A 72,089-nucleotide genomic window follows, 5' to 3' on the forward strand; every position below is an offset into this window, starting at 1 on the left:
ATTTCATTTTCAGTTTCAGCTCTCATCATGTTATTTCATGTGTCATGTTTTTTTCATTCAGTTGCTTTACACACCAGTACATTCAATGTGCTGACGTCCCCTTTTATTGCCCGGGGGCCTTCATTTCACAATGCAGGTATGGATTTACAGGACGACGCATCTGCTCAGTAGGATCATCCACGTATCAGCTTTTGGTGAGCCCCATCTTCTTCTAAGTTTAGTCATTATTTACATTTATGTCAGTTATGCAGTTAAGGTATGCTAGAGGCCTTGTCCCAGTAAGTATGTTCTACAGTCCAGGTTCATGATAGAGGTTTCATAGACTAGTCAGTTATGTTATGTCGGATATTCGGAGTCGTCTAGCCATTTTGGCTCATTATTATTATGTTTATTCAGACTATTCCGCAATATGATATTATGATATTTTCAGACTTATGATTTATGGTCCCACACTTCACTTAACTTATGCATGTTCATCGGTTATTTCGCAACAATTCATGCCCATGTTGAGTCAGCAAGCCATGTGATTCGCTCAGTCACATGCAGTCAGGCATCGAATGTCGTGTTACACCCAGGCCATGGTTCAGGGCGTGACATACAAGGTTTAGAATTGTTGATGTGTATGGCAATTGAATCGCGATAGCGTTCATTATCCATGAAAGTTTATAAATTTGTTTAGAAGCTGAAATATCATAATATGAGTGTTTTACTCAAAATTTCAGAATTTATTTTCATGATTTATTATGTTTTAAATCATGATAACTAGAAGTATGTTCAAGAACTCATGAGAAACATGTTTTGTTTTACACTATTAAGATTTGAATACTATAATGGTTTGTGAACTGTGTCACATTTAAAAAAAAAAAAATCAACTCAAGGGATTAAGAAACATTTTAGAAAAGAGTTTGATCCAAGAGATCATAAAAGGGTTTGTAGCCATAGTCAGATCATGATTTACCCCAACGATATTCGTGTTAGAGTAGGAGATTTTAGTGTGCCGTCGGTTTAGATACTTGTCCTAGTGAGATGTAAAACACGAACATGCTAAAATCTTGTACCGAGTGGTACCTCGAGGATGAGTCCACTAGATCGGGTTTGAATCAGTCCCATGCTGATCAAATTGTGAGCATTACTGAATATGTCAGTCAAATAATACACTCCATGAAAGAACGAAAGAAAGAACATTTTTTTAAAATATTATGTTCGAGAAAATACTTTTGCGCAAAAGTAATATTATTTGCGCATGCTTGTTGCTTTAGAGAAATCTCAGAATACTTCTATGTACATCATGTTTTTTAAGCACCGCTCCAGCTTTAGTGAGAAAATAGTACCAATAGTTAGTGTACAAGTGTTCTCTTTATGGAACCTACATTGGCCTATGTCCATGTAGGCGGATATAACGAACTAACAAACCACAAGTTAGGTTCTCCCTCACTCCAGAAACAATTGGTGAGCTCTGCATTATTTTGTGGTCAATTAGATTATGGTATTGTATAGCACATATTATTATTTTTCAGTATTCCAGAAGAAGTTATTTTAAAGTTATATTAGAGCTAAACATTCATTTAGATGATAAGTATGGAACCCATATTTGTATTTGAAATATATTGTATGTATAGTCGCATAAGAATGACAGAGCTAAAACGGTTCAAATAGAGTAGAAGGTTCGCTCGATCAAGTTAAGGCATGAATGCCAAACATAGTCCGTTTAGAACACAGGTTATGATAGAAAGTACTTAAACGTGTGTGATTGAAATACAATAAAAGACAGTACACGATAATTTTTCATTAAAATATACATGAACCTCGTACAAGATTAAAAGCGGGTCAACGTGTCACAACTTATTCAGTGTGCTAACGGCTACTAGAGGCCAAGAACACAACATTATAAGCTACCCTTTAAGAAAGGCAACACTTTATTATTTTGTGTGACATTAATACTTAATCTGTCTTAATTACTCCATCATGATCTCTTCTTCAAGCAAAGCTTCAGTCAGAGTTTTTGCTTCCTCAGGCATAGTCATCTCAGCTTCATTTGAAATATTATCAAATACACATGGCTTAGTGCATAGGCACCTTCTTTGGAGTTTGCTACAATGTCCATCCGTAAACTTCTCCTTGATGCAAGCTTTTCTGCATGGCGAGTCGATAATGCATAATCCTTTGAAAGTCTTGCTTTTTGCTTTGCAAATGTTCCGAGCTTGCACCTCTACAAATCATTCACAAGTACTTACAAATGTTAGAAGAAGAAAAATCGAAAGAAATATTCACCACTAAAAATGGGAATTAGACATAGATAAATTATGTAGTTAAACAACAAAATGAATTATTAATCCTATTTAGCTAAAAATAAACTAAGAGTTATTTAGTGACAGACTAGCGACGAGCTTCGTAGCTAAATCCAAGTTTTTTATGTAGTGATTGCTTGTATACCATTTAGAGGAATTACAATAAAAAGGTTTTTTCACGATTTTGAAAACCGTCAATCATCTATAGTAAACTTTTAAACTGTGAATTCATTTACTATCCTTAAAAGAAAAATTACTTGTACGCTCTTTGGAGGAATACATACAAGTTTCTTCATCATTAATTCCTCAAAGCCAAACATAACAAACCATTGAAATAGAGTAATATTACGCATTAATTTTTTTACTATTTGTATGATGATTTAATTTAGAGGAATAGATGGAGACAAACCATAGGCAACAAAGAGCATCATTGCCAAGACCAGAAATGCCATGAAGCAAACGGAGCGAGCCATTGTCTCTTTGGATGAGTGAAAAAAAGATGAAATATTAATTTTAATAATAAGAAAGATTGCAATTCAGAGTTGTGAATGAACACTAACACAATCGAGGTATTTATAGGCAGTGAAAGAATAGTAACTAAGCTTTAACTCAATTGTCGGAGAAATTTTATGGTGGGTGGGGAATAAATATGACTTGGCATGTGAGGGTGATTATTTTTCTTTTTAGAAAGTGTATGGGTCCCATTTCTATTTACCCTCTCATACTTGGTGCTATTTCTTTCTCCAAAAGCAGCAACTCCATTTCTTTAATTCTAATAATTCTTCTATCGTCTGGTCTTTTAGATCAATTTTTTTCTTACTTTTTTCAACAATTCTTTTTGTATTGTTTTCAACCAACTCTTTTTGTGTTCATTTATATATTTATCTTCTTCATTTGATACTTGGTACGTGTAGATAGGTTTGATGGTTTTTGGTTTTGTATTTATTAAATTTATCAATTCTATAAAAAAAATTAAATCAATAAGATTCTCGATTTTTTTAAAAAAAATTTCGGGTTCTTCTTGGTTGAATGTGTTTATAACGAAATTAATTTGCCTTTTGTGAAGTACAATGTAAATGCTACACAATTTCATATAATCATACCCAATTCAGTTCATTGTAATCTTACGCAGAAAAATATCAATCACAACTTCATATAGGCGAAAACGTCATATCATACATGAGAGCCTCAACTTTTACAAGATGAGCTCTTTCTAACTTTATAAACCGTATATACTTGAAATTTCTTGATTAAAAGAGATGGATAGCTGTCAGGGACAACGAAAACATCAGTTATGTAATGGATTCATTGAAGTTAATATATATGGACATTGAGATAAAATTGCGAGAACAGACACGGTGTTAAATTATTAAGAAACAAAAACTATGACAAAGTTAAAAAATATTTACAAAGTATATTTTAATAAATGTTTTATATAAAAATAATATTTAAAATAAATGTATATAACGTCGGGTTGATTTGGTCTTGATTTGACCTTTTTTTAGTTAAAATCAAATCAAATCAATTATGATCGAATTTTTTCTTCAGTATCAACTCCTTAGATAATTATGTTTTTCAAATTTAACTCAAGTTAACGGTTTGACGTGATTTATCATTTTTATGTATATACCTCTACTTGGTACTATGGTAATTCTATGCACATTGTTGGTGGAATGATTAGAAAGTTATTCTAATAGATGTTTATTATTGCACAGATATAACTAAAAGTAAAATGCAAGATTTTTATATTTTTCAATATCTTCCTCACGGCGAAGGACTTTAATTAATCAATCACGGAAATGCTAATTTCAAAACATTACTAAGAGTCTGTTTGGATGAGCTTAAAAAAAAACAGCTTATAAGCTGGAAACAACTTATAAGTCCCAAAAAAATAAGTTGGGGTAGCCCAAAAAAAATAAGTTGGGGTAACCCAAAAAAAATAAGTTGGGGTAGCCCAACTTTTTTTGGGGGGGGGGGGGGGGGGGGGGGGGCTTATAAGTTGTTTTCAGCTTATAAGCTGCTTTAGATAAGCTAAGCTAAACGAGACTAATTAATTTTTGAGCTTAGTTTAAGCATAAAATGGCTTTAAGTTGGCCAGCCAAATACTCAAAAAAGCTAAAAACAGCTTATAAACAACTTATAAGCCAATCCAAACGGGCTCTAACTCTTTTCACTGTGTCTTGTTGTGTTTTTTTGTAATTAGTGCAATCAGATGGCTTGGGTGAACAAATTACATAAAAGCTAAAAAGTATTTTGGTCAAGCACTGATCAAGTTTAGTGGCGGTCTATGTTACTCAGACTCTTCACTTTCAGTGTCGCACCCATGTCTACACGACATGGGTGTGGGTGTGGGATCGGGATCCGTACCCGATCTGGTCAACCGATTTTGGATACTTTGACCAAAATCGACGTAGAAATTCTGGATAAATTCAATGATTTCTTTCATTAAAACTAAAGATAAGGTGAAATTGAAGAAAATAGAATGCCTTGTATATAAAAATTTCTATGTCACTCTGTTTTCTTTTTATCTCCTTTGGGGATTCTCTTCTTGATCAATATTTTTTCCTCAAGTTTCCACATAATATTCCATAATTTAGGTTTATAACTTTATTTTTAGATATTTTAATGTTTTTACCCGAATCCCCGCACCTGTATCCATAACTGGATTTGTATCCCCGAATCTTAAAATTTAGATCATGAAGGATCCGACATATAGTTTGATAACGTCCAAACTACACTCCTCAAAGAGAAAGTGTACACGGTCGTATGCAATATATTTACCCAACTATGAGTCGGGGTCGATCCCACAGGGAACAATATGCTAGGCGATTAAGAAAGTAAGGAACTTTCACCAACTAAGCTAAAGTCAAACGATAAATGATATTTTGGGTTTTTGAGAAATTTATAACTAATGCGGATATGTAAACTAACCTAGAAAGCAAGTAAAATGATCAATGGCCACAAGCATGGATAATAGGAGATTACACTCAAGTAACGATCCAACGTATTTTACGATTTTACAACTAAGAGCGGGTTTGTGTTGATAGATAATGATATCTAAAATCTCATTGAAAGTCTTCCAACCAAATCAATGAATTTCACTCTAAGCTTTTCCAAGCCTTAGAGTGTGATATTAGGCACAATCAATTTAACCTCAAGTAACTATCCTCTTCCGAGCTCAAGTTATTAGATGAGTTTAATGACCCAAATTCTTGTTAATTAATCTTTCCCAACCTAGATTTCCTCTTCCGAGCTCAATCTAAGTAAATGGGTGAATCCTAGGGTTAGCTAATCCCTTTGGAAACATTCGAGATTAATTAAATCAACAAAGACCCACTTCATTAGGAATAAAAATCATTCAATACATAAGCAAAACAAGAGTTTCAATCCAAACTTTAATCAAGAATATTTTCATAAACAAGATTCAAGTCTAGAAATGAAATACTACACACTAAAATATTCAATACAAAACAAGGAATTGAAGAAAGGTTTAAGAATTATCTCATTAAAGTGCTCCAATCTTCTCCTCCAATGGTGTAGGTGAAACCCTAGCCTCCAAAACTTGCAAAATGACCAAAGATCAAAAATGTTTTGCCCTAGCCTCTCTTTTGTAGCTCAGATTTTTCCAAGTCCAAACAATGACAAAATAAACCCCAAAGTTTCAGTTTTGCAAATCTGTCCCGTTTTTGCAAAACTGTCCAGTTTTGACAGTTTTGCAAAAATGTCCAGTTTTGCCTCTTTTTGACTTGCTTTTCACTTGGTTTCTTCCGATCACTTCTAAATCACATAAAACTGGATAGAGCACCAATATCTATTTTGGTTTGTTTTGCTCTATTTTGTTCCATTTTGGTCCATTTTGATCCATTTTGCTCTTTTATGCTCTCCGGGTATCTTTTCCTACAAAACAACATAAAAACACAAAAAGTAACAACAAAAGTGCTTAAAGAGTCACAAAAACTTAAGGAATTAGCATCGAATATCGCGTAATTTCACGACTCAACATAGATCCGCACTCATATCCGACACCCGCACCCGAGTAACTTAGGTGCCGGTTGGTCTAACTAATGTGTGGGGTGGGGTTTTTTTTTTAGAGGGAGGGAGGTGGGGATTTAGGGTATCCAAGGGTGAAGGAAAGAAACAAGGAGTGGACCCTCACACCTAATTAGTAGTGAAGAGAGGGAGACGTTAAAATAAAGTGGGACCCATATTGTATACTTGTCAATTAATAAAGACCCTCACACAAATATGACATGGCATATCTCACACATCATAAAGTTTTTCACGTCGAAGCAAAAAAAAATAATAGATAAGTTTAGTGAGTCCATAGATATATCAATAACCCAAAAAACATGTTCCTTATGGGCTTCAAATTTTTTGGTCAATTTATCCGTCATTACATTTTTGAAATCCCACAATGGGAAGTTCGACTAATTAATTCGAATTTGCGTATGGAAATCCTACTATGGTATGCAAAATATTTCCTATTAAATGCAATTGCTTTTCCACGACTCGAACTGGAAATATATTATTAGAATAAACGATTATTTTCCATGTCATTATAACCTTTCATAGTAGTAAAAATTTGGCAATAGACGTACTCTTATTAAGCCCACCTACTCTATTGTGAGAATGAAGTCAATGAGCCATAGTAATTGCTACTTTGTTTAGCATAATTTGATTTGGCATACATTTTATTAATTAATTTTTTTTTTTAAATTGTGATATGATGTCATGATATACACGCTATCATAAAAGTTTTAAAATTTGTTAAACATGTCATAATATTTTACGGCTATAAAAGCTTCTCATTAAGGAAATATAATGTAACAGCTCAAACCTATGTCATATATTGTTCACTTTAACTCAATAAACCTTAGGGATTTATCGCTTGAACTACGCAATCATCGAGTCCAAAAATACACTTACCATGCATTTAAACTCATATATATCTTACAAAGCTCTCCAGTTTAGTTATTCTCTTATTTTAACGTGAGATTCTTCAGAGTGTCATGCATGTTCACTCCTATTTTAGAGAATGACAAAATTATCAACCTTACTTTCTTCGTGAAAGGATTGCTGTCAAATGGCAGAGTCACATGCTTGCATTACCTTGATTTTTGCGTTTCTTACAACCAATAATGGCTTATCAATGGACATGTTTCCCTTTCTAGTACAACATCATTTACTCTTGTTTATATTAAACATATAAAATATTATTTGGATAAGAAACGAAAAGTAAAAGCTTATAAAGTTAGAATGATTGAATGAGAAAAAGATAAATAATGACGTGAAATTTTGTTGAATTTAGTAATGATTCAAATTACTTTAATAGGTCCATTAAACTAAGTATTGTCATTACCAAGAGATAAGAGCTAGCTTAAGAACTAGGGCAAAGGACCAAATATACCCCTCAAATATAGGATATGAAGCAAATATATTCTTCGTTAAAAAAAAGAAGGATTTATGCCCTCACTGTTAATGAAAAGGGGCATATATACCCCTCAACTATAGGATATGGAGCAAATATACCCCTTGTTACAAAATTGGTGTATATATACCCCTGTCATTATAAAATGGTGCAAATATACCCCTGTCGTTTTAAAATGGTGCAAATATACCCTTTTTACTGACGGATTTTTTTTAAAAAATATTTAGGTTATTTTTTAATTAAAAAATATCACGTGACTTTAAAAAAAAGTCTACCCATTTTTTTGTGTAGACGTACTTTTCTAAGGCCATATAGTAATTTTTTTTGATAGGTGGGGTCTGTTCGTTTAAAAATATTATCTCCGTGACTTTAAAAAAAATAAGTCTACCCTTTTCACTGACGGATTTAAAAAAAAATATTTAGGTTATTTTTTAATTAAAAAATATCACGTGACTTTAAAAAAAAGTCTACCCATTTGTTTGTGTAGACATACTTTTCTAAGGCCACATAGTAATTTTTTTTTTATAGGTGGGGTCTGTTCGTTTAAAAAAAATATCTCCGTGACTTTAAAAAAAATAAGTCTACCCATTTTTTAAAAAAAATAAGTCTACCCTTTTCACTGACGGATTTTTTTAAAAAACATATTTAGGTTATTTTTTAATTAAAAAATATCACGTGACTTTAAAAAAAAGTCTACCCTTTTTTTGCGTAGACATACTTTTCTAAGGCCACATAGTAATTTTTTTTTATAGGTGGGGTCTGTTCATTTAAAAAAAATATCTCCGTGACTTCTACCCTTTTCACTGACGGATTTTAAAAAAAATATTTAGGTTATTTTTTAATTAAAAAATATCACCTGACTTTAAAAAAAAGTCTACCCATTTTTTTGCGTAGACATACTTTTCTAAGGCCATATAGTAATTTTTTTTTATGGGTAAGGTCTGGTTCTTTTAAAAAAATGAGTAGACTTATTTTTTTTAAAGTTACGGAGATATTTTTTTTAAACGAACAGACCCCACCTATCAAAAGAAAAAATTACTATGTGGCCTTAGAAAAGTATGTCTACCCAAAAAAATGGGTAGACTTTTTTTTAAAGTCACGTGATATTTTTTAATTAAAAAATAACCTAAATATTTTTTTTTAAAAATCCGTCAGTGAAAAGGGTATATTTGCACCATTTTAAAACGACAGGGGTATATTTGCACCATTTTATAATGGCAGGGGTATATATATACCAATTTTGTAACGAGGGGTATATTTGCTCCATATCCTATAGTTGAGGAGTATATATGCCCCTTTTCATTAACGGCGAGGGCATAAATCCTTCTTTTTTTTAACGAAGGGTATATTTGCTCCATATCCTATAATTGAGGGGTATATTTGCCCCTTTTCCCTAAGAACTATAATGGAGGTTTTGGGACTTCTAACCTAATGTTAAGGGTTGTTATTAATCTCAAAAAAATGGATGTTGTATGATAATGTTATGTAGAATGTAATATTTTGACGTGATAGATTGCGTGGTAACTTACTTTGATTTGAAGGTTGATAAGTTGATTTTTAGGTGAGTTGCTATGACCCTTGTTACTAGGATAAACCATGCTTTTATGGTGTTTGAAAAAATATTTAGAATTTGTTGATGTGTATGGCAATAGAATCGTGCGAGCATTCAGTGCCCGTGAAAGTTTATAAACTTGTTTAGAAGCTGAAATATCATAATATGGGTGCTTTACTAGAAATTTCAGAATTTATTTTAATGATTTATTTTGTTTTAAATCATGATAACTAGAAGTATATTCAAGAACTCATGAGAAGCATGTTTTGCTTTACACTATTAAAATTTGTGTAAGAGAATATTTTCCCTGTCTATTTTTATTCATTCCATAGGTTAATATACATCATGTATATCATAATTGTAGGCTACAAATTAGAAACTAATTTGACTAATGGATTCTAACATATGTGATGTTAGGCCAAATTTGCATATATTTAGTTATTGTTGCCTCATATTTTAGTACTTTTAATTATCTTTTGTGTATAAATTATATTACTTTGTGCTTAATAGTATATTTTATTATGTTGGAATAAAGCGATGTGAAGATGAATAGATTTGGAACAAAATTAAATATAAAGAGGAAAAATAAAGAAAGAAAGGAGGAGGATGAGACGTAATGGTAGCTTACTTATGGACACTTTATTGTGTAATGATTGACATTGAAAAAAAAAAGGAAAGACAGAATTGAAAACCAAAGAAACAATTACAACTTACCTGCCAGCAACCGACGTGAGCCGTCAAATTTCCACGCGATTACACAGTGACGCATCAAGTGGATTTTCAGACTACAATTATATCCCAATTCTTTTTGTACTCAATTATTTTGTTTGGATTTTTTCCCTACACTTATACATATTTCATAAGCCACAATTCTTAGACATCTTTGGCATAAAACATAAGTTTGGATCCTAGGGTTCCTACGTATATTTTCTTTCTTTTATTCAAACCTTGTTTATGGGAATTTCTTAGTGACAATTGAGATTGAAGCTCTTGTTGTGTTTATTTATTGATCGACATTATTTTTAATCAAGTAAGTTATTGTTATTTTAATTATTCTTGTTCTTTAACATTTCTCAAGGGATTAGCTAACCCTAGGACTTGCCCATTTACTTTGTTTGAAACTCGGAAGAGGAAGAACGGGGTTGGAATAAAATAACTAACATGAATTTGGGGCGTTAACCCTCATCTAATGGAAATTGACCTAGGAATAGGCGATACCGCTTGTAGCCATATTCGGGTGTTCTTAATGCTCCTAATTGCTTGAGGGATCTTCAATTGGGTAGTCTAGTTAATCTTCGGGAGAAGTTAATTTAGAGTCATTATCCGAGGCTAAATAACATAAACTTACTATTATTTATAATTCATGAAATATATTGGATCGTTACTTGAGAAGTAGTTTCCTTTATTCCATTCTTGTGGCCAATGATCAAGTTACTTGCTTTCTAGATTAGAATTTATATTTCCGTATTTTATCAAAACCTTATCAAAAACCACCATTGATGCGTTCGGTCTAGCTATTGTTAGTGATAATTCCTAATCTGCCTAAATTGCCTACATATTGTTCTCTGTGGGATTCGACCCCAACCTTGTTGGGTTACTATATTTGACAACGTCCGCGTTATGCCATTAAAAGGTGTAATTTGAGCGTATCAAATCCAAATATAAGAAAGTGACTATGAAGAACGATTAATCATGCCAAGTAAATTCTTCTTATTCCTAAGTGAATTTATTAAACAAAGTTTAAAGCTTTGAGTTCTTGTTAGTTATTCTTACCAACCCTAATTATTTTCCCAAATAAATTAGGGTTTATGGCTTTAATCAATGTTTGCAACCATTAATTATGAATGAAGAATGAAGAATAACAAAACCCTAACAATCCATTATTTGTATATCAATCACAAACCCAATCACAAAACACCCATCATTGGGTTCACAACCCTAGTAAGGGAATTTAACTACTCATGACAAAGAACAAGAAATAAGAAATTGAAGAATTCATAATTTGCTTACTTTGGAATAAAAGAGGAATTGATAATACTTGAATTGATGTTTGAATCTTCAAAAACTAGAGAGTATTTAATGTTCTAAGTCAAGACCTAGAATTTGATACGCTCAAATTACACCTATTAATGGTATAATGCGGACGTTGTCAAATATAGTAACCCAACAAGGTTGGGGTCGAATCCCACAGGGAATATGGTGTGAAAAGGTTGCTAAAGTCGTAGATGCTAAGTTCTAGGTCTAATGTCTTAATCCGATAATTTGTGTAAAAGTTGGATTTTCTATGACTAATTGCTAAACTATTGCTTTGGTGGAAATTTATGGTAAAAGAAACTAAGGTTGTGTCCCCGTTAGATAGAGTGTATGATCATGGATATTGCTCTTGATATACTCGTAATGGATCATTATATGAATGCACTTAATCTCTATGTGAATCTCTACTATTTCCCAATAAATAAAGATTATGTCTTTCTATAATTTTCCCAAGTATAAGAAAGTGACTATGAAGAACGATTAATCATGTCAAGTAAATTCTTCTTATTCCTAAGTGAATTTATTAAACAAAATTTAAAGCTTTGAGTTCTTGTTAGTTATTCTTACCAACCCTAATTATTTTCCTAAATAAATTAGGGTTTATGGCTTTAATCAATGTTTGCAACCATTAATTATGAATGAAGAATGAAGAATAACTAAACCCTAATAATCCATTATTTGTATATCAATCACAAACCCAATCACAAAACACCCATCATTGGGTTCACAACCCTAGTAAGGGAATTTAACTACTCATGACAAAGAACAAGAAATAAGAAACTGAAGAATTCATAATTTGCTTACTTTGGAATAAAAGAGGAATTGATAATACTTGAATTGATGTTTGAATCTTCAAAAACTAGAGAGTATTTAATGTTCTAAGTCAAGAGACAAAAATATAATAACTGGTAACTATTAAAACCCTACAATGACTATTTATAAGTTTTGGAAATACAAAAGTTACAGATTTGCACTTTGATTCCGTCATCACGAAATACGGTCCGTAAACTGGTTTACGGACCGTAAAGTCAATTCACGACCCAGTCGTCCTTCAGCTGTTTCTTTTGAAATACGGACCGTAAAGTGGTTTACGGTCCGTAAACTGCATGATCGTCTTTCACTTTGCCAAAACTCAGACTTTCTGCCAGATGCTTGAATGATTAAATACATGATGGAATACGGACCGTAAACTGAAATACGGTCCGTAAACTTAGTTCGTAAATCACCATCTTCACAGCTTGACTTTCTGTTTCTGAGATCCTTTAATACGACCATGGAATATGGCCCGTATTGTAGAATACGGCCCGTATTGTAGAATACGGACCGTAAACTGCAATTACGACCTGGTTCTGCACTTCAACTGCTATTATGCCGAATCTGTTCCTTTACCTGAAAAACACTAAAAAACCACGTAAAATCACATAAGCTTGCTTAAAAACAAGTAAAACTTATAGCCAAAAAACATCGATTGTGGCATAAAATCACGCCACATCAACACCCCCAACATAAAGTATTTGCTTGTCCTCAAGCAGGCCATACCACACAACGACTCAATTTAGCACTTAGTTATCATAGAATAACAATGTCTACATCGGTTTTGACTTGGAACTTCTGGCATGCATGTTTTCCTTCAACTGACCACCCCAACTGTCTTTTGTAAAACAATATACACAACTTAAGAACGTTATGACTAACCATGAAGCTTCAATACATGACATTACATTATCGAACATCTTATTATGCACACAAACGCGACTTTCGGCGGTCACTTTATTTTGTTCAATTCTCATCCTTATGCCCTCACATAGACCAAAGAATGTCCCAACACACACATATACAACAATAATGGGACGAAGATGAAAGAGAAGAGAAAAACACTCAACACTCACAAAGAGTTCATATCTACACATGCAAATACCATAGGCTTGGCCTTATTTTCTATGTTCTCATCTTAGGCTCGTTCGGTTGTGATCACATTAGGACTTGTTTAGGCTTGTAATGTAGGCTTAGGGATGGGTAGGATACTTTTTGGGTATTAGTGACTCACCCTCCTTGACACTACAACATCTCTTTACCTTGATTCGCCTCTTTTCTTTCCAACCCCTTTATTTTCTTTCACGTTTTCGACCTCGATGTGATTTTATTCCTATCCAACTAGCAATTCTTTTTGTGTTTCAATTTTATGATGATTTTTTTTATTAGTATCAACTACCACATCGACTCTCTATTAGCAAATTCCACCACCCCCAACCTTTGTTCTCAACATCTACTTCACATTTAATTCACCCCCAACTTAGGCGCTTTGCCTAGTCTATCTAGTAGCATCAAGGAGGGAACGGGTGCGAAGATGGGTAAATTTCGCAACGGGTGAAGTTTCATTCGTATAGCCAAGAAAAAGGTAAAAAAAGGCTCAAAAAGGGACACTAGTGATATTTTCAGCTTTTGGAGAGGCTTATTTAGGCACAGTGACTTATTTACATAAAGAAAGCCTAAGATCATTTCACAACCAAACTAACTTTCGTATTTCAAACAAGACCAACCAGGCAAGTTCTAGATTATACATGCGTAAACAGAATAAAACTAACAACTCACACACACATCGGCATAAGGATAATCATTTTTACACTTGCGACCTCCTAAGTAGTCATTCATCACACACTATACCCCAATAATCGCAATGTCATATAAAGAATCAATCATGTCAAACAATAACTGTTCTAAGTATGCATTTTTCAGAGCGGTCCAAACTTTCAACAAACCACAACACAAGCCATCAGTTACCAAGTAACACCAAAAAAGTCAAAAATTTTCTACTCAACCTAAGCAGCATCCTAAACATGCCAGTTTCAACAAAATAAAACCCCCCTCAGGAAAAGAACTCTGGCAAAGAAAAGCCGAGGGGGTTCCTAAACACATATTTACACTACTCTACTATCAATTAGTCCCACCCTGATGAGTCGTGAAATTACGCGATATTCGATATTAATTACTTAAGTTTTTGTGACTCTTTAAGCACTTTTGTTGTTAATTTTTTTGTTTTTATGTTGTTTTGTAGGAAAAGATGCCCGGAGAGCATAAAAGAGCAAAATGGATCAAAATGGACCAAAATGGAACAAAATAGAGCAAAACAAGCCAAGATAGCTGAAGTGAACCAGAGCACCACCTGCGAATCGCAGGTACTGCATGCGAGTCGCAGGTGGTGCAGCATCTGTTGACAGAGAATGGCCAAATAAAATAAGACAATGATGCAACACATGCGACACCACATGCGACTCGCATGTGCAACCCGCGAGTCGCATCTTGTGTCACAGATGCTGCACCTCGGCTGATTTATGAGATATTAGTGCTCTATCCAGTTTTATGTGATTTAGAAGTGATCGGAAGAAACCAAGTGAAAAGCAAGTCAAAAAGAGGCCAAACTGGACATTTTTGCAAAACTGTCAAAACTGGACAGTTTTGCAAAAACGGGATATATTTGCAAAACTGAAACTTTGGGGTTTATTTTGTCATTGTTTGGACTTGGAAAAATCTGGGCATAAAAGAGAAGCTTAGGGCAACATATCTTTTTCATCTTTTGCCATTTTGCAAGCTTGAAGGCTAGGGTTCATCTACACCACACTTTGGGGTTGAAGATTTGAAGATTTGGTTGAGCATTTCTTAAACCTTTAATTCATTTCTTCAATCTCTTGCTTTGTATTGTATATCTAAGTGTGTAGTGTTTATTTTCTTCACTTGAATCTTGTTTATGGAAATATTCACCCGAACTCTCATCTCATGAGTTTGGTCCCCGTCCGGAAATCCTTTACAGAAAAGCCAAAAGGATCAAATTCAACAGAAACCATATTATCGATAGTAAATTCATGAACGGAAATAAGGTTTTTGATGAGTTTAGGTGCATGTAAAACATTTTTTAGGTTTAGGGAGGGATTTACTCGAAGGGAAGTATGACCATAACCACGAATCGGAATCATGTTACCATTACCAACAACAATGCTAGTATTTTTGCTCAATTGATAGTAAGATGAGAGAGTACCTTGGGAGTTGGTCATGTGAGATGTGGCTCCGGTGTCCATGTACCAATTGTTGTCTTCGGGCGGATTTAAAGACATTATATGCATAGCTTGATCAATATCCGTGGGCACATACCCACCATGTGAAGACGGGACTGCTGAGTAGAATGACTGAGGAGGACGAGCACCGAGAATACCTTGTTGGGACTGGGCTGGCCATGACTGATGCTGCCACCCGCGAGGCTGCTTCCAGCCAGTGGTGGGGTAGAGGCACGGTGGGGTGGCCTACGGCTGAGGCCACCAAGCATCCCAAGGGGAGTAAAACCATGACTGGGCAGCAGCCCCTTGGTTCGGTGATGCTGCGGGGCAAATTTCCCTAGGCAGTGTGTCGGCTGCCCCCGCTGCTGCTCTGCCCGTTTCCTGCGCCATCGCGATGGCTGTTGCGGTTTTCGCCGCAGCGACCGCGGTTGTTCTTCTTTCCGCGATTGTGAGAATTTCCTCGATTATTAGAACCATTCTCAGAATTGTTGGAGTGCCCATTACTAGAAAAATTATGAGGATTAACATTGTGGGAAACGAGAGCAGCATTCGACCCGGAGTCGTGGATGGTGTCCTCTCCATCGCTGTCTTCCTCAAGTTCAAGCATCGACCGAACAATGTCAAAATATGGGAGAGAAGTACGGTGTTGTACCGTCGTTTGAAAGGTTTTATATTCCTCCGATAATCCACGCAGAAGAAGAAGCACAAGTTGTTCGTCGGAAACTTTGTGGCTGACGTTTGCGAGATTATCTGCAAGAGCCTTTAGCCTGGTGCAGTATGCTTTCACATTCGAAAAATCCACCAATTTGGTGTTGGTGAATTTTGTATCAAGAGCAAGAGCCCTAGCCGATTTGTTGTCCTGAAAGAGATGAACAAGACGATTCCATGCCTCGGCTGCAGTGTCCTCTTGATGAATGATCGTGTTGAGAAGATCATTCGATATGGTACCATATATCCATTGACGAACAATGTCATCTAGCCTTCCCATAGAGCCTTCGTAGCAAGTTTCTCGGCTGCCGTTGCCAGTGGTGGCACGGTGGGGGAGGCAGGAGGTAGTATGTGGTGATCACCAAGTTTGCTCGGCAATGGGGCTTGAAGAGGGTAGCCCAGTTGTTGTATTGGCTTCCTTCATAGTCAAGAACAATAGGAATACATGATTTGATATTGGTGACTGATGTGGCGTGATTTTACGCCACAATAGACGCTTTTCGGCTATAAGTTTTACTTGTTTTCAAGAAATTCTATGTTATTTTACGTGGTTTTTAGTATGTTTCAGGTAATACGGGGTCCCTAGAGCCTAAGTGTGGAAAACAAGCAAAAAAGAGCAAAAAAAGCTGCAAAACTGGAAACAACTGGAGGTTCTGGAAAATTTCGTGGAAAATTACTCTGCGCGTTCGCGCAGGTAACCCACGCGTTCGCGCCCACGCGCGTTATTAAGTCTACGCGTTCGCGCTGAAGAAACGGACGTGATTTCACGCGTTCGCACAGTATACTGGCCCGTTCGCGTAGAAGGATTTTTAGCTCAGTTCGACCAGAACTTGGGCTTTGACGATTTCTGCCATTCCAGTTCATATAAAAAGCCAACTAGGGTTTTCTAAATGACATCTTTGGCAGTTTTCACAAGTTTGGAGGCTAGGGTTTCATCACCAACACCTTGGAAGAGATGATTTGGAGGCACCCAATGAGAAATTCTTTACCCATTTCTTCATCTCTTGCTATTTATTGAATAGTTATGTGTGTAATATTTCATTTCAATACTTGAATCTCGTTTATGAAAATATTCTTGATTAAAGTTTGGATTGAATCTCTTGTTTTGTTTATGTGTTGAATGATTTTATTCCTAATGAAGTGAGTTATTGTTTCTTTAATTAATCTCATTTTGAATGATTCTTAAGGGAGTAGCTAACCCTAAGACTTGCCCATTTATTTCGGTTTAAACTTGGAAGAGGCAAACTCGGGATTGGGAAAGATTAATTAACAAGAATTTGGGGCGTTAACCCTCATCTAATGGAAATCGACCTAGGGATAGGCGACACCACTTGTAGCCATATTCGGGTGCTCTTAATGCTCCTAATTGCTTTAGGGATATTCAATTAGGTAGTCTAGTTAGTCTTCGGAAGAAGCTAATGTAGAGTCATTATCCGAGGCTAAGTAATATAAACTCACCATTATTTGTAAATCATGAAGTACATTGGATCGTTACTTGAGCGTAGTTTCCCTTGTATCCATGCTTGTGGCCATTGATCATTTTACTTGCTTTCTAGGTTAGTTTATATTGTTGCATTAGTTATAATTTTCTCTCAAACAAAACCAAAAATATTATCCATCGTTTGACTTTAGCTATTATTGGTGAAAATTCCTACTTTTCCTAATCGCCTACATATTATTCTCTGTGGGATTCGACCCCGACTCATAGTTGGGTAAATTATATTTGCATACGACCGTGCCCATTCTAATTAATAGGGTGGATCTGGACGTTATCAGTGACTGTAGTCACAGGGTGCAACTTGGAGGTGTCAGCCATGGAGAAAGGGAGGAGGAAGAGCCGAAGAGAAGGAAGACAAGAAAATTGGCGGCGGCTAGGGTTTAGGTGATCGACGGCTAGGGTTTAAGTTGCTAGGGTTTTAGGAGAGACCTAGTCTGATACCATGTAAAAGAATATTTTCCCTGTCTGTTTTCATTCATTCCATAGGTTAATATACATCATGTACATCATAATTGTAGGCTACAAATTAGGAACTAATTTGACTAATGGATTCTAACATATGCTATCCTAAAATAGAAGATTACAAAATATATAGGACTAAATATGTACAGACTCTAACAATTTGAATACTATAATGGTTTGTGACCCTTCACCTTTTTAATTAAAAAAAATGTGCTTGAACAAGAAAATGGATGGGACTCAGGTGACTCTGGATGGCCTTGAATCAGTTCGGACATAGCAACAAAGTGGAAATTTTGGGTTCCCCAGTATCCACTTTGGGTCCGACTAATCTAGATTCGCGTCGGAAAGGCCCCTTTGAGGAGTAAAGTTCTCCCTATCAAAGGCGATTCTATACCCAGAGCTCGAACCCGATACCTTTGATTAAGGATGGAGAAGTACTTACAACTCCACGAACCACCTTTACTCGCCACTCTTCCATTTTATCTATTTTAAAATTAAAAAAAAATCATGTTTTGATGCTTTCTTAGGGATTTACTATCCAAAGTGATCCCATTTCCAAAGTTCGAATTCGAGTGTTGGGATCGAAACACAAAGGTGTTATGCGAAGCTAACAATTACAACTTGAACGGCCATAAATTAGAAACAAAGAAAAATATATTAAAATATGCATAAAAATATAGTTTGGCCAATTGGACACTACAAAATACATAATTTTTCATACTAAGTCGGTAAGTCCCTTTGGTAATGAATTATCCGTTTGATTTCTCAATATATATTTCGTTGGGAAATAAGCAAAAAGCCAACAAAGAAAATGACAAAAAGACATCAAACGTGGCCTCAAGTTTAAGGATATCCTAAACGGTCCTAAATGTATAACCTAAATCTTGTTGCCAAATTTCAGAATCACATGTCTGGAAGTACTTAATTTTATGATTTTCGTACATCCAACAATGGTTTATCACACACACGTTTTCCCCATTAAAGAACAAAAATATTTACTCTTGTTATTTTATACCAATAAGAGGCCGTCTGGTCTGGATTTTAGGAGATATAATGTCACATATAATTGGTACAATCAAATTACTCCATAATAACGTCGTTTGTTAGAATATTTTTTAATTATTATATAGAAATATTGTTATAAAAAGAATATAAAATAACGTATCAAGAAAATTGGTTTCAAAGAGAACTTGATTGTTATAGTGAAATGTTATATAAAAGACGAATGTTATAGAACTGTTAAGTTTTATTTATTTGGGTGGGATTTAAGGAGATTTATAATCTCCCTATAGGAATCAACATTAGTTGATATAACTTTGGTTACTACAATTTCATGTTCCCCATAAATGATGTATGCGTAAGTTATATGGGAATTCATATATTATATGCAGGAGGATGACGAATAGCAATATGGGTATTTTTATAATTTTTTGTATATAGCGAGTATATAAAAGTTAAAAATTTCAAATAAAATAAGATGAAAATTTGAGAAATAATCTTTAGTTCCAAATAAAGTGTTGCTTCCTCGTTTGGGACAACCATGAAACTTAAGTATACAGGGATAAAAACAAAGGCTTTATTGTTCAAGACACAGGGTTCTAGAGCAATCTTATTATTGAGGCTTTTTTTTTCCTCCGTCTCAAATTATCTGTCATGGTTCGAGTAGGAATATTTTGGTTTTTCTCGTTTCTTTTCTTCGATAAGAATAAGGATTTGAAATGATACAAATTCCTCTTCATTTTGTTGTGCTCAGCGAAAGAACTGCCTAAGCATACTTTTTTCGGATCCAAACTTCTAATTATTTGTCGTTTTAAAAGTTTAAAGCATAATTTTTCTTATTTTTGATTTTATCCTTTGTCATTGATGGAGATAATATATAAATAGAGTAAACATTTAATGGATAGAAATTATAACTTAGACATAGATAAGGATAAAATAGTCAAATACAGCTCCTAATTACTCCCTCAGTTCACTTTTACTTTGTCCACTATGGACTTTACACACTTCTTAAGAAATAATAAATAAAATGCATATTTTACCATGATACCCATATTAATTGATGTATAATTGCATTGGATTTGAAAAATAATTTGGAATGAGTACTTAATGTTAAGGGTAAAACATGAAAATTAAATTATTTTTCTCTTGATATGCGAAAGTAGACAAGTAAAAGAGAAAATTTATTTATAAATAGTGGACAAGTAAAAGTGAATTGATGGAGTAATATTATTTTTTAATAGATGTGTAAAATAAAAAACTACACACATTTGAGACGGAGAAGTATATTTTTTTTTCTTGGGATATAAAGTTATTGAAAGTGATCATGAGATGGATAATGAGATATGGACGAGTTTCTAGGTAATAGATTAATATATTCAATTTCTTTTGGGAGTTTCATTAGATTAGTGTACTCTTGATTTGGGCACTATGACATAGTTTCCCTCATAAGACAGAGAATGCGAACATGCTAGAACTTGAACTGAGCGGTACTTTGGGGATGGTGTCCAGTCAATCGGGGTAGGCTGACTATTACAGAATATCTGCAAGTCGAGTGGTGCTCCACAGACAAAAAGAAAGAATATTTATTTTAATATTACTCTCAGGGTCATAATTAGTATTCACTTAATTTTTTTATTTGATTCTACATAAGTGTTCACTTACACAATAAAAAAAGGAATTAACTTTATTTTTTCAAATTTATCTTTATTAAGTGCTATGTAATCAGATCTCAATGTGTTAAGTTAATAGTAATATGTAAATTTTAATTAAGGATAGTTTAGTCAAAATATCTGTATTTTAGAAGTTAGTATTTTCTTAAGGGGTGTGCTAAAAGTTAAGTGGACACTTATTTTCAACCGGGGGAAGTATTTTGAAAAAGTACTGTAGACACGTGATTTTTGACCCTCTCCGAATTTTTACACGATTTTTAGCATTAAATATTTCTTTTAGGCTTAATCTTGAAGTTTTGACTTTTATTTTATTTTAGTAGGTTTTGTTTGTGGAAATGTAAAAAGACAAAGAATATTCACCATTTTTATATTACAAATTTTGTGCTTCAAATGAAGGAAAATTACAAAAATAGGTTTTTCTATTCTAGATTTTTAGTCAATTACTTTTGAATTATTTTTTGGCTAGTTATTTAATTTTTCATATTTTTGTTTAAAAATAGTCAATAATAGTATTTATTTTTATAGCTTTATTTTATCAAAAGAAAATCAAAAACTAAATCAATAGCGTGTTACCACATGTCAAAAATTCACCTCTATTCATATCCATGACATATTCCATTTGGGGATTAGAATATCTAAGAACTTTTTGGGAAAGTTACCAAAAATAGAAACACAATAAAAGAGAAGCTAGATCTAACTTTCTAGCTGTAAGATAAATAAAAAATACTAGAAGAAGTTTAATGCATATGGGATTAATAGTAATAGGATTAAAAGGATTAACTAGAAAAAACCTTGGAACAAAAGTATTAATGGTAATTTATGATGATAGATGGTCAGACATGAAAAAGTCAATAATATGAATAATAGAGGTAGATATGACAAATAATGGAGGAATTTTTTATATTAGCTCAGACTTTTTTATATTAGCTCAGACTTCATAATGAACTTAGCAGAGTTCGGAAAACATATTAAAATAGGAATACAAACGAAAGGATATGAAGAAATGTGTGACGGTAATAATTTATTAATGTGTGTAGGATTTCTAGGAAAAATGACCAATAATAGTAATATACAAAATTTAAAATTAAGGTAGAAGATGTAGTAGAAGTAATGGGAAATAGAGGAATAAAATTAATAAAACCCATAAAAATAAATCCTAAAGAATATGCAGGATTAGAATGAAACTTAGAAGACTTTAATAGGAAAACGATTCTCCAGCCAGAGTCTCACCTAATGTACACTAACTCTAGAGGAGAGACATCAATAAGATTTACCAATTATCATTACACACCACACAGAGACATAGAAGAAGAGAGTACTTTAGAAGAAAATGAAATTACTGAGTCAAATTTCATGAATATAGAACTAATACAAGAAGATTTTGAAGTAGATAGAGCCATGGAAAAAGCAAAAGAAATCCATAAGAAAGACAAAATAAAAATTTTAGATGTATAGGATGTAAATTAGGAAATCTAGTATTAGAAGAAGTAATAAGTCATTTTAAAATATGTGAATTTAGAACCGATAATTGGGGATATAGAGTAGAAAGTATGTCCCAAAAGAAATCAGACGAATTTGATAAAATATTAAAAGACATAGAAGACAGTGATGAAGAACTAGAATTAGACTCAATAATAAGCCAAAAAGAGTTAATGGAATCTAGTGCATCTAGTTCTAGTCCGTTCCAAAGAACAACTCCTGAACAATACACGGTAGACACCAGTGCAGGAAATTACCTAGAAGAAGAGTTTTTAGAACAGCAGGAGAACCCATAGAAAATGTAAAACCATCAGGAAAAAGAATGCCTATAGAAGAACCTATTACTCTCCAAGGAGGTAATAAAGGTAAAATATTAAACATAGCGGCTCATGATCCACAGAGATGGAATTCAATAATAGACCTTTGGAAAGGAATAGTAGTAGCAGACTACATAAAAACTTATAAGGACACAGATCCAGAAACAATGTATAAATATTTAGAGACATTTTTAGGAGAATCAACAAAGGCTTTATGGGAAGCATACAAAGAAAATTTTCCAATGGAATTTCAACACTTAGTATCAATGGGAGCAAACCCATATAACTTTACTAAAAAAATACATACTTTAATTACAAGAGAAGACCCAAATAGTGGATTAGTAGTATTACAAAGAAATGCAGTAATAAAATTAGAACAATTAAGTATAAGTAGTTGGTTTCATATTAAAAAAAAATTGAATGATTATTTTTACTATTGTACTATTAGCGGAAATGCTTTTGATCAAGAGTTGGGTAAAAAATTATTTAGTAAATTACCAGGAGCCTTAGGAAGAGAAATAGAAGACAGATGGAATAAGAGAGATGGAGTGGCACAAAACCCTACTCTAAAATGGTCAATAAGACATAGAATACAACGTATAATGGATATACTGCAAGAAAAATGTACACATATACAAATACAAAAACAATTAAAACAAAATGAAATGAATTTTTATAAAAGTGTGGTTTACACTACTCAGAGATATGATAAAGACAATTATAGAAAGAAAAATCATAGAAAGTATAGAACTCAATATAATAGAAATCATCCTCAATTTAATAAAAAGAAATATTATCTTAGAAAGTCAGCAGCCAGAAAACCTTATTTAGACAGAAATAGACATGTATATTGAACCGAAAGAAACTATAAAAATAGACTGAAATGTTTTACTTGTGGAAGTGTAGAACACTTAGCAAATACATGTCCAAAAAGAATAAATAATAAGACAAGAAATTCACAGCTGATTGAAGACTTTCAAGAAACTTTAATAAATGTAGATGAATGCATGTAAGACACAAAAAGTATATATGCCATAGTAAGTGTAGATACTGAGGAAAAAATCAAAACAGATTCATTAGATTCAGAAGCAGAAGAATTAATTAATGAAATAGGATTAGAAAAATTAGATTTAGAATCAATTCAAGTAGATAACCTAGCAAATATATCTAAAGACTGAATCATGAGTTCGAAAGAAGTAAAGGATTATATAGTAATGCATATTTCTTTTGTAAATGGTACCCTAGTAGGGAAAAAAAGAGCTAAAAGTAAAAATTGTTATATGGAAGGATGTATAATGTGTATAGAAAAAGAATTTGAAACAAAAATAAATAAAGAGGAAAAACATAAGAAGATAGAAGACCCTACTATCAACCTAAGAATAGTAACATTTGAAACAAGAATAAATGAATTAGAAACTAGACTATATAAATTAGCAAAAGGAAATCAAAAAGATGAAGATAGCGAGAATGAAGAAATAAGTCTATCTAATATACAACCAATAATGAGACCATTAAAAACAATACTAGAAGATTCTCAAGCAGAACTAATGAGTGTAGAGGATCATGAAGCACTAGTATGTAATGAAGACAAAAAATTAGGAACAATAAAGATACTTGCAAGAATTAAAATCGATGATTGTGAAATAGAGACATTAGCATTAGTAGATTCAGGATGCACAAAGTGTATGATAAATAAAAGGACAGTTCCACCAAATTTAATAAAAACCAGTTGCATCCATGCAAATGGAGGGAACTCATAACATATATAGACATTATGTTCATAAAGTATACATTAGCTTCATAAATACATGTTCAGAATTTTATAAACCAAGCTATAAAATGGATAAAATATGGGTAAGAGAATTAAATATAAATGTAGATTTTGTCATATGATTAGACTTTATGTTACATAATAGTGGAAGTTGTATGATTACAAGAGATGGAGTAATTTTCTTAAAAACTATTACTCATACTCAAAAGAAAGAAGATAGTTGTTGTAAAGACTGTCAAGAAAATAATACATGTTGTAAAAGCAAGACAGAAAAAAAGAATTTAATTCTAGAAGAAGAAATATTAGAAGAAGAGGATCTAATAGAAAAAGATTATACTTTAATAGATATAGAAACAGAATTATATAATTTTAAAACATGGATAGAAAGAATCGGAGTAATAAAAAATAAAAAATATTTAGAAAATATAATAAAAATACTTGATGAAATAGAATTCATAGGAGAAAAACCTTTAAAACATTAGAAAAATAATAAAATTGTATGTAAACTAGAAATCATAAATCTAGAATATGTAAATAAAACAACCTCTATAGAAGCAACTAACCAAGAGGTGGAAGACTTTAAGATACAAATAAAAGAATTATTAAATCTAGGAGTAATAAGGAGATTCACTGCTAAAAATAGATCTGTAGCATTTATGGTAAGAAATCATAGTGAGATAGTAAGAGGAAAAGTCAGAATGGTAATAAATTATAAAAGACTTAATGACAACACTAGAACTGACGAATATAAATTACCAAATAAAACAGAATTAATAAATAGAATACAAGGCAAGAAAATATTTAGTAAATTTAATTATAAATCAAGATATTGGCAATTACGTATGCATGAAGAAAGTATAGAGTGAACTGCATTTACCTGTCCTGAAAGATATTTTGAATGGTTAGTAATGTCATTTGGATTAAAGACAGCTCCACCGATTTTTTAAAGAAAAATGGATAGTATATTTGGAGAATACAAAAGGTTTGTATTAGTATATGTAAACGATATACTAGTATGTAGTAGAGATGTTAAATAACACCTAGGACACCAACAAACGGTATTTAGACTATTTTTAGAAAATGAAATAATAATTAGTAAGAAAAAGATGAAATTATGTTAGAATTATATAAAAATTTTAGGAGTAGTACTAGGAGATGATAAGGTAAAATTACAACCTCATATAGCTAAAAAGGCTTTAGAAATGCCAGAAAAGTTAGATAATGTTAAAGAATTACAAAAATTCTTAGGAATAATAAATTATGCTAGAAATTTTATAAAAGACTTAGGAAAAATAGTAGGACCGTTGTATTCAAAGACAAGATCTAATGGTCAAAAACATTTTAATACTGAAGACATTAAATTAGTACAAAAAATTAAAGGAAAAATAAAAAAAATATTCCTGACTTAAATATGCCACTAGAAACAGACTATTTAATTATAGAAACAGATGGTAGTTTTGAAGGATGGGGAACAGTATTAAAAGCAAGACCAAATAAATATAGTAATAAAAGTGAAGAAAAAATATGTGCTTTTTAAAGTGGTAAGTACAGAGAAAAAGAAAATATGAGTGGTATAGATGCAGAAATTTTAGCTGTAATATATGGATTAAATAGTTTTAGACTATATATCTTAAACAAACCAGAAATATTAGTTAGAACAGACTGTGAAGCTATAGTTAAATTCTATCAAAAGATAAATGATAAAAATACTAGTAGACGAAGGTGGATAAATTTTATAGATACTATTTCAATTTATAACCTAAAGTTTGAACATATAAAAAGAAAAGATAATAACCTAACAGGCCAATTAAGCAGATTAAAGATTACTGCTAACTAATAATATGATTTCCTATTTGAATAGCATGAGACCCTCTAGTTCTCAGACAACAGACAAGGGAAAAGGCATACAAGCCTCAACCCTAGACACTTACAGATAAACAGTATTAGGTAATCTTCATTTTAGACCTATATCTTCATTAGAAAGAAATGCCCTAGAAAGAATACAATTTGGAACAAAACATAATCTAGTATTCTTTCCACCATCAAACATGACTTTTAGAATATTACCAGAATGCATAATAGATAAACAACAGACATGTTTAGTAGAAAATTTATGGATATCACATAATAAAAAGGATTCTAAACATTTTGTAGCCACTCTAAACGCACTTTGTCAATATTTTACAGATAAGAATTTAGACAAAAAATTTAAATTTTATGTTGTAGTTCATGGTAATACTAATGGTATTTTTCAAACATGGCTAGAAGTCATAGACTCTATTAAAGATACACAAAAACCTATTTTTAAAGGATTTAATGACTTTACTAAGGCATTAGATTACGCTAGAGGAATATTGGGTCCAAATTACTATATTTCTCCAGCACTCAGACAAAACCCAGATAAAATCCCTCAGTATAACATACAAAAAGACACAGACAAAATAATTTTCTATGATCATTGTTCTACCATGACCGAAGCCTTCAAAAGACTAAACCAGAAAAATGAGACATTTATCCAAGAAAAAATGAAACTCTTGGAACAAGTAAAGATGTTATAACACAGACTACAGGCAGTCAAGTTCGAGTTAGCACAATCTCATAGTTTTCCATCTCAGACCAAAATGGATGAGACAGGTGTGCATTCCCCAATGAATGCAGTTAGATCCACTGTATCGGATAAGGATACAGCTAGTCCAATTCAAACGGTAGCCGTTAAAGACTCATCAAATCCGTTGATGGCTGTCACTTTGCCAAAAAGTGAAGATGAGGGATGTTCATCTCTCCAGACAAGACGAAGACTACCAAAGACACTTATGCAAGGAGATACTTCTACAAAGAAAAGCACACTTGCTAAAAAAAAGATTGAAAAAATAGAAAGTATAGTTAAAGAGACGATGGAAAGATTTTTCCAGACGAAAGAAGAACAAGACAAGAATATAATTAAGAATCCTAGTCCAGAATTATTTCCAAGTCCAGGGATGTCACCAGTCCATAGTTCAGATATTGAAGGAGATATGGTAAATTTTCAAGACAGTGCATTTCAGGATTCGCAAGATCCAAACGATCTAGATTCTGGAATGAGCTTTTGTCACGACCGAAATGCCGCTAAGTCGTGCGAGCACCTACCATATCCTACCTCGGTAAGAGAACCCTTCCCTTAATCAATTATACAACAATAATTACTAAATAAAGCAAAATTAATGAAGAGTCTAACATATATTATAAATACCAAGTGCGGAATTCCCAATTCTAAACACCATCTAAGGAAAATGGTCAGAAATAGTACCAGAGCCACTGATCAACGTGTCTGAATAATACATGAGTCTCAAAACTAGAAATACTATCTAAGGATCAAAGTAAGACAAGTAGTAAAGAAGGAGTCCCAGGGGTGGCGGACTCGTCCAATAAGCTCACCCTAGAAAACTCCGCAGATAGCCTCGCGATCAATGTCGAGGTGCAGAAGTGGTACCGATCTCATACTCTGCACTCAGAAAGAATGCAGCAAGGTAGGGTCAGTACAAACACAAGTACTGGTAGATATCATAGGCCGACAACAATTAGCTAACATATACACAGGAAGAAACTGAAGAATAGACATGCTCGCAATCCGGTACAAGTAAACATCACAATCCAATATATCAGTACAAATATAGAAGGACATGTACAGAAATCCAAGGCATAAAAGGATGATATGAAGAATGAATACGCAACGCAAGGCAATACAATACAATGCAATGCAATGCCCGTACACACATGCTATGGCGGTGTAGATTGTCGCCCAACAGCCATGACCCATGGGGGACCCGCGAAGTCCATGTATCATGTCATACCCCATTTTAACCGGATTAAATTAGAGTACAACATATTGGTGATTCCTATTTGATTTATTTAAGGAGTCGCCACCTAATTAATTTAACGGTGAATTAGGACACCTAAATGTTAACTAAGGCAAAGTTAAAACTAAACCTCAATTAATAGTCTACTTAATCAATGTGATTCTTGGTAAGGGATCTATTTTATCCTAAAGGGAAGGTGTTAGGCATCCTTTAGAATCCGTTAACTTACGGTTATCCGACCAAACTTAGGTTAATTAATTAGATTAAATATAATGCTTAACTCTTAAGAAAAAATAGGTTGTAAATGTTATTGAGGTTTTAAAAGGAAAATATAATGACGCTATTTAAACTGACTTGAAGAAATGCATGGTAGTCCACTTAAAATAAAATTTATAAATGTTGTTGAGTTTAAACTAATAATTTTATTGTAAAAATGAGAATTGCAAAATATAGTGATTTGTATATAGATAGAAGCTTTTTAAGAGAAATCTAGACTTATCTTTTTAATAAAAATGCAAAAGGTAATAAGTTTTCTTCTTCTTTTTATTATTTCTCATTAATTATACTTAGCTAAAATATGCATGATTGATTCAAACTTGAAGAGTTATTTATAAAATATACTTGAGTTTATACTTGCATATTAGTGACGTTTTGAAATGTTTAGGATAAAAAGATATGATTCCCTTTTACTTAAAACGCATAGTCATGCCATTTTGCAAATCAATTATTCCAAATAATAAATACTATGAATAATTTTAACATAAAAGAAAATGAAACTTATGGTATTAATTGAGTTTCTCTATTAAATTTAATACCTATTATACTAAAGCTAACCCATTAAATTCGCTAAAGTTCACCTAAATAAAACAAAAAATAAAGGTTAGTCACATAATACAAGTTAAATGCAACAACATAAAACAAATGTGTAAAAAGAAAAAGAAAGGTAACGAGATGGGCTTAGCCCATTTTGGGGCTGCTGCGAACAGTGGCGCAGCCCATTTTGGACTGCTGAGAAACTGTTCGTTATATTGGGCCTTGGCCCAGAATTTCCATTCCCTTTTGTTTTGCTGCGGATAAAAGCTAACAAGGCTGACTCGAGAGAATTACGTTGGGCTTTAGCCCATCGTTGAATGCGGAAGAAGAACGAGTCCCTCGGACTCGTATGCGATGTTCATGCATAAAAACGGAAGAAAAGGATTAGTATATAATCGATGAATAAGGTCAAACATATAGAATACAAACTCAAACAAATCAGCAGATCGTGTATATTCTATGTATATTTGAAGTATACCTCGTGTATACATAGGTATACGATCTCACTGCCCTTAACAACGTTAAAGCATTTACAATGTACTGAGGCACATAATCCGCCCAGCAATGGCAGTGGACATTACAAGAAAAGTTATACAATATGCTAAGGCAAACAACATCAACACAACAATAGCAGTGAGTATTGCAAGAAAACTACCCAGTATGTTAAGGCAAACAACATTAGAGTATTTATACATACTAAGGCAACATCTGCCCAGCACTAGCAGTAACGAGATCTGCAAATTTTGGGATGATTCATGGTATACCAAACATCTACTAGATTTAGGAGGGGCATTTATGGCATTCAAACACATTTCAGTTCATATCTTTATATTAACAAAGCAAGACACCAGTAGTTATAGTAAAAAATCATCTCTGCATGTAGCTTATAATACTAGAGTGATAACAGAACATCGTCGCCTCTCAGTTCACATTATTCAATCAGTTTCTTATTTATCATGAACATATAAAGAGGAAGACAAAATACTGAGGCAGAGACATAACACAGACAGGTAGAATACCAGGCCTCAAAGTCATTTTGAAACAAGTAATATATGATAATGTTACGGCTATTGCAAACGCAGACATACATCATACATGATTGACTCATGGAACACTTTTCTGGTAAGGGAGCAGGCAGGTGGAAGTTCAATGGACTAGTTCATATATGCTGAATCATCTTAACACTCAATTGTATATTTTCAACAAATTAAAAGAAGAATGCATTATCTAGTTAAAAAATAGTTGTCGCAGTTACCTCTTTTCTCAAGATCATTACATATACCCAAATTAAAACAAATAAAACAGATGCAAGATCACAAGGTTGTCAGAATCATCCATAGGCAACTACTGTAATTAGTCAATAGAATAGGTGGTTTAAGAAGTCTTAGATTTTATGACATAACTGGGCATGCTTTATATCATATTGGATTCAACTGCTTCAACCAAGTGATAACTAAGATAGCAAAATAATTCAAAGATTTCAAAGGAGGTACACACAACATGTATTCATAAAATTTGACCAAAATAGGACCTTAAACATGTGTCATAAGTTTCCCAGAATATTTGATAGATTCACAGGTGCTACCAGTTGCATTTAACAATCTTTCTACCTACACTCTGCGACTTTGGGATACCAAACCAATCGACCTAGACTCATATCATGGACACAGATTTGACAATAAAATATGCACTAAACAAATGAAAGACCAGAACTTGAATTATTCCTTCATTCAGCAGCCAGGTTTGAAAACTACCACCAGCAGTTTTTAAAATGGGCATTCAACTGCTTCTTAACAAGATGAACATATATTTATGACCACAACACAATTTGTAATGACATAGATTTGTAATACCATGGGCTTAAAGGAATGTGCTTGATCATAGTTGAATCAATAGTAAAATCACAAACCACAATATTGCACTTACTAACAAAATATTACTAAACTAATGCAGGTTCTGCCAACATCGTTTGAAACCAATCAACATCTAATCTTCATTATGGAATGACCAACCTTGTTATGACGACCAAAATTAATCAACATGGAATGCTTACTCAATATAATACTGATCTAAAGGACACTTAAGGCAGTTGATCTAACATGCTATACTAATCAACCAATTCAACTTTAATATAGCTAATTGCTGCAGGTAGGTCGAGCATAGAGGATCAGGTTAAAGTAGTCTATAGGGCCATGAAAACTGGGTCAAGCCGAGATGCCTAGACAAATTCCATTATCAAACTGAAACTAAAGTATTAGAAGAAGAGAAAATATTTATGCTGACAACATGAAAAGGTTCACACATATTAAGCTTTCATATGCGAAAATGATTAAAGCAACTTGAATTAGATAGGAAGAACACAGCTCACACATTTTGAACCAACTAAAATCAAACTACTATGCCCAACATATCCAATGGCATAAAAAGAACTAACTTGGCGACTAAACCATCATGCGGGATTGATTAAATCCAAACTAATGTCCGCATACAAACAGACTTATCCATTTAACTGAGCTAATCAACTCTAACCAAACAGCATATAGAATAGCAACTGAAGGATGCGAAAACAAATAGAAAAGGGGAATTACCTTCTCCAGGTGCAGCGAAGTGAGGCGAAGGTTTCGATATCCACTCGAACACTTTGAAATTCGAACTTGCGTATGCTTGGATTAAAAGCGACCCAGAGGCAAGCAGAAAAAATAGAAAATTGATTTAATGTTCTTGGTTCGACTTTTAGAATTTCTTATGACTACTGAAAACTTGATATATATATCTATATTCGGAGAATTTTGGGGTTTCAAGATCTTTAATTTTCAGGGAATTTCCAGCGGCTAAACGACTTTGATTCTTACGGGGGGGAGGTTCTTGAACCGAAAAAATCCCCTCTAGATGACTTCGAAAACGATTATTTATAGGGCAATTGTTAGGGTTTTCGTTTTTACTAGAAGAGAGAGATGAGCGTGGGGGGACAGAGTGAAGTGGAATGACAGTGAGCATGGGGGTGGCAGAAGCGTGGGGGGACAGGGCATGGTGGAGGCGTGGGAGAGAGAAGCAGTGGGGTGGCGATGGGGGGCGAAGGGAGAGAAAGAGGAAAGGGGGAAAGGGGGCGCGGCGGAAGGGATGGGGAAAATGAGAAAAGAGATTAGGGTTTGTTTTAAAAAAAATATAAGGGGATGGGTTTGGACCGGGTCGGGTAACTTTGGGTTGGATCGGTCCGTTTTGAACATTGGGCTGGTATTTGAAATGTGGATTGGGCATAAAAAATGTGTTGGACTGAATTAAAATGGGCTAATTGATTTGGGCTAGTGAATTAAAAGAATAGGCTGGTTGAATTAAAATGTGGATTGGGGTTTTGTGAATTGGTCCGAAAATAGTATGAGTTGATTGGGATACTACATTTAAATAAAATACTTATTTAAATAACTTGTGTTAAAATATTACTTAATATAAAATATGCAATTATTAGTGCTCAGATAAAAAATGGCGTTGTAATAGCCGTGCAATAATATTTCGAAAATCCACAGTAAATAAACACTATTATTTAATTATGCAAAGATAAATGCGATGCGTTTGCGTAAGCTGGCAAAAATGCGCTGAAATGATAAAATGTGAGATATAATGCTATTAATAATAATAATAATAATAATAATAATCAGTATTGTAATAGGATAGTGAAACGCCGACATTGATAAAAGGCTAATAATTATAGTAAAATATAATATATATTTTTTAATTTTCCAAAAATGTTAGAAGCATAAATAGGTATTTCGGAGGAGAGGCGGGACAAAATTGGGTGTCAACATACCACTCTCACGATCCCCGTAAGGACCTCCAGCCTCGTTTACTCTCACGATCCCGATAAGAACCTCGGGCCTCGTGTATTCTCACGATCCCGGTAAGGATCTCAGGCCTTGTGTACTCTCTTCCTTATCATCACTTCCAATCAAGTCACAACACAACCATATAAGACTGCAAGCCAAAAAATCAGTCAATAATACCAACCTAGTCCATCCTAACTTCGTACTCGAAAGCGTACATACTTTCTCCGACAGTATCTAACTATACATATGTTTCTCTAATCGAAGTTTAACCAAAAAGGTAAGCCATAACCTACTCGAAGCCGAACGAGAGCCACGAACAATCAAACTTGAGCTTTACCCTACCAGAACGCTTCCAAACGATCGAAATCTATCGATTAAATATTCTATGTTAATAATTACAATTCCATCCACAAATAGGCTCACAATTCATAAATTCTCATATATATATATATATATATATATATATATATATATATATATATATATATATATATATATATATACACACACACACACACACATTTTTAGGACTAGGACTCGAAACTTTAATATAGGATTAACATCTCACTTTCCATCACGCAAATGCCACGAGTTTAAAGGTGTACATAGAATCCAATACCTGAATATTCAATTACTTATATCCAAAATATATAAAAAAAAATGGAACTTACTAACCTAATAACTTTGACCGAAGACGAAACCATAAGCAATTTTGAAAGCAGTGTTCGCGAAACCAGAGACAATTTTTAAGAACATTATTTATCGACCCTTAAGCCATTATACATGAAACCATAATCATTAGTCATTACTACCTCATAATTACTATCCATTATTTATCCAAAATTTTTACTCCCTCTGTAAAATTTTGAACCAGTAGAACCCAAGGTAGATAATGAATTCAACCCCCTAAATAGTATTAAAATAATATTTCTCCACAATGGTACACTACATATACGTACTACATGAATTCACTGTCACACTCTCATCTTGATAGGGCATGATGGGCACCCGACTCTCTTCAGAGTCGAGCGAACCCTTAAACATTCGCTTTACCAAAACCTGTCATTTCAAAAACTTTTAAAAACATGAAACTTTCCCAAATAGAGGTTATTACCTTTATACAGATTATGAAAAACTTTCAATCAATTACGTACTTTTTACCAACTGAAATCATCTGAAAATACATACTCTTTTAACATCTATAAATAATTCGCACTTCTCGACGCCCTATCCACAGGACACTGTCTGCAAAGTCTCTAACATACACAAAATACCATAACAAAAGTACTTGACTCGGCAATACTCCGAACTGAGATGGAGCTCGCCAATCCCGCTGGAACACCATCTAGCAAAGTCTTCTACTCATCTGGGTGTACCTGCGTAGCATGAAACGCAGCCCCCGAAGAAAGGGGGTCAGTACGGAATATGTACTAAATATGTAAAGCATCATTGAATCATAAACAAGGAAAGGCGTAATAGTAAACCAGTTTAAAAGCAACCCGGGAGTAACCTGGAACAGCATTATAATCCGTGCCATGTAGTACCTTCCACAAATTCTAAATTAAACAATGTGAGTGTAGTATCACAAAAGTCCCTTCGGACGGCCTCTTTCAGCATAATAATAATGATGGCCCCTTCGGGCATGCCGCTTCCGGCATAATAATAATGATGATGGCCCCTTCGGGAATGCCGGTTCCGACATAATGCTACCCTGGCCCCTTCGGGCATAATAATAATAATAATAATATGGAAAGTAAACATAAGTCGTAAATGAAATGAAATAGTATCTCGCACCCCCTTCGGAGTGGTTTTTGAAAGTTTAAATAGTAAAATCTCACACCCCGTTCGGAGTGGTTTTGAAAATCTGACTTTATGTTTCCTTTAGTATAAAACTAGTTTTCCTCGAAATTGTTAGTGAAACCACATGCACAACTCAATTGCCATAACGTAAACTGAGGCCATATGTTATACAGCACGCTCAGACATAAGCTGAGGCCATCGCACACTCAGTGATCAGCTGAGGCCATAGCACACTCAGACTTAAGCCGAGGCCATACGTTATATAGCACGCTCAGTCGCGTCATGAAATCATTTAGAAAAAAAAACTATTATGGACGTCATGTATGCAATCAAACCCTTTTCATTTGTCTCCTTCGAGACTCACAAATTTAAATATAAAATGCATAGGTAAGAGAAAGACCTTATGAATGTCCCCTTCGGGAATTAGTCAACATTATGAATTCGCACAACTTGAGAATGCCCCTTCGGGCTTAAGAGGTCAAAGAACTCAGGATATCCTACATCTAGGAATGAATTCATTATGGATATCGTTACGCTTCGCACTTGTCATAGATCATGTCAAAAAGAAGGAAAGAACAGCTTTACATACCTTTAGCGCTTATTTGTGAATCCCTTTTGCCTCGTCACTCTTTTAACCTAGAGACTTAACGAAATTCGGGCAGCACTTCCTCTATATATTCACCTGTCCCGAATTTCCAATTGCTCTCCTGTTGACACAGAAATACCAACAACAACATATGAACACAACCATAGCTTCAATTCTTTTAATTCAACAAGAACAACAACATGTCAAAACATCCCCCAACTATAACATAACGATGCCCGAAATTCTAGCGAACACTTACAATACACCAAGCAGCCCATATACACTTCTTATACCTTATTTTATGCAACCTTTTCAGCAAATTTAATGAAATACTACAGCAGCTACACCACAACTACATCATCTATCCATATGCAAGTAAACCACATTATTATCATTCTAATCCCTACAACAACCCACAACAAATTTAACTCCCACTCTAACCATTAAATTCCTTCATTCTCATCACATAATCCATGATAACAACAACAATAATCATATGAACATAATCATACCCTCAATCCTTTCAATTCAGCAAGGATAACAACATGTCCATATAACAACACAACTTTAAATTTAACCATTTAATTCCTCCATAATGCTACTAAGATCAATTCATCATTCTTACTCAAAACACCCCCCTTACACGGCTCAATTTATAATTCAACATCAACATACATAACCTTTTACTTTTAACACATAAATCACAACAATAATAACAACAACCACAATCAAACCAATTTCTAACTTAAACAACTTCAATTCTTTCCATTTCAACACCAACACTTAATCATGCAATTTTCATTCTTCCAATTCCACTTCATACAATTTTAATCTTTCCATTACCACACCATTAATCCAACTATACCATAAAGTGAGAAGATCTTACATTAATTTAATCGGAGCAAATTCTACACTCGCTTGCACCAATTGCACCGCCTCTTCTTTCTTCAATTTAAATCCTAACTTGCCGCTTCCTTTGGGACATTTAAATCACCTTGGAGATTTAATCAATTTTTTTTTTTAACAAGGTTGGCCGTGAACAGTGGCGGCCGTGAACAGTGCGCCGCCGTGAATAGTTTCTGTGTGAACAGTGGCACGTGAACAGTGCAGCCGTGACTCTCTCTCTCTCTCTCTTTAAGTTTGAGAGCTTCTCTCACTAACTCTATTTTGATGGATGAATTTTGTGAATGAATGGTGTATTATGAGTCATCTTATGGCTATATATATGTAGCCCATAACATTGACACATGTCCCACTAATTTACTTGGTTAACTTTAATTAATCAATATGTGCTACTTGATAACTTAATCATAGTTAAATAAATCCTTAATCTCCATTAATATTTTCATACTAGTTGAAACTTATAAACACTCGTGCACTAATTAAAATTGAGAATTAAAAGTTCCTATTACATATCCCAAAATAATCCCGTCCTTAACTTATGTCGATTAACTTATGAATAATTTGACGTATAAAAATACGGGGTATAACATTCACTCCCCTAAATAATATTAAAATAATATTTCTCCAGAATAGTACACTGCATATACTTACTACATGAATTCAATCCCTTAAATAATATTAAAACAGTATCTTTCCACAATAGTACACTGCATACACGTACTACCCATAATAATTGCAACATTCCACTACTATTTTCTCAATTTTCAGCTAAACGTGTAGCCTACTCATCAACCTAATGATTACTTTTTTTTTAAACTACTACTAGTACAGCAGTTTAATTCCATGGTCACGTGAATTGGGTTGAATAATTTACTTGCAATTGGTTATGTTTTCCCTTGTTGTGCAGAGTTTGTGCGCAGTCTTTTATTTTTCAACTGCTCCTAGGTTTCTTTCTTTTCTATGCAGTTAATGAATTTAGACTCTATGTAGTAGGTCTTCCACGGATGGACCACTAAGGATAAGTTGTGTGCGCCTAATCTGATTATTTATCACAGTAGCTTCCTTAATTCATTTATTCCCTTAACCACTTTGTCTACTTTGAAATTTACCCACTCCATTAAATAATATATTTACCAACTTATATCTTGTATGGGTGCAAATAATATTCCTATGAATAAACTATTCACACACATTAAGTAAGTATATATACAAAATTTTACCCGTCAATTAAATGACCGAGTCACCCATCACCGCAAGCTATAAACACCAAAATAGGGCCACGGGAAGGATGTATTAGGAATATTAGGTCTAAAATTGCTAGACGACCAAATGGGTCGTTACATCAGATACCAATCAAGCAATCGCTCGTCCTCGAGCGAACAAACGAAACTTGGTGAGAGGTAATACTTGAACCGCCAAATAACTGAGGGTATCTACTCTGCATATCTGCCTCGGTCTCCCAAGTAGCTTCCTCCACCAGACGATCCTTCCATTGAACTTTCACGGATGCTATTTCTTTGGTCTGCAACTTTCTAATCTGCCTATCTAATATTGCTATAGGCTCTTCCTCGTATGACAGATTCTCATCTAGCAACACCGAATGCCAATGAATGATATAAGACTCGTCTGAATGGTACTTCTTCAACATAGAAACATAAAAACTGGATGGACCCCCGACAGGCCTGGTGGCAAGGCCAACTCATATGCAACCTCGCCAATACGACGAAGGATCTCAAGTGGGCCGATATACCTGGGACTCAAATTACCCCTCTTCCCAAATCTCATGACACCCTTCATGGGTGAAACCTTCAACAAGATTTGCTCCCCCACCATAAACGCCATATCTCAGACCTTCCGATCCGCATACATCCTTTGTCTACTTTGGGCTGCCCGAAGCTTTTCCTAAATAAGCTTCACTTTATCCAATGATTCTCTCAATAGATCTGTACCCCATGGTCGAACCTCAAAAGCATCAAACCACCCGATAGGAGAACGACACCTCCTCCCATACAAGGCCTCAAACGGTGCCATGTTGATACTAGAATGGTAACTATTGTTGTACGGACTCAACCAAAGGCAAATATTGGTCCCAATGACCACCGAAATTGATAACGCAATCCCTCAACATGTCCTCAAGCACCTGGATAGTCCTTTCGGACTGTCCGTCAGTCTGGGGATGAAATGCAGTACTATGATCCAACTGAGTACCCAATTCTGCCTGCAAGGTCTGCCAGGAATGGGAAGTAAATTGAGTGCCTCGATCGGAGATAATAGAAATAGGAACCCCGTGCAACCGCATTATCTCACGAATGTAGATCTTGGCCAACCTCTCCGCATTATAAGTAACCTGAACCGGGATGAAATGTGCGGACTTGATCAACCTATCCACAATGACCCATATAGAGTCAAACTTTCCTAAGGTCTTCGGAAGACCCACAACAAAGTCTATGGCTATTCTCTCCCACTTCCACTCAGGAATGGGCATCCTCTGAAGCACGTCACCAGGTCTCTGGTGCTCATACTTAACCTGTTGACAATTTTCACATCGAACCACAAAGTCTGCAACATCACGCTTCATTTGACCCCACCAATAGTATTGCCTCAAATCACGATACATCTTGGTAGCACCTAGATGAATAGAATAGCGGGAGCTATGAGCCTCCTCTAGTATCACATGAATGAAATCACCGACCCGAGGAACGCATAGCCATCCCTTCATCCTCAAAACCCCCCTCACTATCAAGCACAGCCTCCTTGGCCTTACCTCGCAACACCTTGTCACGAATCTTACATAATTGAGGGTCCTCAAACTGTCTCGTCTTAATTTCCTCCAAGAGAGATGACCTCGCCTCAAGACAGGCAAATACCCGACCCGAATGTGAAAAATCCAATCGGACAAGACGGTTAGCCAGAGTCTGAACCTCCATGGCTAAGGAACGCTCAGACACCGCAAATCTCACCAAGCTACCCATACTCTCCTCCTTGCGACTCAAGGCATCTGCCACCACATTCGCCTTACCCGGATGGTAAAGTATGGTAATATCATAATCTTTCAGGAGCTCCATCCATCTACGCTGCTTGGAATTTAGATCTCTCTGAGTAAACACATGCTGCAAACTACGATGATCAGTGAACACCTCATAACGGACCCCATATAAATAATGCCTCCAGATCTTCAAGGCAAAAACCACTGCCAACAACTCTAAATCATGCGTAGGGTAGTTTCTCTCATGAACCTTCAACTGTCTCGAGGCATAGGCGATTACCTTGCCCTCCTGCATCAACACAGCGCCCAAAACAATACGGAATGCATCACAATAAATAGAGTAGCCCTTGCCCTCCAGGGGCAGTGCCAAAATCGGAGCTGCAGTCAACAAAGCCTTGAGCTTTTGAAAGCTCTCCTCATAACCATCAGACCACTGGAAGGGAACCTCCTTCTGATTCAAATTTTTCATAGGTGACGCAATAGCAGCAAACCCCTTCACAAACCGGTGATAATAACTGGCCAACCCCACAAAGCTACGAATCTCGATCACGGCCATGGGCCTCGGCCAATCTCTAACTGCCTCAATCTTTTTGGGATCAACCATGATCCCCTCTTTCGTCACAACATGGCCCAAGAATGCCACCGACTCCATCCAAAATTCACATTTAGAAAATTTTGCATAAAGCTCCTTCTCTTTCAACAAACCAAGGACAATCCTCAAGTGCTGCCCATGCTTCTCCCGGCTCTTTGAGTACACCAGAATGTCATCAATGAACACAATAACGAAGGAATATGTCATCAATGAACACAATAACGAAGGAATCCAAGTATGGCTTAAAAATTCCATTCATCAAAGTCATAAAAGTTGCGGGGGCATTCATAAGCCCGAAAGACATCGCCAGGAACTCGTAGTGACCAAAGCGAGTCCTAAAGGCCGTCTTGGGAATATCTTTTGCCCGAATCTTCAACTGATGGTAGCCCGATCTCAAGTCAATCTTTGAAAATACAGAAGCACTCTGAAGCTGGTCAAATAGATCATCAATGCGAGGAATAGGGTACTTGTGTCACGCCCCAAAACCTACCCTAGACGTGACCGGCATCCGACGTCATGAACAACATCAGAAGAACCTAAACAATGCAATAATAACACTTGAACCCGCCAGGTTCATAATTCACCTCCAGCAGTTTATAAAATAAATGTAACATCAAGTTTCTTTTTAATAATATTTCCTTATTAAATTAAACAAAGTTATAAATAAATGCATATATCAGGATCATAATTATGAAATAAGATCAGCGGAAGTCTAATATAAGTAATAGTCATAAACGTGGCAACCACCCAGTAAGTCCTACGAGACTTTGACAATCTACCCACAATTCTGACCACTATCTATGGAGCTTCTAAGAGACACAACAATCATCTAACTTCGGGACGCAGCCCAGAAATCTAGAATAGTAAATGAAATAGGAAGTGTCCCACGAACAAGGATAGGGGCTCACCAAATCAACAGCAGCAGCAAGCTCTCCTAAGCATCGAGAGTATCACGAACCTGCTCTTCTCCGTTACCTAACATACCATCAAAAACAACAATGGTATGCCTGAGTACTTTCGTACTCAGTGAGTGCCTCGGGGACAACAAGTATTATAAAAATAAAATATAATAATACATAAAGAAATCAGTTCTGAAATGATAGTATTAAAAAACAGTCATTCCACTTTGTCATTCTTAATATCATTTGTTAAACAGTTTACAAAGCCATTAATCGATATAAAAACAGGTATTCAGCATGTGTATCTCAATAAGAATTATTAAAATCGATTACAAAGCCTTTTGTCAAGTTACAACTTCAAATATGCCTTTCAAATTGATCATGATTGTCAACAACAGTTCCATGAGAGAATGAGAATATCACACATGCCAATACAGGCCCAAGAATCAATCATATCGCGCATAGCGCACCACACCGGATTATATAATTCTCGGTGGCTATCCTTCCTCCTGAATAGCTAGGCATACATCACACCTCAGGTAGCGAACCCAGCGGTGGCTATCCTTCCCCCCGAATAGCTAGGCTTGAATCACACCCCGGGTAGCGAACCCGGTAGTGGCCACTCCTCCTCCCGAATAGGTAGGCAATTACCACACTAGGATCCATAGTGACTACCCTTCCTCCTGAGTAGCTAGGCATATATACACCGAAATATGAAGTCCTCGGTGACCACTCATCCTCCCGAATGGCTAGGCGTAAGCACACCGGAATATGAAAACCTCGGTGACCCCTCATCCTCCCAAATGGCTAGGAGTAAGCACGCCGGAATATGAAATTCCCGGTGACCACTCATCCTCCCGAATGGCTAGGCGTAAGCACAGCGGAATATGAAAACCCCGATGACCACTCATCCTCCCGAATGGCTAGGCAAAATCACATCCACAGAATTCATAGTATAAAAGCCGAATTACAATTCATCCCAAGGTAATCACATCACCATGTACCATTAAGGTTCATTATGCCATATCGTAAAGATAAATCATTTCAAAGAATGTTTTGAAAACGTATAACTTCTTTACGAAAGATTCCACATCCTAATTCATCAATGAGAATATCATTACCAACCCTTAACCATCATTATTAAGCATCTCCTATAGAGGAAAACATTCATAATATCACATACATATGTAGGGTTTGTTACAATCTAGGTTTAATGTGGGTTTGTCCCCTCACACACATTAACCATTAATCAAACCTATACTAGATTTCAAGAGCGTAAAACTAATTCATCATATCGTTCAAAACATGCTTTTATAAAGAATCGATCTTTCAAGAGAGTTTTCCCTTTTTATCATTAGGGTTTTGTATGAAATGTTCACCCTTTTTTTTCAATAAAGAACTTTCGAGAAAAAGACATATATCCGTAATATGGTTTATAAAAGAGAGACGTACAAATCACCTTCATAGTCAAAAAGAATTTTCAAAAGAGACATACAAATTACCTTCATAGTCAAAAGGGTTTCCAAAATAAGGTTTTTAAAAGGGAGACGTACAATTCACAACCAAAGAGTTCGTAAAAACTGATAGAAACAGTATGTTCAAAAGAGACATACAAATCACAACCAAAGAGTTCGTAAAAACCGATAGAAATAGTATGTTCAAAAGAGACATACCTTAATTTGTTAAACAAGGTTTAACAAATCACTTTTCTAATGAAGAACACCCAAACCCTAGCTTGAATCACACTGGGAAGAATTATGTTGCAAACCCTAGGTTTTGGTCACAAAAATCATGTTAAGAATCATGGGTTTGATGTTAGAATGATTTAGTAATGTTAAGAATGTCCTTACCTTTGATTTGAAGACTTGGGGGAATGATTTTCGTCCTTAGGGTTGGTTAGGAAGTGGAGGAATAAACAAAACAAGGGTCTTATTTATATTTTTCTGGTGAAAACGGGCCAAAGGACGCCTCTGAAGGACGGACCGTCCTTCGTGTTACAGACCGTCCTTCGTGTTACGGACCGTCCTTTGGACCGTCCCTTAGTGGAAATTTCCAGAGAGTTTCTGGAAATTTTTGAGACGTTACGGTTCATGTTACGGCCCGTAACACATGTTACGGCCCGTAACACATGTTACGGTCCGTAACGTCTCACCGTAACACATGCAACATTTCCAGCGAAGACAGGCTTCAGTAAAACGGGTATAAATATTTGTACGCAGCTTTGTTTGGACTGGGCGACCTACCGTTGGAAAGCTATTTCAAAGATATACAACTTGCATCAAGGAAGTGTTTCCAAATTCGCAACACATTTTCATGAAAATCGCCCAGAAGATAGACCTACCAAAACTTAGGCAAATTTAAGAGCCCTTAAGAACTTCACTAGTTGGTTTGACTTCAAAACGACCATCCTCCACCCGAATTCATCAAGAATGGATTCATATAGATATAATATCATCTTAATACAAGATTTTTACACATTCACACCTAGTTCAAGTTTACGAGGCGTTACAACTTGTTGCTAATAGTCACCTTGTTCAGCTGTCGATAGTCAATACACATCCTCATAGTACCATCTTTCTTCTTCACAAATAACATAGGAGCACCCCAAGGGGAGACACTCGGTCAAATGAATCCCTTGTTCAGAAGATCTTGAAGTTGCTCCTTCAATTCTCTCAACTCAGTCGACGCCATCCTATAAGGTGCAATAGAGATAGGACGAGTGCCCGGCTCCAAATCTATACAAAAATCGATATCATGATCGAGTGGCATACCTGGTAAATTGGCAGAAATCACCTCTGCAAATTCACAAACCACTGGCACCAACTCAAGAGACGGGGAATCTGCACTAGTATCACGAACATGCGCTAAGTAAGATAAGCAACCCTTATCCACAACTTCTTTGCATGAAGGTAGGAAATAATCTTTCTCGGGGCAGGGTTAGGAGTACCCCTCAACTCTAATCTAGGAATCCCGGGCATGGCCAAAGTAACAGTCTTGGCATGACAGTCCAAGATGGCGTGATATGGAGATAACTAAGTCATGCCCGATATAATGTCAAAGTCTAACATGTCCAGGATCATCAAATCTACCCACGTGTCATACCCCATGAAAGTAACTAGACAATTTCGATAGACTCTATCAACCAACACGGAATCCCCAACCGGAGTATACACATATATAAGTAGGTAAAGATGGTCACAAGTCAAATCCCAACCCACAGAGTGATAAGTAGACACATATGAATAAGTAGACCCTGGATCAAATAAAACCGAAGCCGGCCGACGACGAACAGAAATAGTACCTGAGATCACAAAATCTGAAGCCTCTGCTTCTGGTCTACCCAGAAAAGCATAACACTGCGCGCCACCCCGCCCGCTCTGAACAGACTGTACCCCACCTCTGGATCCATGAGTACCACCTCTCCCAGACTGGTGTCCTCATCTCGATGACTGAAAACCACCGCGACCTGACTGAGCCCCGCCCCTCCCTGAAGAACCACCCCGGGGACCAGTAGACGCCGGAGTCCTCGGAGCCTGAAACCTGGAACCCTGTTGAGCCCCACTCTGTCTAGCATGAGGGAAAAATCTAGAAATGTGCCCCGAATCGCCACAACCCCAGCAAACCCTAGGCTCGAAAGAGTGATGAATGGAGGTTAAAGATCAAGAACGGGCTCTCATGGGCAGCTGACCTAGAAAATGAACCTCCCTGAGACTGGCCAGCCCCATATCCACCCTGTCTGGGATGACCACTAGAAGAAGTCTGCAAAGCTGACTGCACCGGACGATTGGGACCGAATGATAGGACCTCGAAGACTAACCCCCACCGCGATAACTAAAAGAGCCACTATACTGCCCCTGATAACGGGCCTTCTTCTCACTCGATCCTCCCTGAGCTCGGACCTGGGCAACCTCAATACTAATGGCATGAACAACAACCTTCTGCCAAAAAGCCTCAGGAGTCGCATGTTGAATACAGTGAACATTCACAAATCTACGGACCCTCTCCTCATCCGTTAGAATCATATGGGTAGCATACCTTGCCAAAAATAGAAACCTAGCCTTATACTCGGCTACAGACATCCCCCTATGCTGAAGGTGAGTAAACGCCTCCATACGCTGCTCTATCAAGGGGCGAGGTACATACTTGTCAAGAAAATCTGATGGAACTGAGCCCCAGTGAGAGGAGGCGAATCAACTCCATGGGTCTCCACAATACCCATCTGGTATAGACGTTCATGCATATCTACAATAAACTCGCATGCATCCTCACTCCGGGCGCTGTGAAACTTGGGTGGCTCCATCTTCAGGAACCTTCAAATAAGCTCCTGATCACGATGAGTCAATGTCTGTAAAGCAACTAGCCTCGGAATGCCCTCGGGGACACGAAATCTATCCATTCGCGGGGCCATAGCAGCAGCAGGTTGCATCCCAAGAGTCTGTCCCTGCTCCGGAGTGTGCAGACCCGCCTGAGTGTGAGAACCTCCAGTAGCAGCACCCCCAGCAATCCGCTGACCCTCCAAATGAAGAAGAATACGGGCCAACGTATCCTGAACCGCTGGGTCTAACATATACTCGGGGTGAGTCTGGGCTGCCCCCAAACCTCCCCCAGCCTGCTCCTCAATCTCGGGCTCACGCTCAGGAGATAGCGAGGGTGCCCCTTTCTGTCCAGCTGCAGGAGCCCTGTCCCTGGCTGGTGCAGTACCGCGACCTCTGGTACGGCCACGACCCCTAGCTCGTCCTCGACCTCTACCTCGAGTGCCGCCCACAACAACGGTCTCGGGCTCAACATCCCTCGCATGACCAGCTCGTGTATTCATCACCATCTGAGACAAAATAGAGAGGAATCAGATAATTCAAGTGTTCCAGATACCAATCAGAATAAAGTAGCATAAAAGAATCAAGAAAATTGAGGTTTCCTAAATGCCTTATAGCCTCTCACAGATAAGTACGGAGCTCATCGTACCCATCCACAAGACTCTACTAGGCATGCTCTTGTACTTATAGACCGGGTAACCTAAGCTCTGATACCAACTTGTCATGACCCAATTTTCGCTAAGTCGTGCGGGCACCTACCATATCCCAACTCGGTAGGAGAACCCTTCCCTTAATCAGTTATACGACAATAATTACTAAATAAAGCGAAATTAATGAAGAGTCTAACATATATTATAAATACCAAGTGCGGAATTCCGAATTCTAAATACCACCCAAGGAAAATGGTCAGAAATAGTACAAGAGCCACTGATCAACGTGTCTGAATAATACATGAGTCTCAAAACTAGGACTACTGTCTAAGGATCAAAGTAAGACAAGTAGTAAAGAAGGAGTCCCAGGGGTGGCGGACTCGTCCAATAAGCTCACCCTATCAAACTCCGCAGATAGCCTCGGGATCAATGTCGAGGTGCAGAAGTGGTATCGATCTCATACTCTGCACTCAGAAAGAATGCAGCAAGGTAGGGTCAGTACAAACACAAGTACTGGTAGATATCATAGGCCGACAACAATTAGCTAATATATACACAAGAAGAAACTGAAAAATAAACATGCTCGCAATCCGGTACAAGTAAACATCACAATCCAATATATCAGTACAACTATAGAAGGACATGTACAGAAATCCTAGGCATAAAAGGATGATATGAAGAATGAATACGCAACGCAAGGCAATACAATACAATGCAATGCCCGTACACACATGCTATGACGGTGTAGATCGTCGCCCAACAGCCATGACCCATGGGGGACCCGCGAAGTCCATGTACCACTCTCACGATCCCGTTAAGGACCTCGGGCCTCATTTACTCTCCCGATCCCTGTAAGTACCTCGGACCTCGTGTATTCTCATGATCACGGTAAGGACCTCGGGGCTCGTGTACTCTCTTCCTTATCATCACTTCCAATCAAGTCACAACACAACCATATAAGGCTACAAGCCAACAAAGCAGTCAACAATACCAACCTAGTCCATCCTAACTTCGTACCCGAAAGCGTACATACTTTCTCCGATAGTATCTAACTAAACATATGTTTCGCTAATCGAAGTCTAACCAAAAAGGTAAGCCATAACCAACCTCGAAGCCGAACGAGAGCCACGAACAATTAAACTTGAGCTTTACCCTTCTAGAACGCTTCCGAACGATCAAAATCTAACGATTAAATATCTATGTTAATAAATTACAATTCCATCCACAAATAGGCTCACAATTCATAAATTCTCATATATATATATATGTACACATTTTTAGGACTAGGACTGAAACCTTCAATTACCCCAAAATCTTAATATAGGATTAACATCTCACTTTCCACGACGCAAATACCACGAGTTTAAAGGTGTACATAGAATCCAATACCCGAATATTCAATTACTTATATCCAAAATATATTAAAAAAATGGAATTTGCTAACCTAATAACTATGACCGAAGACGAAACTATAAGCAATTTTGAGAGGAGTGTTCGCTAAACCAGAGACAATTTTTAAGAACATTATTTATCGACCCTTAAGCCATTATATATGAAACCACAATCATTAGTCATTACTACCTCATAATTACTGTCCATTATTTATCCAAAATTTTACTCCCTCGGTAAAATTTTGAAACCTGTAGAACCCAAGGTAGATAATGAATTCAATCCCCTAAATAGTATTAAAATAATATTTCTCCACAATGGTACACTGCATATACGAACTACATCAATTCACTCCCCTAAATAATATTAAAATAATATTTCTCCACAATAGTACACCGCATATACTTACTACATGAATTCAATCCCTTAAATAATATTAAAATAGTATCTTTCCACAATAGTACACTGCATACACGTACTACCCATAATAATTGCAACATTCCACAACTATTTTCTCAATTTTCAGCCAAACATGTAGCCTGCTCATCAACCTAATGATTACTTTTTTTTTTAACTACTACTAGTACAGACTACTAATACAACAATTTAATTCTATGATCACGTGAATTTGGTTGAATAATTTACCTGCAATTGGTTATGTTTTCCCTTGTTGTACAGAGTCTGTGCGCAGTCTTTTATTTTTAAACTGCTCCTACGCTTCTTTCTTTTCTATGCGGTTAATGAATTTAGACTCTATGTAGTAGGTCTTCCACAGATGGGCCACTAAGGAGAAGTTGTATGGGCCTAATCTGATTATTTATCACAGTAGCTTCCTTAATTCATTTATTCCCGTAACCACTATGTCTACTTTAAAATTTACCCACTCCATCAAATAATATATTTACCAACTTATACCTTATATGGGTGCAAATAATATTCCTATGAATAAACTATTCACACACATTAAGTAAGTATATATACAAAATTTTACCCGTCAATTAAATGACCGAGTCACCCATCACTGCAAGCTATAAACACCAAAATAGGGCCACGGGAAGGATGTTTTAGGAATATTAGGTCTAAAATTGCTAGACGACCAAATGGGTCGTTACAGCTTTGATTTTGTTGCACTACATAATTTAGACACATAAAAAAATAGTGGAGAAGGTAATCATGATAGCCAAAGACAAAAAACGGAAAGATTCGTTGAACAAAGCAAAGGATAGAAGACATTTTCAGAAAAAGAGGCTTTATTAAAAGTAGCTTTAATAAAGCAGCAACAGTAAATGAACAGATCAGCAAACGGGCAAGAATATAAAGCTTCTTTTTTTAAAAATTCACGTGACGATGGGGCTCAAAGAGCACCCGGCTGAACTCAAAAGATTCTTTCATATTTTGAAATCCGGAGTTGAAGTCCGCTAGACGCCTATAAATAAGGGCATTTGTGAAGGAGCAAAGACATCACCAAGAACATCATCAACAAAACCTCCCAAGATAAAATCCATATTCCCCTTATGTTTCATCAAATGCCTCAATCCCTTTTCCAGTCCAAAATCCCTGTAATATAAACTTCTATTGTAAAATAGTATTAAGTTTTCAGTAATTTTCTCGTAGTGTGAAGTAGTTTTTGGGGTTCCCCGAAAGGGAAATCTCCCTCTATTTTCGAGTCATGCAAGTTTTATTAACTATGTTTCTGTATTATTTTCCATGTTTATATAAATATTATGTTTTAAGTAATCACTTGTTATTATGAATCTGTTACTCTTAGTAAATGGTTATTCTCTTAACTTCTTAATAAACCCGATGGATTAACCTGTAAATTCCTAGGTGATAAAGAGGCCGTTTTAATGTCCAAAAATGATAGAGGACGATGTTGGTCATGGCCGGGGTGTAGTTAAAGTTATTAAGAACAAAGGTTAAGAGAAAGAGATGAACAGTGTAACAAGATTCATGACTGGACAAAGTCTAGATTATTAAAAAAAAAGAAAAAAAAAACGTAAACAATGGGAGATAAACAGAAACTTAGAAATATAATTACATGATAAGAGGAAAGGTAGGGGTGAGAAAGTACCGAGTAGGATTGTTTAAACATTTGATAAAAACCACATCATACCAAAATCTTAATATAGGATTAACATCTCACTTTCCATGACGCAAATACCACGAGTTTAAAGGTGTACATAGAATCCAATACCCGAATATTCAATTACTTATATCCAAAATATATAAAAAAAAATGGAATTTGCTAACCTAATAACTATGACCGAAGATGAAACCATAAGCAATTTTGAGAGGAGTGTTCGCTAAACCAGAGACAATTTTTAAGAACATTATTTATCGACCCTTAAGCCATTATACATGAAACCACAATCATTAGTCATTACTACCTCATAATTACTGTCCATTATTTATCCAAAATTTTTACTCCCTCGGTAAAATTTTGAAACCTGTAGAACCCAAGGTAGATAATGAATTCAATTACCCCAAAATCATAATATAGGATTAACATCTCACTTTCCATGACGCAAATACCACGAGTTTAAAGGTGTACATAGAATCCAATACCCGAATATTCAATTACTTATATCCAAAATATATAAAAAAAAAATGGAATTTGCTAACCTAATAACTATGACCGAAGACGAAACCATAAGCAATTTTGAGAGGAGTGTTCGCTAAACCAGAGACAATTTTTAAGAACATTATTTATCGACCCTTAAGCCATTATACATGAAACCACAATCATTAGTCATTACTACCTCATAATTACTGTCCATTATTTATCCAAAATTTTTACACCCTCGGTAAAATTTTGAAACCTGTAGAACCCAAGGTAGATAATGAATTCAATCCCCTAAATAGTATTAAAATAATATTTCTCCATAATGGTACACTGCATATACGAACTACATCAATTCACTCCCCTAAATAATATTAAAATAATATTTCTCCACAATAGTACACCGCATATACTTACTACATGAATTCAATCCCTTAAATAATATTAAAATAGTATCTTTCCACAATAGTACACTGCATACACGTACTACCCATAATAATTGCAACATTCCACAACTATTTTCTCAATTTTCAGCCAAACATGTAGCCTGCTCATCAACCTAATGATTACTTTTTTTTTAACTACTACTAGTACAGACTACTAGTACAACAATTTAATTCTATGGTCACGTGAAATTGGTTGAATAATTTACCTGCAATTGGTTATGTTTTCCCTTGTTGTGCAGAGTCTGTGCGTAGTCTTTTATTTTTAAACTGCTCCTACGCTTCTTTCTTTTCTATGCGGTTAATGAATTTAGACTCTATGTAGTAGGTCTTCCACGGATGGGCCACTAAGGAGAACTTGTATGGGCCTAATCTGATTATTTATCACAGTAGCTTCCTTAATTCATTTATTCCCTTAACCACTATGTCTACTTTAAAATTTACCCACTCCATCAAATAATATATTTACCAACTTATACCTTATATGGGTGCAAATAATATTCCTATGAATAAACTATTCACACACATTAAGTAAGTATATATACAAAATTTTACCCGTCAATTAAATGGCCGAGTCACCCATCACTGCAAGCTATAAACACCAAAATAGGGCCACGGGAAGGATGTTTTAGGAAAATTGCTAGACGACCAAATGGGTCGTTACAGCTTTGATTTTGTTGCACTACATAATTTAGACACATAAAAAAAATAGTGGAGAAGGTAATCATGATAGCCAAAGACAAAAGACGGAAAGATTCGTTGAATAAAGCAAAGGATAGAAGACATTTTCAGAAAAAGAGGCTTTATTAAAAGTAGCTTTAATAAAGCAGCAACAGTAAATGAACAGATCAGCAAACGGGCAAGAATATAAAGCTTCTTTTTAAAAAATTTCACGTGACGATGGGGCTCAAAGAGCACCCGACTGAACTCAAAAGATTCTTTCATATTTTGAAATCCGGAGTTGAAGTCCGCTAGACGCCTATAAATAAGGGAATTTGTGAAGGAGCAAAGACATCACCAAAAACATCATCAACAAAACCTCTCAAGATAAAATCCATATTCCCCTTCTCTATCATCAAATGCCTCAATCCCTTTTCCAGTCCAAAATCCCTGTAATATAAACTTCTATTGTAAAATAGTATTAAGTTTTCAGTAATTTTCTCGTAGTGTGAAGTAGTTTTTGGGGTTCCCCGAATGGGAAATCTCCCTCTATTTTCGAGTCATGCAAGTTTTATTAACTATGTTTCTGTATTATTTTCCATGTTTATATAAATATTATGTTTTAAGTAATCACTTGTTATTATGAATCTGTTACTCTTAGTAAATGGTTATTCTCTTAACTTCTTAATAAACCCGATGGATTAACCTGTAAATTCCTAGGTGATAAAGAGGCCATTTTAATGTCCAAAAATGATAGAGGACGATGTTGGTCATGGCCGGGGTGTAGTTAAAGTTATTAAGAACAAAGGTTAAGAGAAAAGAGATGAACAGTGTAACAAGATTCATGACTGGACAAAGTCTAGATTATTAAAAAAAAAAGAAAAAAAAACGTAAAAAATGGGAGATAAACAGAAACTTAGAAATATAACTACATGATAAGAGGAAAGCTAGGGGTGAGAAATTACCGAGTAGGATTGTTTAAACATTTGATAAAAACCACATTATATTTTATACTGAATTCTTTGAAATTTTAAAACATCGAAAAAACATAACCCCCCTCTCACTTATATATATGTGTGTGTGTATTCATGTTCATGACCAGATTTCAGTTTCAGTTTCAGCTCTCATCATGTTATTTCATGTGTCATGTTTTTTTCATTCAGTTGCTTTACACACCAGTACATTCAATGTGCTGACGTCCCCTTTTATTGCCCGGGGCCCTTCATTTCACAATGCAGGTACGGATTTACAGGACGACGCATCTGCTCAGTAGGATCATCCACGTATCAGCTTTTGGTGAGCCCCATCTTCTTCTAAGTTTAGTCATTATTTATATTTATGTCAGTTATGCAGTTAAGGTATGCTAGAGGCCTTGTCCCAGTAAGTATGTTCTACAGTCCAGGTTCATGATAGAGGTTTCATAGACTAGTCAGTTATGTTATGTCGGATATTCGGAGTCGTCTAGCCATTTTGGCTCATTATTATTATGTTTATTCAGACTATTCTGCAATATGATATTATGATATTTTCTGACTTATGATTTATGGTCCCACACTTCACTTAACTTATGCATGCTCATCGGTTATTTTGCAACAATTCATGCCCATGTTGAGTCAGCAAGCCATGTGATTCGCTCAGTCACATGCAGTCAGGCATCGAATGTCGTGTTACACCCAGGCCATGGTTCAGGGCGTGACATAAAAGGTTTAGAATTGTTGATGTTTATGGCAATTGAATCGCGATAGCGTTCATTATCCATGAAAGTTTATAAATTTGTTTAGAAGCTGAAATATCATAATATGAGTGTTTTACTCCAAATTTCAGAATTTATTTACATGATTTATTATGTTTTAAATCATGATAACTAGAAGTATGTTCAAGAACTCATGAGAAGCATGTTCTGTTTTACACTATTAAGATTTGAATACTATAATGGTTTGTGAACTGTGTCACATTTTAAAAAAAATCAACTCAAGGGATTAAGAAACATTTTAGAAAAGAGTTTGATCCAAGAGATCATAAAAGGGTTTGTAGCCATAGTCAGATCGTGATTTACCCCAACGGTATTCGTGTTAGAGTAGGAGATTTTAGTGTGTCGTCGGTTCAGACACTTGTCCTAGTGAGATGTAAAACACGAACATGCTAAAATCTTGTACCGAGTGGTACCTCGAGGATGAGTCCAGTAGATCGGGTTAGAATCAATCCCATGCTGATCAAATTGTGAGTATTACAGAATGTGCCAGTCAAATAATACACTCCATGAAAGAAAGAAAGAAAGAAAGAAAGAAAGAAAGAAAACTTTTTTAAATATTATGTTCGAGAAAATACTTTTGCGCAAAAGTAATATTATTTGCGCATGCTTGTTGCTTTAGAGAAATCTCAGATTACTTCTACGTACATCATGTTTTTTAAGCACCGCTCCAGCTTTAGTGAGAAAACAGTACCAATAGTTAGTGTACAAGTGTTCTCTTTATGGAACCTACATTGGCCTATGTCCATGTAGGCGGATATATAATAGGAACTAACAAACCACAAGTTAGGTTCTCCCTCACTCCAGAAACAATTGGTGAGCTCTGCATTATTTTGTGGTCAATTAGATTATGGTATTGTATAGCACATATTATTATTTTTCAGTATTCCAGAAGTTATTTTAAAGTTATATTAGAGCTAAACATTCGTTCAGATGATAAGTATGGAACACATATTTGTATTTGAAATATATTTTATGTATAGTCGCATAAGAATGACAGAGCTAAAACGGTTCAAATAGAGCAGAATGTTCGCTCGATCAAGTTAAGGCATGAATGCCAACCATAGTTCGTTTAGAAGACATGTTGTGATAGAAGGTGCTTAAACGTGTGTGATTGAAATACAATGAAAGACAGTACACGATAATTTTTCATTAAAACATACATGAACCTTGTACAAGATTAAAAGAGGATCAACGTGTCACAACTTATTCAGTGTGCTAACGGCTACTAGAGGCCAAGAACACAACATTATAAGCTACCCTTTAAGAAAGGCAACACTTTATTATTTTGTGTGACATTTAATACTTAATCTGTCTTAATTACTCCATCATGATGTCTTCTTCAAGCAAAGCTTCAGTCAAAGTTTTTGCTTCCTCAGGCATAGTCATCTCAGCTTCATTTGAAATATTATCAAATACACATGGCATAGTGCATAGGCACCTTCTTTGGAGTTTGCTACAATGTCCATCCGTAAACTTCTCCTTGATGCAAGCTTTTCTGCATGGCGAGTCGGTAATGCATAATCCTTCGAAAGTCTTGCTTTTTGCTTTGCAAATGTTCTGAGCTTGCACCTCTACAAATCATTCACAAGTACTTACAAATGTTAGAAGAAGAAAAAAATCGAAAGAAATATTCACCACTAAAAATAGGAATTAGACATAGATAAATTATGTAGTTAAACAACAAAATGCATTATTAATCCTATTTAGCTAAAAATAAACTAAGAGCTATTTAGTGACAGACTAGCGACAAGCTTCTTAGCTAAATCCAACTTTTTATGTAGTGATTGCTTGTATACCATTTAGAGGAATTACAATAAAAAAATATTTCACGATTTTGAAAACCGTCAATCATCTATAGTGAACTTTTAAACTGTGAATTCATTTACTATCCTTAAAGAAAAATTACTTGTACACTCTTTGGAGGAATACATACAAGTTTCTTCATCATTAATTCCTCAAAGCCAAACATAACAAACCATTGAAATAGAGTAATATTACGCATTAATTTTTTTATTATTTGTATGAGGATTTAATTTAGAGGAATAGATGGAGACAAACCATAGGCAACAAAGAGCATCATTGCCAAGACCAGAAATGCCATGAAGCAAACGGAGCGAGCCATTGTCTCTTTGGATGAGTGAAAAAGAGAAGAAATATTAATTTTAATAATAAGAAAGATTGCAATTCAGAGTTGTGAATGAACACTAACACAATAGATCTATTTATAGGCAGTGAAAGAATAGTAACTAAGCTTTAACTCATCTGTCGAAGCGAAAAAAAATAGTAGATAAGTTTAGTGGGCAATATATCAATAACCCAAAAAACATGTTCCTCATGGGCTTCAAGTTTTTTGGTCAATTTATCCGTCATTACATTTTTGAAATCCCACAATGGGAAGTTCGACTAATTAATTCGAATTTGCCTATGGAAATCCTACTATGGTATGTAAAATATTTCCTATTAAATGCAATTGCTTTTCCAGGACTCGAACTGGAAATATATGATTAGAATAAACAATTATTTTCCATGTCATTATAACCTTTCATAATAGTAAAAAGTTGGCAATAGACGTACTCTTATTAAGCCCACCTACTCTATTGTGAGAATGAAGTCAATGAGCCATAGTAATTGTTACTTTGTTTAGCATAATTTGATTTGGCATACAGTTTACTAATTAATTTTTTTTTTTTGAATTGTGATCTGAAGTATGTCATGATATACGCGTTGTCATAAAAGTTTTAAAATTTGTTAAACATGTCATAACATTTTGCGGCTATAACAGCTTCTCATTAAGGAAATATAATGTAACAGCTCAAACCCATGTCATAACATTTTACGGCTATAACAGCTTCTCATTAAGTTGGACCTTGATTCCTTGGCATCGGATGTTAGCTTTCATGTTTGGAGATAATCTATGTATTTGTTCCTCCAATCCCAAGTGAGGCTGGTCGAGTTTATCTCGGCGTGGCCGGTCTCTATGACTGATTTTGACAACTGTACCATAGCTTCGGAGGCGAACCCTTCTGATTCGACCGAGGATCCCTGATTTGTCAGGGCATCTAATTCATTATTTTGATCCCAGGGTACGTGTTCCAACATCCACTCCTTGAACCGGCGAAGGACAACCTGCAATTTTTCTTGATATCTCTGCATTCTATCATCTTTGATTTCGAAGGTTTCGTTCATTCGGTTGACCACCAAGAGAGAATCGCACTTGGCCTCTATGATCTCGACTCCCAAACTTTTAGCTAGTTCTAAATCTACAATCATAGCCTCATACTCTGCTTTGTTGTTAGTCAAATCAGTCGATCTAATAGATTGTCTTATTATGTCACCTGAGGGAGGTTTGAGAACGATCCCTAACCCGGACCCTTTTACATTAGACGCACCATCCGTGTAAAGGATCCAGACTCCCGTGCTAGTCCCCGAGGCAAGAAGCATCTCCTTGTCGACCTCGGGGATCATGGACGGTGCAAAATCGGCCACGAAATCTGCCAATATTTGGAATTTAATTGTAGTTCGGGGTTTGTATTCAATATCATATCCGCTAATCTCCATAGCCCATTTTCTAGTCGGCTTGAAAGTTTGAATTTATGCATGACGTTCCTTAGGTGGTACGACGTTACGACGCATATGGGATGACACTGAAAGTAAGGTTTTAATTTTCTAGATACACTTAATAAAGCCAAAGCGAGTTTTTCCAGATGTGGGTATATGGTTTCGGCGTCACCGAGGGTTCTACTTACATAGTAAATCGAGTATTGCATAACTTTCTCCTCTCGAACCAGGATACGGCTCACTGCTATCTCGGACATCACCAGGTATAGATACAACTTCTCATTCGCTTTTGGTGTGTGGAGTAGAGGTGGGCTTGATAAGTATTTTTTGAGTTCTGCCAAGGCCGCCTGACATTCGGGGGTCCATGCAAAGACAGTCTTTTTCTTGAGCAATGAGAAGAAACGGTGACTCTTGTCCGAGGATCTGGAAATGAATCGGCTTAGAGCAGCTATCCGTCTCGTTAATATTTGTACCCCTTTAATGTCGTTTATCATGGTGATATCTTCGATTGCCTTTATCTTATCCGGGTTGATTTCGATTCCCCGATTTGATACCATGAATCCGAGAAACTTGCCCGATCAGACTCCGAAGGCACATTTTTTCGGGTTCAGCTTCATGTTGTACTTTCTTAATATGCTGAAAGTTTCCTGCAAAAATTTCAAATGGTCCTCTGCTCGCAGGGACTTAACGACCATGTCATCTATATAAACTTCCATGGATCTCCCTATTTGGTGTTCAAACATTCGGTTGACTAAACTCTAATAGGTGGCACCGGCATTTTTAAGCCGAAAGGCATTACATTATAACAATATGTGTCAAACCTAGTTATAAAGGAGGTTTTTTCTCGATCCTCCGGGTCCATTTGTATTTGGTTGTACCCGGAATAGGCATCGAGGAAACCCAGCGTGTCGTGACCCACGGTAGCATCGATCATGCGATCGATGCTGGGCAAAGGAAATGAATCCTTCGGGCAAGCTTTGTTTAAATCTTTATAATCTATGCACATTCTAAACTTATTCCCCTTTTTAGTCACAACTATAACGTTAGCTAACCAATCTGGGTACTTTACCTCTCGAATGGATCCTATATTAAGGAGCTTGGTTACCTCGTCCTTGACGAATGCATGTTTCACCTCGAGTTGTAGCCTTCGCTTTTGTTTGATCGAGGAAAAACTTGGATCCAAGCTCAACTTGTGTGTCGTCACATCCGGTGGAATACCTGTCATGTCTAAATGGGACCAAGCAAAGCAATCTGAGTTAATTTTAAGAAAATCAATAAATTCTTTTCCGATAGATGGACGAACAGTGTGACTTGCTCGAGTTCTTCAATGGTGAACTTAGTGGCATCAGAATCATCGGGCACCACAAAGGTTCTCGGTATTCCAAATTTTAACTCTTCGTCTAGTGTGTCTCCGTTTCGATCTTCCGAAGAATTCGGAATCGGGATCTATGATTGCTATTTGGCATTCTTCCCTTCGCTCCGATCTGGCGCCTTTATAGTCTTAACAGATTCTTCAACCGCGAACATTTATTTTGCGGCCTGTTGCTCACTACGGACGATTTTGATACCTTCTGGAGTCGAAAATTTCAATACCTGATGCATAGTCGAGGGAACCGCTCTTACGAGGTGAATCGACGGTCTGCCCAGCAATGCATTGTATCCCATATCTCCCTCTGTCATATAAAATTTTGTCTGCTGCGTAGTTCTTACCATACTGATCGGTATAGTGATCTCACCCTTCGTTGTTTCGCATGCCATGTTGAATCCATTGAGGACCCGTATGGCAGGCGCGATCTGATCTAGTAGTCCCAGCTGTTCGAAGACTCTCTATCAGGTGATATTAGCCGAGCTACCTGGATCAATCAGCATACGTTTAATTCTAAACTTATTGACAAGGACAAATATTACCAGTGCGTCATTATGCGGCTGGGCGATGCCTTCTATGTCCTTGTCATCGAACATGATGGGGCCATCGGGGTCATCGTTCCAGATACGCTTTTCCCTCGTTATGGAAATTTTTGTGCGCTTCATAACCGACCCAATGGGAACGTCAGTTCCTCCCATGATCATGTGTATCACCTTCTGAGGCTCTTCCGACCTATCCTGCTTGTTGGAATCCAGGTTTTTAAAATGGGTTTTTGCCCATTCACTAAGGAATTCTCGAAGATATCCCAGATTGAATAGACGGGCGACCTTCTCTCTCAGTTGTCGACAATCTTCAATTTGATGGCCATGAGTATGATGATACTTACAAATAAGACTTTTATCCACTTTTTCCGGGTCAAATTGGATTGGCCTCGGATGCCTTGTTTCTTTGTTTCAGATAACGACTGCCGCTATGGTTGCTACATCGATGCAAAAGTTGTACTCGGATAACCTTGGAGTTTCTCTGTTTCCTGGAGCTCTATCGACAACATTTATGTTTACCAAGCCACGGTTATTTTGGCCTCGATCATTCCTTCGATCGTTTCTTCTATCATTCTTGCCCGATTTGCCGTTACGCCCATTTCCCATTCAATTGAGCGGGTAAGGCTGGTATTTGTCATATGACGGTCTGGAATATCGATCTATCACTCTCCTTGAGCGATCACCTCCTTTACCAGAATGCCATGATACTAAAGCGGCCCTCAGAATCTTATCATCTTCGACCCTGATCTTTGACTGATACCTGTTGTGTACATCAGCCCAAGCGATTGCCGGGTATTCCATCAAGTTTTGTTTTAGTTCCATAGATGTGATCGAGCTACTCGAGTTGAGCCCTTGGGTGAAAGCCTGAACAGCCCAATCGTCAGTAACTGGAGGTAAGTCCATGCGTTCCATTTGAAATCGAGCCAGAAACTCGCGAAGGGTCTCGTCATCTCATTTCTTAACGTTGAATAAGTCCGATTTTCAAGTTTCGACCCTGATGGCCCCGACATGGGCCTTAACGAAAGCATCAGCGAGCATGGCAAATGAATCAATCAAGTGCTCGGGCAAGTTATGATACCAAATCATAGCTCCCTTTGACAGAGTTTCCCCGAATTTCTTAAGTAGCACTGATTCCCTTTCGTCATCGGCGAGATCATTGCCCTTAATAGCACACGTATATGCAGTCACATGCTCATTTGTGTCCGTTGTCCCATTGTACTTCGGGATATCGGGCATGCGAAATCTCTTAGGGATTTTCATCGGTTCTGTACTCGGCGAAAACGTCATTTGAACAAACTTTTTCGAATCTGGTCCCTTCAACACTGGTGGAGCCCCCGAAATATGATCGACCCTCGATTTATAGTTCTCCACCTTCTTGTCGTTCGCCTCTATCTTCTTTTCACCGGACTCGACCCGTTTGGTCAATTCTTCGAGCATTCTTATCAATTCAGTACTTTGTCTGGGGTGGTTCTCGTTACCCCTTGGAGTATGTCTTTCCTCCGTATCCTGGATCTGTTCTGATGGTGCAATATCGAGTGCCTAACCTCGATTTTGCAATTGTGCTATGATCTCTTGCTGGGCCTGCAACTAAGCCATAGCCATGTCTAACTGGTTTTGGAGTTGTTGCAGCATGACCCCGTTATTCTCGCCGGCCCATACATTGCCCACCAATGATCCGACTTGGACAGTATTAACGGGGGGTGTGTTGTTGTTTGGTACGTCCCCGTCGTCATGCTCATGATGGCTTGGTTCCACTTGGAAGTTGACAGAATGGAATCTGACATTTCCGGTATACTTGAAATCAAACCTAAAAAAACAAGTGTAAAAGATCGAGCGTGACCAGAATGTTGTATTGAACAGCCACTACTATCTAAGGCCCCACGGTGGGCGCCAAACTGTTTAACCTTAAAACGGAGAACAATTAAATTTATGCGTGATGCCAAAGATATGTGGCTAAATTCAATTCAAGATTAAATAGCGAGATATGTCAATAAATGAACAGAGAAGCAGATCTGACCAACTGTTAAGTGCGTCTGGCCTCGGGTATAGAAACCGAGGTTGATACCCTTTGTTACGAACTTACACGAAGTATAATAAAAATGAACTTAAGAACAGATGGGAATGGATTTGATAAGATTCTTATGATTGTTGATGTAAACTATTTCTCTCCTTGCTATTGCCAACCCCCTTCATGAATGATAACCTCCTCTTTATATAGTAGAGGAGTTTCAACCCTAGTACAATTCTAAATAAAGTAAGTAAATCTGGTGACAGCTGTTTTTCCGAGATCGACGCTAAAATATCCGGTTGAGGACGGATATTTCGGTCACCCGGTAATGGCATTCAATCGCCCTTACTTTATCGCCTCATCCAGGCCCGAACTCGAAGCCTCATTCCGGGTGAGACGGTCGTACCGTGACCGAGCATAACTATAACAACGGGAAACCGAGCATGCCTGTATCCTCGGTTTTACCCGTATACAAAGTTAATAGGGGCTAAATCACTTTTCACGAAACCAAACTACCTTACCTATTTCTGTATTATCAAACCATAAGTCCAATCAAAAACCTTTCTTGAAAATTTCAAGTTGAAATGATATATTTACCCTAAGATACGTCTTGAATTTATTTTCTTAATCTCTAAAAAAGTTACCTGCTACAGAAAGGGAGAAAAAGTAATCAAACAAGTGCTGGTTGGCAGATTTAAATTTTAAATTTAATGGATTTAATCGTTTAGATTTTTAGTGTTCAATTCATCGTACAATTTAAATTATGAGTTCAAACTAAATATTTGTTAAAATTATAATGTACTCTTACATATATATTTATATTTCATGTCAATAATTATGAGTTCAAATGAACATGTAACCAAAAGAGTACGTTTCCTTGTGTAACAGTGTAAGTGACCTGTTGGATTTAGACTCTTTGTACTTTTGGAACCAAATTGATATAACATCAACTTGCATCTTATTGTAGACATGTTTGGTAAAGCATCAAATTTGCTAGGACCTACATTGTTTGGGTTAACATCATCCGTATAGAACAAAAATTGACACAACATCGTGTGACATTGAACAGAGACAATTGGTAAATATTACGGTGTGTTTGGTACGAAGGAAATATTTTTCTAGAAAATAAGTAGAATTTTCTCACTTATTTTCTTGTATTTGGTAAGTAAACGCAATGTATTAATACAAAAGCACTCATAATATAATATAGATAAACACTATGGTTTGAGGAAGGGGATTGGGGTCGTAGATCAGAGTGGTGATAAGTGTGGCGGAGTAGCAGGGGTGGGGGTGAGTAGAGGGAATGAGGAGGAGACAATCAACATGGAACGTCACTTACGGATCCCTATTCCTTTCAAAAAGTCATTTTTCTAATTTTTAAAGAATTTGTTTTCCTACAAATAATATTTTTCAAAATATTTGTATCAATCAAACATGAGAAAATTTTACATACCAAACATACCCTTGGTTTTTTAAATTCCAACTTGCATAGAGATAGAAGAAGTAAGTTTAGAATTCTTCTCATGTCAATTGGGCGGTCGAAAGCAAAATGACATATTTCTAATATATCTGACTGAGAGAGCTTAGTTTGTATTATTTGATTCGAGACCTAAAAAATTAAGGTAATTATTGAAATTCTTTTCAATTGTCTTGTCTTGGATGAGTATTGCAGTTTAGTCTATTAACAAGATTAAACACAGAAAATTGAAATACAAACTTAACTGTCAAATAACTTTTGATTGCTTTTTTCTACTCATGTAGATGGTTTTGAGACGTTAAAAAAAAATCGGACCAACCAAATATTCAAAGATTGTAAAATGAAAATAGTTTCCTCCATACCGAATACACCCTTAAAATTTAAGTTCTAAATTATATAACAATCTTTTCATAGAGATAGAGAAGAAGAAAATTTAGGGCTGTCGATTGGTTTGAAGCAAACTTACGTATTTCTAAGAATGTGACGATTGAAGAGCTTAGTTTGTATTTTTTGACTCAAGACCTCTTTCTTATCCGGACGGGCATTTTACTAGATGTTTCTAATCTACCCTTGTGTGATTCCTGTTAAAGCATATACTCGGGGGTGGGTGCAGGGCGGACAATTTTAAAGCGGACTCCCCATTCATTAGATAGAGAAGATCGTGCTAGACAAAGAACGTAATTATTGAAACTCTTTTGACTTGCGGTTTAGTCTGTTAAAAAGATAATAGTAAGAAAAATAAAAAACTGTAAAATAATTCTTGCATGCTTACTTATGTAGACGTTTTGGGACGTTCCATGTCCAAAATATTTGATATCGTTCTATTTCTATGTAACTTTTATAAGAATTTATATTGATTTAAACCTGTATTTATTTTATAAGAATTTATATTGATTTAAACCTATATTTATTTTATAAGAATTTATATTGATTTAAACCTGTTTAGCTTTGATGTGATGCTTGTTGTCTTTTTAATGGCTATTTAAAAAAAAATCATTGTAGATAAATATAATTATATATATGTCACATTAATATTTAAAAGTCTGTCTTCAAAAGTTTTGCTACCCTCTTCAAGAATTAGTAAGTTAATTAACCGTCAACACTAAGCTGACTTGACGCGATCGGACAATCGAAATAATAATTGCAAATATAGATTGGTTATAAAAGGAAAAAGGAGAAAAAAACAAACTTGGAGATCAAATAAATAACCTTATTCCTAGCATCTGTCATTTAATTTGAAAGGGACATCCTAATTTTGAGACATTACGTATTAGACTTGCTTTTCTGGTGCAATGTTTTATTATTACTCAAGACTATTTCATTTATATCGCATTTTTAATCAATTTTTAAATTATAGACGTCTTTCTTTATTTTAAAACTTCTTAGCTTTAGATTGCAATTTTATATTCAATGACATACTTTTATAATCAACAAAATATTATGACATGGTTAGAATCACAAGAGGTACATTTTGTAGCATGTATGTGTTCAGAATTCTTTTGTTCTTAAACTTTGTTGGCATTCAAGTATATTATCGTATAAAGTGAGATGAATAGAGTATTAGTTTCTAAGAAAAGAGTCTGAATTTAATACCATACTGTCTGAATTTAATCCCATACTATCTGAAATTGCTTAATCTTACTTTCCGTTAAACTATTGATCCATCTATGTTCTTGCCATTAGTAAATCGTTTTATATTTGCTCTTGTCAATAAAAAAAGCCCCAACCACTACTAAAAAATCACTATTTTCCCATTGATTTTCCACTGAAAAAATTTCATTGGCTATTCTCACTGAACGTCGATGGAAAAAACCTAAATAGTAGAGTTTTCACATGAAAAATTAAGAAGTTTCCCCGCATTTCAATGGAAACCTGTTTCCCACCATGCATTTTCCCGGCAAGATTTTTCGGTGGGAATGAGGTGGGAAAATCATGTTTTATAGCACAAATTTCTCACTAAATATAGATGGAAAAAACCTATATTTCTAGCAGTGAACATGAAATTTATGGACTTCACGTATCGAAACTCTTCAAACAAAATGGTTCAATTTTACCTTTTGACTTTTGATTATTTATATTAGTCTCAAATTAGAACTCTGTCATCAGGCACCAAATTAAATTAAAAAATGAGACGTTTTTCTAATGGCGGAAGTAAAATTAGATTAAATTTTACGGGTGACAAAATTGAGTAATCTCAAATAATACACAAGCAAAATTTGACCATTTCCCCTAATTTCTATTTTTATGAACGTGTTCAAGTAGCTGAATAATCAATTAGTTGTTACATGAATTAGTAAAGGCAAATATACCTTGCGTCAACCAGATGTTACATAATATCGTTTCGTCAAAATCTTTTGATAAATATGTATATATAAATATAATAAGTAAAATAATCATTATTTTTCATTTATTCACTTCTTTAAATTAAAGTATTGAAAACGTTTATGAAAATTCTATTTACGTCACTATGAACTAGGAATATAAATTATTGAAACCTAAACTCGAATTTTTATTCCAAATAATATCGTGGTTGGCATTTCTTTATCACACACATGCAAATCTACTCGGACTTGTTTCTTGTTCTGATATTGATAGATACAAAGATTCTTCCTTCCCCACTCCAATCCCCTACATATTTTCTTATATACAACTAACAATTTTTTTTTGCTTTTTTTTAAATAATGAAAAGTCAGTTTCAATCTCATGCACATTCTTGAAAGTTTTGGAGTTCTATGCATTATTATTTTTGTAAGGATCTATGAGTCTTTCGTTATTTCACAGCAATCAAATTTACATTTTACTCCCTCCGAATCCTTTTATCTGACAATTTAGCCGAAAAAAATATTTCAAAATATTAGACATTTTATAAAACCAAAACACATTTTTTTTTATTTCACCTTTATTACTCCAAACTATATATATATATATATATATATATATATATATATATATATATATATATATATATATATATATATATGGCTTAATACCTAGATGGACCCTTAAACTTGGCATGTTTTGTAAGATAGACATATAAACTTATAAGGTGACCAGATAGACACTTAAACTTACTCAAAGTGTATTTTTCAAGTTTTTTAGTTGTTTTGAAAACAAAAACTATATTTTTCAAACACTCACAATTTTCATGGCCAAACAAGCCCTAAATATATTACAAAATATTTTTTTTAAAATGCAAAAATAAGGCAAACGCATATACATGAGACTATAAATGTGCACTTAAACCAATAAATACTCGCTAATCGCAATTTTGCAGCTTTCAATTAGCTCGGATTTTTTTTTACACTTGAATAATTAAAAAACAATAACTTTAACCAATAAAAATCCTTAAAAAAAGAAATTTCAAATTAAGAAATTTCTAAGTTCAGTATTTCAAGTATAAAAGAAATTTCAAATTAAGAAAACTGTAAAGCCGAGAAGAAAATCCTTAAAAAAAAAGAAATTTCTTAATTTGAAATTTCTTTTTTTAAGAATTTTTATTGGTTAAAGTTATTGTTTTTTAATTATTCAAGTGTAAAAAAAAATCCGAGTTAATTGAAAGCTGCAAAATTGCGATTAGCGAGTATTTATTGGTTTAAGTGCACATTTATAGTCTCATGTATATGCGTTTGCCTTATTTTTGCATTTTAAAAAAAATATTTTGTGATATATTTAGGGCTTGTTTGGCCATGAAAATTGTGAGTGTTTGAAAAATATAGTTTTTGTTTTCAAAACAACTGAAAAACTTGAAAAATACACTTTGAGTAAGTTTAAGTGTCTATCTGGTCACCTTATAAGTTTATATGCCTATCTTACAAAACATGTCAAGTTTAAGGGTCCATCTGGATATTAAACCTATATATATATATCATTAACTTCTCATTTAAGGAAGAGTTAAAAAATAATTTAGTCAAATACCTCGTATGAATAACGGAAAGCATAAGAAAACGAGTTGGGTCAGTCAAAAGATATTATTATATCTAGTGGAGGCGATTTACTTTGCAAACATGTATTTTTCCTCGATAACTATATGTACTCCTTTGAGTTTGTAGTAGTAACTAAAAAGAGTGAAATCCACCTCAATCCAATAATTATGTTGATGTACTATGCTCCAAAACCTTAAACAATACTCTCAATTTGTGTGATGTAGTTTAACTGGGCACGGAGTTTAAGAAATAAAAAAATATTTTTGAATCTTGTGATCTAAAACAAGCTAAAGATATCTCTATGGTTATAAATCATCTCGTTAAGCGTAAGAGATAAAGTTAAAGTTAAATTGTTGTCAACTAAAGAAATGTGTCCTTATTTTTGGGCTGATTAAAAAAGAGAATGTGGCATGGGACAGAGGGAGTATATAAAAAGGAGCGGAGGGAGGAAGGGGTTCATCCGGACCCCCTTCATACAAGATCAAGATTATTTTTAATATATATATATATATATATATATATAGTAGATGTTGAATTTTCTTGCCTGGTTAATCGTGTATTTACTTCTCTATATTTTAAATTCGTGCGATAAAAATTCCGACTCCGCCATTGAGAGAGTACCTGTATTTTGTGTGGCATGGTCCAAGCTTCTAGGGCACAACTAGGGGAATTTACATCATGGCCAAAGCAATAGTGATGGCTGTTGTTCCTATTATCTACACGCAAGTGGAAGAGCCAATTGAAATGGAAGGTTGAGCTTAATTCTCAAGTTGAAGTGTGGGGTAAATTTGAAATGATGATGACTTGTATTTTAGGAGGTATATCACCAGGGAGTCCGGAACCAAAATGCCATCAAAAAAACATTTTGAACCAAAATACTTTAACAAAAAAAAAAAGTTACCAGAGTACCTTTAGCGCAGTATTTTACTGCGCTATAGCAGTTGACAGAGACGGAGCGTTAAGTGCTATAACGCAGTAAAATACTGCGCTATCTAAAAGTTTCTCTCACCTATAACGCATTATTTTACTGCGTTATAGGAGTTTGTCTCTCTCCTATAGCGCAATAAAATACTGCGCTATACTACTTCACTATAACCCGATCGGGTTCCACCACTGGTTCCCTCCAGTGGCAAAAAAAAATTCAAAACGCCATTGGAGCGAGCCAAGGTGGTCTCCACGTCTTAAAAACGTCGTTTTCTATTAAATTTCATCCGAAAAGTGTAGATTCTCGGTATATTCAAGTCAAGGAGCAAGATTCTAAGTTCGAATTTTGAGAAAAAGCGGCGTACAACTCGATTAAAATAACTCTACAAAAAATCTTCGATTAAGGTTTTCTACTATGAACTTTTGTTATTATTTTGTTATATACATTATATTGCATGCATGTTTAACATTTAATCGTCGTTAAATTACAAAAAGAAAAAAAAACATTTTTTTTTTTTTGGTTTGATCGGGCTGGGCAGTGGCTGATTGCCACTGTTCCGTTTTTTTTTTTTTTTTTTGTTTAATTCATTAATTGTTAAATGTTTATGAATTGTTAATTTGTTAAATGTTTATGCATTGTTAATTTGTTATATGTTTATGAGTTGGTAATTTGGTTAATTATTTATGAATTGTTAATGAATTATTATTTTGTTAAATATTCTTTATGAATTGAAAGAAGTTGATTGGTAATGAATTATTATATTGTTAACACTTTGTTTGGATGATTGTTATGTATTGTTTTGACATTTATCGTATTGTGTTGTATTGTATAGGACCAAATCAGTGGTTACATAAAATAGAACCTTTCGTTGTTACATAACAATAAAATTAAAGTAGCAATCAAAATAAACATTTTATTTAAACTAACAACATAATATAATACAATAGGTAACAACCATACAAACAAGTTGTAAACGATTATGAAATGTTAATCTATACAATTTTAAAAGCGTGAATATATATGTTAAATAAAAAAAATTATCTTAAAAAGAATAGTTAAAATTCTTCTTTTCATAAATACATAAGCTAACGATAAAAATGTAAAGTTTATAGGAAAATATGTGGTCGACGAATATACTCTTTTAGTTTAATTTTATCGTAGTTGTGTTGGCTATTTGGTCAACTAAAAATGTATCACATATTCAAAATAGAGTTCCAAACAAATATTACTGCTAAATTTCAATTAGTTAATATAATTTATCTTTCATTTCAAGAATAATGATTAATTTAGTTTGTACAGACCGGACTCTTTCATGGATCCGAATGTTCCCCCTGGGCCCGATGATCACCCGGAGCCCGCTGTTCACCCGCTGCCGTTGATGATGATTTTTTGGCTTTCACGGATGTTCAGCTCCACCGTCGGGAGAACAGGTTGGGCACTTTAGCGGTGGTCCGCCATTTGACTCCCATTGAGCATTACATGCGCTGGTATCATCAGATCATACGCCGATTGATCGGCAACCCAACTTTGCGTCCCCCTAGGGATGTAGGATATTCAGCACTCGCGGGGCAGTACGAAGCATTGGTAAATTTATCGTATTTAGATTTATCTAATTTCATTAATTGTTACGTTTTAAAAATAAATTTTTTTTGTTTCTGTTAAAACACAAATGCAGCTGGTGGCCGTACAACGTTTAAGCATCTTGGGGTTAGAGCATATGCCTTACCCTGGGCTTGCCGCGGAGATGGTTAGGATTTCCGAGGATGGTATCCGCCACATGCGAGATTAGGCGCATGGCGGAGCCTGTTCCGGAGGCTAAGTATCAGGCAGCACCGGGTGCTCCCAGAGGAGGAGGCCGTGCTGGCAGAGGACGTCGTGCTGCCGGAGGACGCCGTGCGCTTAGAGGACGCGGCACTGCTGCTAAAGGACCTGGTGGTAGAGGACTGGTAGATGAGGCGGATGAGGCCGATCCCATTCCAGAGGGCATTCACGGTCTAGTCCATCTGCAGCCCTTCCAGGCCGGTGGCAGCTCACTTGGGGACTCACCTACGTTTATGCCGACGCTCTTACTTACTGAGATACCCGGGTCTTCATCACAGCCGAGCCAGAATACATACATGGAGGAGCCTGATAACGTTGATTGGGCGGCGTTACGCGCTTCATTAGTTGACGAGCGGCCTGTGAGGAATTTAGAGGGAGCCCGGATTCTTGACTTCGATGAGTTTTTTATCCCGGTTAGTATTTAAAATACTTATTTGTTCATTTAAATTATTTATTTAAAATATATATGTTACTCATTATTTAGTACTATTTTATATTTTAGGATTTGGCGCCAGCGGGTCTACCAGAGCCACACACTCAGGCATTTTCTCATGGGCCTGCCGAGCCAGCGATGTCTTCCCATATGACTGCCGAGCCACATGTAAGATTTTAATTAAAATTAGTTTTATTCAATATAAGGTCAATATTTAATATACATATTTGATCATTTAAAGTACTTATTATTTCATTTTTTTTTCATCTTTTAGGATTCGGCGCTAGTGGGTCCACAGGAGCTGCCCATTCCGGAGCATTCTCATCAGCCTGCCGAGGTAGAGGTGTCTTCTCATGAGACTACCGAGGCGCATGTAAGTTTTTTACTTAAAACTAATTTTATTTAATATAAGGTAAATATTTATTTAATTTTTATAACCTTTATTTGGACTTCGAACAGCATCTCGTCCAGGAGACAACCTCATATTCACCACCAGACCCATCTCAGGAGCCTACAGAGTCATCTCAGGAGCCTACTCAGGGGCCCGTTGACACACAGGTTTGATTAAATAAATAACGTTAATGTATTCAATATAAATAAGAAATGGTACTAATATTTATATACTTTTCAGGTTCATCCTTCAGCGCCTGCGGTGGCGACTCCCGACGAGGAAGAGGTCGAGTTTCCAAACCCAGCTCAGCCTGAGGTTCTGAGTGTGCCAGCGGGACAAGATCCCAAGAAAAAGCACGTTCTAGTTAAGGGCGCAAGGGTTAGGGGAAGAAGAGATGATCATGACTTGGAGCGCCCGATTATTAAGAGGAAAAAGGGCGATGGAGACGATGGCGAGGGCGGTGGGGATGGCATAAGCCTTAGGCCCAGGGATAGTCTCCGGCATACTACATGTGGGACCCATCCTCGATAGTGTATATACATTAGTGTTGTACAATTTATCGTAAATATTATATATTTTTTGCATATTTATAAATATTATCTTAGTCTTTATTATTGTTTATAGTTTCACATCCTAAATTGATAATAAAAAAAACGTGACACATACGAAATAAAGTTTAGCATTAATTTAAAACTAAGACGAAACCCTAAAAGATAAATAACTTAAAGCTAATGACTACAAGTCTTCAAATAAAAAAGGACTTCGAGCACTTTTCTACCACTAAAATGACAATCCAAAGTATTGCGTATTCTTGATGTGTTGAGCCTATTTTATTAATCGTACAAATACAACTAGAGTTCTATATAAAATATTGAAGTTCTGGAATCTCAAAGCATGATTAATATACGGCTAAACTACGTAAAAAAGATAAACTATGTGCGACGCACGTGCAGACAAACTAGTTTTCTTAAAATGATGAAGTTGGTCTATACTTAAAAATTTAAGATTACAACTGTTGTTAACACATGAAAGTACTTGTCAGTGTTGTTGAGTAGAAAAGATGATGGCATGAAACTCGTCAGGAGAAGGTATATTTCAAATCTTTCAATTGGAGAACCAACCCAGGAAAGTCATAGATGGGAGAAGCGGACTAAGTAAAATAATTTATTGATATTTTCAATTAATTAAATTATAATACTTTCTATAATAAAAATTTCAAGATTATATTACTAAAAGGTACTCTCTCTGTCCTAATTTGTGTGGATTTAAATCATTTCATTAAAGGCAAAAGGGAAGTTTCAAGTTAAATGATTTCTAAACATAAAAATATATCATTTTTTTAAGACAGACTAAAAAGAAAAATGTGATACTATTTTTTATGTTGGGCCCATGCTGGCACATCATCTAGTAACAGACTAAGGATAACAATTCAGCATCGGTAAACATCGGTCCATTCCTTGGCTTCAAGTTTGCTCTATAGAATACCTCCTGTGAAACTTGTTCTAAAACATCATCAATACTTCTAGTCCTCTTTTAAAATAGCCTGTTGTTTCTTTCTTTCCATACATAATATACAGCTGCTGCTAACACTATTTTGTATACCTCAGCCCTGCTGCTTCTTCCTTTGCACCAAGTCTCATTAGATTTCTGAAAAGGGTTTGTAGCCATAGTTGGGTTGCAATGACATTAGTGTACTCTTGATTTGGGTACTATGACACAATTGCCCTCATAAGGCACAGAATGCGAACATTTTGGAACTTGAACCGAGCGGTACTTTGGGGATGGGGTCCAGTCAATTAACTTTATTTTTTTTCAGATTTATCTTTATTAAGTGTTATGTAATCAGATCTCAATGTGTCGAGTTAATAGTAATATGTAAATTTACTTAAGGGTAGTTTGGTCAAAATACCTATTTTTTTAGTAGTATTTTATAAGGGGTCTGCTAAAAATTAAGTGGACACTTCTTTTCAGCCGGAGGAAGTATTTTGAAAAATTACTGTAGACACGTGATTTTTTATCCTCCTCGAGTTTTTACACGATTTTTAGCATTAAATATTTCTTTTAGGCTTAATCTTGAAGTTTTGACTTTTATTTTATTTTAGTAGGTTTTGTTTGTGGAAATGTAACAAGACAAAAAATATTCACTATTTTTAGATTACAAGTTTTGTGTTTCAAATGAAGAAAAATTACAAAAATAGGTTTTTCTAATCTATATTTTTTGTTGATTACTTTTCAATTATTTTTTGGCTAGTTATTTAAGTTTTCGTTTTTTTTTTTTTTAAAAATAGTCGATACTAGTATTTATTTTTTTAGCTTTATTTAATCAAAAGAAATAAAAAAACCAAACCAATAGCGTGTTACCGCATGTCAAAATTCATCCCTATCCATGGCATATTCCATTTGGGGATTAGAATATCCAAGAACTTTTTGGGAAAGTTACCAAAAACAGAAACACAGTAAAAGAGAAGCTAGACCCAATTTGTTAGGGTTTTGCCCTGATTTTCTTACCATATTTGAGTTTTATTTTTCTCTTGAAGGAAAGTTAAAGTATAACCATAATTGCTTTACTTTTCTCTGAAAGAAAAATATAATTCTCTTCCATATTTGGCTAGTCCTTTTATTAGAGGAAAAGGTTTTGGACCTCTATAAATTGAAGAATCCCTCTCATACAATAAAATACAATAGCATCCACAATGTAGTCACTAAAGAGTCTTGTTTATGGGGAGATTATTCTTTCAATAGGTTTTATGCTTTTTAATATTAGTTTTTCAATATGTAGGTCAGTTGACCAAATCATATTATAATATTATGTCTTTTTAGTTTTTTTTTTTTTTTTTTTGTCTGATTTATCGTGTTTAATGTTATATTTGTTGTCATCTTCATAGCATTGTATAGGGTAAAATCCGTCGACATGGCGATGATAACATGTCAGCAAGCGAGGGCTCCGGGAAAGCAAACGACGCTCCGAAGGAGTAACTTGGCAGCTGCTACTGGACACAGAAACTACAAAGGGTCCAGAGAAGCATGCCAACTCACCGGTCAAACGTCATTCAATGTACATCCGTTACAAGAAACCCCAAGTCTTCCTCCGGTCTTAAATGTGCATTATTGCTCTTCATTGCCATTCATTGTCATGCATTAAATCTCTTTATTATCTTTTATTACCTTTGGCATTAATATTGGTAATGAAGAGGGCATAATTTGTGGATCATGCACCCCATAACTCTAGTATAAATAGATGTGCTCATCTCATTGTAAGAATCATCTGAAAATATATACAAGGATTACCTTGCTCTTAGTTCCTAATTGCTTTTGTTCAACTAAGCAAAGATCTGATTGTTCGCTTGCCCGGAGACTCTAGCTCAAAAGCTTCTCCAAGGCTCAAG

General features: G+C 35.5%; 3 protein-coding genes across 3 annotated transcripts; all 3 read right to left on the reverse strand.

Moving 5' to 3' along the window:
- Positions 1–1,756: 1,756 nt before the first annotated feature.
- Positions 1,757–2,857, reverse strand: LOC132602865 (defensin-like protein). Its single transcript, XM_060315654.1, has 2 exons — positions 2,698–2,857; positions 1,757–2,209 (listed from the first exon to the last, which is right to left on the reverse strand). The coding sequence occupies exons 1-2, from the start codon at positions 2,759–2,761 to the stop codon at positions 1,956–1,958; spliced, it is 318 nt and encodes a 105-aa protein (XP_060171637.1). The 5' UTR covers positions 2,762–2,857; the 3' UTR covers positions 1,757–1,955.
- A 12,831-nt stretch (positions 2,858–15,688) lies between these two features.
- LOC132602744 (uncharacterized) lies at positions 15,689–16,339 on the reverse strand. The gene has a single exon (XM_060315523.1). The coding sequence runs from the start codon at positions 16,337–16,339 to the stop codon at positions 15,689–15,691; it is 651 nt and encodes a 216-aa protein (XP_060171506.1).
- Positions 16,340–53,376: 37,037 nt separating this feature from the next.
- Positions 53,377–54,476, reverse strand: LOC132602866 (defensin-like protein). Its single transcript, XM_060315655.1, has 2 exons — positions 54,318–54,476; positions 53,377–53,830 (listed from the first exon to the last, which is right to left on the reverse strand). The coding sequence occupies exons 1-2, from the start codon at positions 54,379–54,381 to the stop codon at positions 53,577–53,579; spliced, it is 318 nt and encodes a 105-aa protein (XP_060171638.1). The 5' UTR covers positions 54,382–54,476; the 3' UTR covers positions 53,377–53,576.
- Positions 54,477–72,089: the final 17,613 nt, after the last annotated feature.

The sequence above is a fragment of the Lycium barbarum genome, chromosome 7, assembly GCF_019175385.1.
Source record: "Lycium barbarum isolate Lr01 chromosome 7, ASM1917538v2, whole genome shotgun sequence".
Lineage (NCBI taxonomy): Eukaryota > Viridiplantae > Streptophyta > Magnoliopsida > Solanales > Solanaceae > Lycium > Lycium barbarum.

Excerpts from the sequence above, each read along its gene's own strand:
- LOC132602865 (XM_060315654.1), bottom strand. The coding sequence starts at position 2,761 with ATGGCTCGCTCCGTTTGCTTCATGGCATTTCTGGTCTTGGCAATGATG. Across the intron at positions 2,210-2,697 it reads GATGCTCTTTGTTGCCTATG|AGGTGCAAGCTCGGAACATT; the intron begins GTTTGTCTCCAT and ends AATGATTTGTAG.
- LOC132602866 (XM_060315655.1), bottom strand. The coding sequence starts at position 54,381 with ATGGCTCGCTCCGTTTGCTTCATGGCATTTCTGGTCTTGGCAATGATG. Across the intron at positions 53,831-54,317 it reads GATGCTCTTTGTTGCCTATG|AGGTGCAAGCTCAGAACATT; the intron begins GTTTGTCTCCAT and ends AATGATTTGTAG.
- LOC132602744 (XM_060315523.1), bottom strand. The coding sequence starts at position 16,339 with ATGGGAAGGCTAGATGACATTGTTCGTCAATGGATATATGGTACCATA.